The following is a 72,089-nucleotide window of genomic DNA, read 5'->3' on the forward strand; positions in this document are numbered from 1 at the left end:
CTCCAATATGCAGCAAAACACAGTAACATGTTCCACTGCACGCTCTCACTCCAGAACAGTGTCTACCCCAGAAAAACACACAGATTCGGTCATGGCTAGATTTGCGTCCCGGGCGAACCATCCTTTGCCGCCGGCGCCCGTCCGCCCGAGCGGACAGAATGAATGAGTCCGGAACGAAAACACATCCGGGTGGAAACAACTGACGGCGAACAACACACCGGCATCCTCCAGTTCAACTTCAAACCTTCAAACCTGGGGCTACATGGCCTAACCAGATAACACATTAAAAATTAGACGTAGTGACATTAAACACTAACATTTTCACTTACTTTCTCGTTCGTTTTCCAAGTCGTACTCCTGTTCTTGTTTCTACTTCTTCGTCTTCTTCTCACACCGGTGTATCGGCAAAAATAATCCCCAGTAATCCACTTTCGTTGTGGCTTTTTATTTGCAGCATTTCTTTTTTATTTGCAGCGGCGTTTCTTTTTGTTTGCAGTGTTTCTTTTATTTGCAGCGTTTCTTTTTTATTTGCAGCGGCGTTTCTTTTTGTTTGCAGTGTTTCTTTTATTTGCAGCGTTTCTTTTTTATTTGCAGCGGCGTTTCTTTTTGTTTGCAGTGTTTCTTTTATTTGCAGCGTTTCTTTTTATTTGCAGCGGTGTTTCTTTTTATTTGTAGCGTTTCTTTTTTATTTGCAGCGATGTTTCTTTTTATTTGTAGCGTTTCTTTTTTATTTGCAGCGGTGTTTCTTTTTATTTGTAGCGTTTCTTTTTTATTTGCAGCGGTGTTTCTTTTTATTTGCAGCGTTTGTTTTATTTGCAGCGATGGCGGGTCTCGGCCACCGTACTTTCCTTATATACAGAACATACTGACTTTTTATGTAAAGTCCATATTGGGTTTAAGACCAAAGCTAAGTGAGCAACATGTCATTCCTCAACAGTACAGATGTTTTTGATGGCAAACGCAGCATGAGACTGGTTTCACTCGGTGTTACTGATGGTAACACTGAAGTATTTTATCATTATTCAGAGAGAAGCCATTCTTGTGTCTGGGTTTGATCTTTGTTTCCTCTATTTAGACCCTTCTCCTTGAACCATTTTGATGATTACCAAAAGCGCTTCACTGTCAATTACTGAACTTAACCTTTCTACAGGCAGCTTGTATTTTTCAGTTACAGATATGGTGATGTATCGTGTGTATGTGATTGTCTTCTAATATATCGATTATCGCTGCATCGTGATAGTATCGGTATAATGAACCATGTATCGTATCATGAGGTACCTCGTGATTCCCACCCCTGCTCTAGGCAGATTTACACCTGTGCCATAATCCTTTCATTCCCTAGTGATGAATTTAACTCTACGCCATGTGGCATCAGATTTTCTTGTACCTCTCCTGTGTCTTTTGCTCTTGAATAATCTTTTCATGGAGCTGTCTGTATTGTCCTAATAGTAGTTCAGGATGACTGAACCTTCCAGATACAGGTGTCTTTACGCTACAATCACTTGAAACGCATTCACTGCACTTAGATGATCTCCATTTCTATCATCAATAGTCTGAACACCACCTGGGTGCACTTGTATTAAATCAGGCGAGTCACTGAAGAGGGAGTGCAACCACTTATTTTACATTTTGTAGTTTAAATCAGTTGGCATTACTTCGTAGAAATCTGTTTTCAATCTCAGCTGAAATGGTCTTTTTGTTGTTTTCTGTAAATACTTGTCTCACAAAGAGGGTCAAAATGAAATTGACCATGATGAAAGTGTTAAAAAAGCAATAAAAAGGGAAAACTTCCAAGATGAGTGATTCCTTTTCATAGGCACTCGCTGTGTGTGATTTAGCTCGTGTACAGTATGCAGTTAAAGCAGCGTATGGAGTCGGTGTGTCCTCTCATGAACCCTCATATTCATTTCAAAAGACTCTTTGTCTGTCAGACACAGGATTTGGTGTTGAACCTTTTGCCCCACAGTCGACTGTGTGTTAATTTCATGCGTGTTACACTCATGCAGGAGAAAACGGAGCAGAAGGTGATTGAAAAGTGGATCCCCTTCTTCCCACTGCATCCCACATTTAATTTCTTCTAGCCGCTTCCACCTCCCGTCCCTTATTCCCTCTCTGAGTAAGCTTTTCATTACGAGCTGAACTCCAATTCATTTTTTGAGGTGCCCCCTCCTCGAGTGCTGATTTATTTATTTTTATTCCTGACTGACTGCTGCTCCACATTTAATAATCCATGAAATGCAGAAGTTGGAAACAATAGAATCAAAATGGAATTGTTTCCTTATCTTCGTGCCGTTCGGGCCACACAAGTGTTCGGCAATGAGAGGCGCACCGTTTCATGTCTTTTCATAAACCAGTGACGAAGGGTAAAATATAAAAGTCATGCATTTTGATGAGTATCTTTCTGATCAGATTTCTCCTCTAGCCTTGATGCAGACATGTACAAGCCAAAAAAAAAAAAACCCACTCTGATTAATCAGTATTTTCAGTAATTTGTCATCAGAATCTTGCATTTTACAAATGAACGTGAGAAACACAGATTTTTGTGGTGCCCGTATGGTTTCTGATGCACTCTGAATACATGCAGAAAACATCAGTGTCTCCACTGTCATTAATTAAACACCGAAACTTCTCTTTCTTTTTTCTTTTTTTGCATGAAAATAGTAATTGTACAAGTTTTGCCATGAGATGAATCAACTCTGCTTGCTGTAGGATGTTAGCCTAGCCGCGCTAGACAACCCACGGCAACGAATTTAATTCTCTGCCAGGGTGGGTCTAGTTACCCTCCATAAGGCTCGAGGCTGGATTCTCCTAAAACTGGCCGGACCAATCGCCATGAAGTGTAGAGTCAGAAGGCGGGCGTAACTAAGTGACGACAGAGGCGTGACGATTCTGACAGAAACAACCAGCGCACAATAAACAGTTATCTTTCGACTCGGCTTTGGCCACAGCCCTTAAAGATTTGAAGCTAAAATTCAACTTGAAAGATAAACAAAGGACGGCACTGAAGTGTTTCATTGAGAAGAAAGACGTATTTGGACTTATGCCGACGGGATATGGCAAATCCTTAATATACCAGTTGGCTCCGCTGGTTGGGAAGCTAATGGGACTTAGCCACAATCCGCCGGCGCTCTGGGAACTACGTCAGCCTATTCGTTGCACTGATTGGTTGTATACCTACCCAATTGCTGCAGAGTGATTTGAAAGACAATCTTTAAGCCCGCCTCCCTCCCTGTTGAGCGGTCCTAGACCCTTGTGCCTTCAGAACATGGGTCTAGCGCGGCTAGGCTAGTAGGATGTGCAAATCTATGAAGTTTCCAGAAACCACAAACTGAAGACACACAATGATGCAGAAAGCACCACTCTACAAACTGACAGGATTGGTTTTTCAGGTTTGTCATGTATGAAACCCCACAAGTCTGACATACTGTCATTGGTGCACCACAGTTTGAAATAAATGATCCATCATGGTACTGACTGCTTGTTTGGAACATAATGTGTCTTCCAGCATATAAAAAAAACAACATAAGGACATTCTAACGAGATAAACTGAATTTTCAGAGGGTATTTAATACATTGAATGTAGATGCTACTGGCAGCACACCCTTAAATAGATCAACAGTGCTTTCTTTAAACTGGATTTTTCTGTCACAGAGAGACTGATGGTAAAATTAGAAAGATATTTTCAATGACTCAATAGATATATGTTGTCAAAACATAAACGCTGCCTCTTTCATGTCGTTGTAAGGTAGACAATGATATAGATGGACAACTGACAATTGAAACGTTTTTGTAGCTCGACTGCAGCATCTGGTTCTCAAATGTTTTATCCTTTATGTCACTCTTGGGGTGTCTTTGTTAGATTCTATTTTTTACAGTTATATTGTCTGTTCTTCAACTCTACTTCAAAGAAAGCCCCACACGAGAATTCCTATGTGCCCAATCTGTCTATGTGTGCAAATGAAAAATAAAAATAGAATCTTGATTATTTTGGCTCAGAAGGCCAAAAGCTGAAGCGCTTCTCCACCAACCTTGAAACAAGGTCAAGTAATATCAGCAGGTGAGTGTAAAGATGCTAATTAGCAGCAGGCCGGCCTTGTACGTGTTTGACGAGGCCGATATTGTGACTCGTTAACTAATGATCTTAATGAAGGCTCGTTTGCCGGTGAGCCAGTTTGCACACGGTCCTCCAACACTGATCATCTGTTAGGTGTAGTTCCACGGTTGCCGGGGGCTACACTGAAAAGCTCTGCTAATTAACTCAACAGCACTCGTCTATCTCAACTAACAATATCAGCTGGGAGTTTGAGCTTATGTGACGCTCATCTTTAGTAAGATTACCATAGCTAGCAAGATCAGCTGTCACCACACGGTATTAAATGATAGTGATAAATGACAGAACATGTTTTGTTTTATTTATTTGCTCTCAAAAATGTAGTCCAGAGGCTGAATTGGAATCTATTTTACTGGCCAATCATACAAAGGACTTGATTCTATTGTGTTTCTTTGCTCTCAAAGCAAAGGGCGAAACCAGGGCAACAAGTTAAAGAGAAGAAAATGTACGTGGGAACACAGTATATAACTAACATGTGCAGCTATAGACTCGTGCAAAAGAGTCTGACAATAAAGAACAAGGTTAATGCAAGATCTACAATACGAGGTAGGTGGACAATAATGGAGTGGGAATGTTAAAGTAACATGCAAGCACAGAATCGGGAATAAAAAAGAAGAAAATTCAAAGAGCTAAAGTGTATAAATTCAGTTGCAATCAGAATTCTAAACTCTACTTAATCTGTGAGAAGTCTTCGTGATGTGAATAAAGTTTCCCACATCAACTAACGCCTCAGTAAACGGTCAGATAAAATGTAATAATTCATGTTTGAGTGATTTTTAAGAACTAATTTTTGAGCTACTTGAGATGAATTCCAGCCTTTTGAATGTGGATTCAGCTTCATAACTGATTTAACCTGTCTAATCTCTTCTCTTGCATATTCTAGTTGACTTCTTAAGTGCTTTTTGATCGATGATGAAGTGTGTTGAGCTTTTCAGAGACCAATTTCTTGCTTGTTTAGTGTTTTTCCCTCAAAGTCTGTAATAAATCCATCGTCAGATCCTCCTGCAAGTGTTTGCTACTGATGTGTTTTTTTGTTCTCCACAGTTTCTGCCATGTTTAATTCTGTTTCGAGAAGTTCTACTCTTTATACCAGACTAGCTTTAGACTTGTGAGATGCTCCTAACTATAGAAAACCATTTTCTAATGTAATGAAATGATGTCACCTGGATAGATAAGATGTTTACCTTCATCCCAGATCAAGCAAATCCAGTGTCATTATAGAGTTTCCAAGTTTAGCTCCTTTTTCAAATAAACTGGCAGCCTTAAATAGCAGGAACTGATTAAAAACATCTACGTATATACACTAAACAGGGGTTGAATCATCACAGAAAAATCTGTACGTCAGAAGGATTATCTTTGATGTCGTTCATACGATTTAATCTTTTTATGTAAATTCTAAAACAGAATAAAAATAAATGCAGCTCACCAGAATACCCTTATTTACTCTGGAAGACTGCTAGTTTTGATTTAAAATGTACATTAAAAACTAGATTGCAGATCATTTGGTTTTTTTTTTCACTCCGTTTTTCTGGGTTTGTGGTTCTGATAGTTTGAGGAAAAAAATACTGTTATTTTGCAGCTGCTGAAGTATGACAAAGCTCGATTTCAATGTCAAGCAGTGATTGAAAATGCCGCTCAGAGATGCAAAAGGAACTGCTTAGCAATTCTTAGAAGAGATTGGGGTTTATCGACGGCTTGTAGCAGCGGGACGAATCCAGACGGGAAGCTGCTGTTTTATTCTGCGCCTTCGACATGCTTTTCTTCACTGGACTGGCCTCCTCAGGCAAACCCTTCTGTTAACAACATTTTCTGTTTCTCTGTCATTCTCCGTCTTTGTTTTCATCTTTTTCTTCCGTCCCCGTGTCTTGTCGTACAATCTGCCCTTGAACTCGTTTCCCTTAAAGTCTTCTTGTAATGAGCTGTGTAGGAGTCGGTAAAGCGAAACATGATGCATTATTGATCGCAGCCACAGAACTCTGAAGTTGTTAATGACGGAGATGCTCTACGAGGCAATTTTAACCATAGATCAGTCAGAGAGGATGCATAAGATCATTGAGGGCCTTGTCAAGAGTAAAGCTGGCAGATGGGAGTTTATGATTGAACATTATGCCAGCAACACATAAAAGCATTATCTGCAAGCTTGGCAGGCATACATCTGGACTTCTTCCAGCAGAGACGGAACCATGCGTACCGTGTCTGCTTATGTTCCTGTGGTGGCACAGTGTTGAAGAAATTTCACTTAGTCCTTCGAAGTTTGCTGTAGTGGGGTGTTTGTTGGTATTCCGGCGTACGGTGGGCTTACCAACACAGAGCATGAGTCTGTGAAGGAAAGACAACCCAAAATATTTGTAGAGGACACAAATTATAGAGGGTAGGGATGGGATCATATCTGAAGAAAAAGGTGAGTAGTGGTTAATTTGAACAAAGAAGTGATTGAATGAAGGAGTCTGGCAAACGGTTGCAAATCGAAAAGGTGTGACAAGAAAAGGTAGACCGACTATTGTTAGTAGGATCTTCAAATGTTTACTTGGGCTTTAATGGGTTTATTGCATTTCTTCATCTAACTTTTGGTTTCGGCCTTTTGGTTCAATGTGTATGAATATCAAACAGAACTTTGTGTGTGTCAATTTGAAGCTCTACGTTCCCCTTTAGAAACCTCAGCAAAGGACCACATGTCCTTAGTACGGTTCATGTGCACGGCGCAGCTTCGTAGTTGCGGCAGACATGGAGAAATCAGAGCTTGAAATTAAAGTTTGTTACTTTCTCTCAGTTAATTACAATGATGACGGACAAAGACGAGTGAATCGTACGAAAGTCGTTTGCCAGTGTTCTTCAGCTGTGATCGAAACTGTAGCTGGTTGTGTGTCAAAGTGACCTGAAATGCAGAAGGAGCATATATTGTGTATTTTTTTAATTTATTTGAGAGAACATTTGTGTTGTACAGTCCTATTGTGAAGTTGAATTTTCTACATGCTGTACCTTATTGGATATTTACTTCACTATATTTATATATTAGAATAGAGTATAGAATAATTTGGGAAAACAGAATATTTATTTTAGTTTTTTTGGTACATTTTGCTTTTTTTTTTTAATCAGCAGATTGCAGTTAGTTGCAGCAAAAATGACACACATCTATAGTCTGCTCAGTAAACCAACATTTAGCAAAAACAGAAAAGAAACAACCTAATGGAGTGTATTTCTTGGTTTTGCTCTGCCCAAAAGAACACACTGAGATCTTTGAAACCTCAGAGATGCATACCAAACTGTACGCACACTGTAAGTCTATTTGTTGCAGAAGTCGGCCTTTTAATGCAGTGCTTATTTTCACTTTCCTTTACGCTTGTTTTAAAATGTCTCCCTGGAATTTAACTGAGCAATGAAAGCTTTCAACTCCAAACGGACCAAACGTGCTTTTGCAACAGAAACGAGCGGTTAAGGGGGGAAAGAAATCATCTGAACGGAGTTGTTCATGAGTCACTGCGTCAGAAGTCACTGATTCATAAAGACAGGAATGTTTGAGGTAAACTGCAACAAATGGAAAACAATCAAGTCACTAAACGCAATCCAACTCCATTTGTTTGTGTGCATAGACGCTGGAACACTCACACAAAGCTCTCACATTCTATCTGACAGAATATAATGTAGCTGTGAAGCAGAGTTGGGGCTCTGATGAACCCTCCCTGAGGTGCTGCTGTCACTGAGGCCAATCGACCTGTTCCAGTCAGTTCTACCGCTGCGGGAATCAGAAATGATAGACACCTACCAGGCTACATCTGGCGGAAAAGCCGAGCCTTTCGCCGCGCTTCGCTCTGACATGATGATTTATTTCCCTGTCAGGATGCCATGCGGTCAGAATGACTGGCTCAAAAATCCAGAAAATTAAACTTTAGACCTGCAGGTGCATTATTATTTTTGCCAAATTCTGCACTGAAAAACAACTCCATATAAACATGGCACGGCACGGCGCGCAATTCATACTGGGAACGACTGCAAATGGCCTCAGCGGGGGTCGAACCCAACCATCAGTAGGCAGTCCCTCCACTGAAATCAATAGGGGCAGTTTGCAGGTGTAATGGATGCTCTGCGGGCTGATTTACTGCTGACAGGTCCAAAATGAAGCCTGAGCTGGAGGAAAGAGATTGTGTTGGAGAATAAAGGAGAACAACATGCATAAATGATTCTAAAGTGTAGAGCCCGACCGATATGGATTTTTGAGGCCAACATTTGCCCGAAAAAAATTCCAACAACTGATTAACCGGCCAATTAATTAAAGTGTCTAATTAATAAAATAACTTCTTTTATTAGTCCCTTAAGGCAAAACAAAGATGTGAATAACGGGCAGAACATTTTACTGTTTTATAATACTTTGTCCTTTGAAAGATGGGAAAGGAGACATGCATGACTCCGACACTTAACAGCATTTACTGTTTTATGAGAAATTAAGAATATATCAGTACTTAATCTGCAAAACTCTGGCCGATAATGACGATTTTGAATTTAATCAACCGGTCGGTCCTACTGAAGGAATTGAAAGGATTCCACCGTTACTGTTTCTTTAATGGTTTTCCTTTTCTTCTCGGCTGAGTGAAGGGAAAATAAACGGCCATCAGCTGCTTTAACTGAACTGAATATGCTACAGAGAGCTTCAGGTTGTGTTTTCTCCAGCTGGTTGGGCTGATTTTATGTGGCGTGTGCTTGAGTCTAATCTAAAACACTGAACACTGTGGATGAGTGAAAGTTCAGCGCATTCTGCCTGTGCGTCGCCACTGATTCGTACCAGCTCGTCTGGCTGCAGCTGCAGCATGCGGATGTATGGTTTGGTGGGGTAATATCGATTTTTGGGGGAAACGGCATGAAGCTGAGCGCATTATATTAAGATTTAAACTTTAGTGCTTGCGTCTTTTGTGATCCACTGTCAGCATGTCAGTTGGAATTCTTTTCTCAGCAAGAAAGATCACACAGTAATGCATGAGTGGAAACAAACTGCAGTGGTTGTAGTAAATATTGATCAGAAACAGAGGAAATGGATTTTCAAAGTAAGAGTCTTCAAACGGGGCTTGACAAAAAAGTAATTTCTCCACATTTATGAGTTGTCTGCCAAATCTTCTACTGCACATTCAATTCTGTGAACTTCAATGAGCTAAATCTAACATTCAGAGAACTTTTTTTTTTTTTTTTTTTTGCTACCACCATTAACCCCACTTAAACTAGCACTGCAAGTGGCATGACGGGACCACCATTTATTAATTTGCACATAAAAACTGCTGGTTTTCACTTAGCTGCTGGCATTTTTAAATTTAGAATATTCCTGAAAAGCACCCGTAATTAAAAACCGATTCCTGAGTGTTTGCAAAGTTGCCGCCGCATTTAGATGAAGAGCACACTAAGATGGTAAATGTTGATGGCGTTCATCATGTGGCGAAGCTTTTAAGCCCGCTAAAGGCCACATATGATGGACTGACAGTCAACTTGCAGGTTGACCTTAAGCTCGCGACGGTAATGGAAATGTATCTGTGCAGCAGTGGTCCACCCACAGAGTGAACGCATGAGATCTGGAGCTTCTTCAGCTGAGTGGGAGAGAAAGGAAGTGGCAGGAAGAAGCTGCTGCCGTTTCTCTAAAGCAGGGGAGTCAAACTCATCTTAGCTCAGGTTCCACATTGAGCACAGTTTGATCTCCAGTGGACCGGAGCAGTAAAATCGCAGCATAAATAACCTAGAAATAACCACAACTCCAAATGTTTTCTTTGTTTTAGCTGCAAAAAAAAGTTCTGAAAGTGTTCACATTTACAGAATTATCTTTTAACAAAACCCCCCAAAAAACCAAAACAGACAAGCGACACGAAACAAAGCAAGAAGAGACAAAAAAAATAGACAACAAAGTTACAAAGCGCCAAAAAAAATGGACAAATGGCAAAACCGGAGCAAAAAATACAAACGACACAAACAAGACAAAAAAATGACAAAAGCGAGAAACAAAATGACAAAAAATAGACAACACAAGTGAGACAGAAAAATGCAAAACAACAAAACGATACATAAAGCGGAACACAAGATGACAAAAATCTGACAAGAAACACAATCGAGACAAAAAGGAAATGCAAGACGACAAAAACAAGACTAAAAGTCAGACGACAACCCCCCCCAAAAAAAGACAAAATATTGCAAAAACGAGAATTAAAACGACAAAAGAACAATCTAGTTTTTTACTTTATGATCAAAACAACTTGTCATGGTCTAGAAATTATTGTAAATTTATAGTTTTACTAATTTACAATCTGCAGTTAATGTCTTCTCTGGAATTTTTACACTTTGAGGGCCGGATTGGACCCTCTGGAGGACCGCTTTGGGCCCACGGGCCTCATGTTGGACACCCCTGGTCTAAAAGATTCGAGCACTGGTGTTGTAGTGAATGTCACCTATGGGCTCAGGAAAAAATAAAGTAAAATCCTCGACCTTGGCTCATTTTAAAAATCCACTGACAGCGGGTGTCCTTGACAGTCTTTTGGGAAAAGAAAAAACATGTAAGAATATTCTGAGGGTAAATCCACCTTTACATAATCATTTTGCATCTGCACACACTATGGCCACTCTTGCTAAACTGTTTAACTGTTTTGATTTACTAACCTTCATGCTGGACACAAAGCATGTTTGTTCTCCCCTTCTAATGAAAAGGCGAGAAGAACAAAATGTGTAGTAAAACCAAGGTTGCAGTTGAAGTTTTATTAACTCTTTTCTCCAAAAATTTCAATAACAGCTGACTTAATGTAACATCCCTGACATTTTGAGTCAGACTCTGAACAAGGACAAGAAAATACAAATACAAGTAGAGCAATGACGAGGCAGGAGTTGCATAAGTTACAGTAGAATCAAAGTTGTTGCGTACAATTTCTTTTTCCAGTATTTTAGCCTAGAACAGGGGTGTCAAAGTCATTTTAGTTCAGGGGCTACATTCACCCCAATTTCTTTAAACAAATAAGTTCAATTTCAGCAATATTATGGCTCAGTTTAACATTTCCACAACTTCCAGATCAGAGTGTCTGCAAAGGAACACATTTAGTCACGGCGATCTGGAAATAATTATCACATTGTACTTTGAGCAAAATGACAAAGGTCAGACAAAGAAAACTGCAAAAACGAAACAAAATGGTACAAAATGAGACACAGAATGAGACTGTAAGGAAACTGGAATAATGTACATTAAGTAATTTCCACTGCCTTTTGTGATAGTGGTGAATAGCTGCAGTGTAAGAAGCAGTCATGTCACTAAATAAGGGATCCCTTCATAGTAATTAAAAAGGCAGCGCTGCCTACAGGAGTCCCATAATAAGTGTGTTTGCCTCCATTTGCTCTGATTATAGCCTCGGTGCGTGAATGGCTTTGACTCCATTGCTTTGTTCAGGTCACATAAGCAGCTTAATTACCTTTCTGTGTAATTTAATACGCTGTTTTCCTAAAGTGATGCTGCGTTAATAAACCTTAGGATGTAAGATATGAACCTGGTCATTGGGAAGCAGAATGAGAGCCCACTGTTTGTTTTTAATGATGATGTCATCTTGATGAGCCACAGAATGAGTAATTGTAATTGTCTTTAGAATATATCGGTGAATGCATCTTTCAACAACTGTAATGAGCTCCTTCTGCATTAAATTCAACGCCTTGTCATTTGCTACCTGCTGGTTTGTACAAGCAGTGGTTATTATTGTGTAGAAACTTCTACATCATAGTTTGTTTGTTTTATACAGATTTTTAATCATTTTGGACAGGTTTTTGTGTCAGTTCGGCCGTTTTAAGTTGTTGTTGAAGGATTTTTTTTTTGTAATTTTGGACAGATTTTGGCACATTTTCAGTTGTTTTCTACACATTTTGTGTTATTTTGCCTGCAATTTATTTTGTTTTTGGTGGATTTTAAGTAATTTGGTCAAGTTTGGGTCATTTTAAGTCATTTTGAAATTGTTTTAAGCTGTTTTAGACAGATTTGAAATAATTTTTGGAAAAATTCTAAATAATTTTGGACAAGTTTAGTCATTTTAACCCCATTTTAGGTTGTTTTAGACAGATTTTGTGTTATTCTGGTCATGAGTCAAGCTGTTTTAGGCAGATTTTCAAGTTGAAACCGAGACTTCTTTCTAGGACCACCATTCATTGTCCTTCGGATGTATGGAAAGGAGATCATGTCTCTGTTTTTATTGTCCAGTTTTTCTGTGCGATTTATTTTTCTCCCTTTTTGTTCTTTGTTCCTACACCCTCTCGCATACCTGGGACTCCATCCTCCAGTGTGACGATAAAAACATGACGTCATCGCACGTCATGTGACGCTCTGAGGAAGACTGCAGATGTGGTTGAAACATGTCAGCAAGATAAAAAAAACATCTTTTCCTTACTTAATTATCGGCTAAAAAGCAACGCTATTCTAAAGTAAGAAACAACAAAACGAGCATAATCAATCTACTAGTGTGAAATTTTGTCGTAATCAGAAGATTCGGTCTTGAGTTAAAGCCAAAAATATGTTTTCTAATGGACCTTGACTTTTTACTATTTCATTTCATTTCATTTATTCTTTTCCATGGTAATGCATGAAAAATCAACAAATGGATACAATTTATAAAGCACAGAATACACACATCCCATGTACAAGAACAGGAGTAGGATGAAGAATAAAATCTAATCCAGCTCAAATGAATTTTTTGGATGAATTTGAAGAAATCGCCTGGAGGGCCTGAAGAGAGTGGTATCAGACGGAGAGCCTCAAAACACGACGCCTCCAGCCGAGTCACAAAGCGGTGCTTCTTTGTGACACATGAAACCTTTTCCCCTACAAAGCAATCAACAGGGTGTCTATCTGGGATGGATGGAGGCTCTCAAACACGCTGTCAGCTGGCTCTCTGGTTGCCAAATTCCTCCATCTCCCGCTCATGTTGCAGCAGCCCTACAAGCTGCCAAACAAGCGACCAAGGTGTGACTGAAGCAGACTGGCACCGGCAGCTCTGGCACCGTAACCAAGCTGAACTTTTTCCCTCCGAATGCCACAGAGAGGTGGCATTTACCTTTAATTAAATGTGCAACGGAGGAAAAGAATCAGAGGAGGAGGGAGGCGTATTTACATGCAGACGGGGTTGCAAATAAATGATGCATCCCGTCTGCACAGTGCTGCTGGAGTCTGTCTCTTCTGCTGTTGCTTAATTATCACGTTTTCCTTCAGGTGACAGATAAACTTTCAGATTTAGAGCTCAGTTGCAGAATCTCATTCCTCTTTTCTCTGACATTCAAGGTGCTTAAATACAAACTTAGTCACAAAAGCAGCATTACATCACTTCGGTGTCCTTGTGGAAGGTGCAGTAGTAATGAGGTATGTACTGCTGAACGAGGATGTCAGCCGCCGTGGGTTTTCTGTGCACTCACTATCTGTTCGTTCAGTTATAATAAACTTGACTTATTTTAATTAGTGTTTATAGCTGCTAAGAAGTCCTGCACACACATTCCACAGCCTTGGTTTCTGTCCTCATGCAGACCCTTGTAATTCTAATCTTAGCGTTTTAACCAAGCCCTCGACGTCAGACGGTCCTTGGCACGAGTGTTTTCACTTCCTCTCTCTAAAGGTTGGAAACAAACGGTTTTAATTGCCAGATGACAAGTGAGGTGAGCGTGTAGCTATGCACAAATTCTCTGCTAGTTCCATCTAGCTTCTCTCTTGTTCAAGTGCCAGTTACACAAACAAAGAAGTTCTTAAATGGCTCAGAACGTGGCAGGAATCTGGGATATGTCAGTGCCAGGTGGCGGAGTGCTCCATAGTGGCTTATTAATAGTAGTTTCTGGAAGGACTGGGTGTGTTGGTTTAAATATACTTATCTTATCTTTTAAACTGTAGAGTGATGGGGACTGTGTCCTTTTAGAGTTTTTTTTTTTTTATTAGGTAAGAGCACATTTTTAAAATGTTTTAAAAGAAAAACAGGCAAATAAATAAAACAGTTAAATGATATTTTGATTAGAAGTGAGAAGTAGAATGCTCTTCATTCTTGTTTCAGTGTGATCCATATGAAGAACAAAACTAACCAGTTGATATTAGTGACTGCTGATCCTGCATGCACACACAACAGCTTCATTTTGGGCCCAAAGCAGGCATTTTCCCTGTCAGAAAGTCATTTTGAAAAGGTTTTAAGCTGTTTAAGACTGTTTTAAAATCATTTTTGGAAATATTTAAAGTCATTTTGGACAAGTTTAGTCATTTTAGACACATTTTATGTTGTTTTAGACTTACTCTGTGTCATTCAAGTTGTTTCGGGCAGATTTTTAAGTTGAAACTGAGACTTCTTGCTACGACCACTAATCTGTTGTCCAGTGAGCCGCCTATCACCAATCTGTTGACTCTCAGAAATGTCTTCTGATTCTGTTGTCTCTTAGGTTTTATCATTTTAATCACAATTTAGCTTGTTTTCTACAGATTTTCAGTCATTTTGGACAGATTTTTGCATCATGTTGGCCATTTAAAGTTGTTTTTGCTGATTTTTTTTTGTAATTAAGGACAAGTTTTGTCAGTTGTCATTTGTTCTTCCTGCAATTTACTTTGTTTTTGGTGGATTTTATGTCATTTTGATCAAATTTTGAGTCCTTTTGTATAATTTTGACAAACTGGATGGCAACCCAAGCGAGGTGGAGCCGTTACAAGATGAGGATGAGAAGGAGAGAGCAGATTGTTTTGTTCTTTCTTTCAATTTTATTGATTATTATATTTATTGTTATGAAGTGTGTCAATTCACTTAATGCTTATTAGTAGACTGGAGCAAGTGGAGTTTTGCTTTAGACTGTTGTGAGCAAAAAGTTGCCAAAAAAAAGCCCAATGGAACAAATTTGATACAAGAAATAAATCAAACAAAATTACGGCAAAACTTGTCTTTTGGATTTTGTTAAAAGGGATAATAAACATCTCTGTTCCAAAAAAAATTGAATGTTCTGGCTATTTTTTTGATGGATCAGGTTTAACTCCAGTATAACTAATAGAATCCCATAACGTGGCATTCTGCAGGTACCACCTGAAACTTTCCGTGGTCAGTCCCACTTTTAACTAAATTCACATGTTTCTGATCGTTTTATTTTTTTTACAACAGCCTCCTCGCCACACCTCTTTCCACTCGCTTGCGGGAATCATTTCTCTAATTGCAGCGGCCCATATACACTCCCAATTTTAATTTCTTCAAGTGCATCCACTGGACTCCCAGTCACTCGTGGCACGTCTCCCATTCCTCCCAGCCCTCGGGTTGAAAAGCGTCTTAATCAAGCGTGCCACATCAATACGGTTGTGTAAATCAGGGCACTCTCATCACTCACAAGCTTTACCCTCACAGGCCCGATGCAACCCTCCGAGATTAAAAAGCCAATAATCTGAACCAAGGTACTTTACCGGTCGCAAATGATTTTTGGTAGCTACATGACTGAGCGGATGTTTTCGCTTAGGAGCCTGTCCTTCAGGGGGATTGAATGGATTTTGTCTTTTTGTGTGTAACTAAGGTTCCAATTAATGTTTTGTGCAGATTTATTTTGTCTGCTTCACCTTGTTTAACTCGTGCCCTGCTGGAAGACATCCAGGTACGAGCTGTGGCACGCATCTGTTGTAAAATGATTATTTTGTGGAAGCATTCATAGATAAGGTAAAATGGTGTTTAAGCCTTTTTTTTATTTTTATTTTTTTTAAATCTCTACCATCTCAAGGCTGTTTGCTGCGCTGTACACAAAGACACCGATCTTCTAATCTCTGCAGAAGATGAACTTGTCCTTAAGGCCAGATTAATTGTTTAAGGAAGAGAAATCCCAGCTCATTGCATCTTCATCCTGATTAAATGTTTTTTTACATGAAACATGACCTTGTCGTGTAAATTTTAGAGTGAAGACGAGTCTCTAATCGCATAAAGAAGCACGATGTTCAGAATTAAAATAATCCTAATGATGCCCCAGATATTACATGTGTTAAAATTATTTCCCACAGTCTAAACCAGGGGTGCCAAACATGAGGCCCGTGGTCCAAAAGTGGTCCTCCAGAGGGTCCAATCCGGCCCTCAAAGTGTCAAAATTCCAGAGAAGACATTAACTGCAGATTGTAAATTAGTAAAACTATAAATTTAAAATAATTTCCAGACCATGACAAGTTGTTTTGATCACAAAGTAAAATAGGTTGCTCATGTTACTTTGTCATTTTGTCTCATTTTTTAAATATTTTGTCTTGTTTTTGTTGATTTTTGCCTCACTTCATTTTGTTTTTCACTTTTGTCATTTGTGGTCTTTTTTATGTCAGTTGTGTAGTTTTTTTCTCTTATTTTGTGTATTTTTTTTGTCCTGCTTGTCTACATTTTTGTTGTTTTGTAACTTTTGTCAAATTTTTTTGTCTTATGTGTTGTTTGTCGCATATTTTGTTGTTTTGTGACTCATTTTTGTAATGTTTTGTTTTTATTGTATTTTTGTCTTTTGTCTGACTTGTCATTTTGTGTTTAGCTTCATTCGATGTTTTGTGTCATTCTTGTCCTTTTATGTAATTTTTTTTGTCTTGTCATTCGTCCATTTTTTGGCGCTTTGTAATATTTATCTATTTTTTGTCTCTTTTGCTTTGTTTCATGTCGTTTCTCATTTTTTGTCATTTTGTCTCGTTTTTGCCATTGTCTCATCTTTGTAATGTTTTGTCCTGTTTTTTTGTTTGACTTTCATTTTTATCATAAAGTAAAATACACAATCATTAACCTCCAGATGACTAAACGTTGTGTTCCTTTGTAGACACTCTGATCTGGTAGTTGTAATGTGGAAATGACAAACTGAGGCATAATATTGCTGAAAACTAAACTTATTTATCTTAAATTTCAGGTTGGTCATAGTGTTTTTTCAAAAGGTAATTCCTTGAATGTGAACATTTTCAGAATGTACTTTTTGGCACTAAAACAAAGGGGGGAAAAAGTTGGAGTTGTGGTTCTTTATAGGTTTTTATGTTGTGATTTTACTGGTCCCTGGAGATCAGACTTGGCTAAATGTGGAACCTGAATGAGAATTACATTGACACTTCTGGTCTAAACAACACAATAAATGAAATCTTAACGCTGATACACATCTTTTTTTGTACTGTCAGTGCTGTCACTACTTTCTCATTTGTTTACCTCGCGCTTACTTTTCATTACGGAAGCATCGGGCCTGTGATTGGAACTCCATTTAGCAAAACAAGACTCTTCTCAGTGGGGAGGGAAAGGAAATGGCATTAAGAGAAGAAGTGTGCAAAACGCCTTTTAATGGTTTGTAATAGGGCTGGGGGAGCCAGAAGCTATACAATATCTGCTTCTGCCTAAACCCGTCTGCCCCCTGATCCATGACCAATCTGATCAGTGCAGCTTGCAGGGAAAATAATATGCAAAATGTAATAATCTGTTTAAGCACCTCTTTGGTTCTCATAGTGGAAACGGAGTAGCGCCTTCCAAAATGGCAGGGAAGTAGCAGACCGACAGAGCTTTAGATCTATTTAGCACTGCCTTCCAGCCCTTAGGGGGTTTTATCTTGTATGAGTCATAAAAATATGTATGAAAGGCTACTACCCCTCTTGGCTTTTTTCTTCTTTTTTTTTTTGAAGTTTTGCTATCCTTACTAGGCATTTGTGTTCTGTCAGACTCGGTCTACTGTGTCTAACATCAGCTGAGGCTCAGCGGTCGTCCCTCCTGCCCCTTTCCTTCGTCTCTCTCTCTTCGTGCTGCACATAGAGAAAGGAAGGAGATGGAAATAGACTTTTAAAGAAAACACGACAAATTGTGAATGTGCATATTTTTAAGCAAAAGTAATTCTTGCATTTTTAGGCCCGCTCAGAAGCCTGGAAGTAAAAAGTGAAAATTTTATGTCCCCTTGTGTCAGCTTTGTTTTATAATCACATAAAAAAAAAAAACCCAAAGCGTGAGAGTTTCTGCCTGATTATTGTACAAGTGGTACAACTTGTTCATCTTGCAGTAATTTAGCAGAAATTAGGAGTGATAAGATGTGGTTAGCTGGAAATCAGACACTTATTTGAACTTCTGTCACACATATTATGCAGGTAAATAATCAGCAGCGTGATACAACATTTTGTGTCATTGTAATGCACTTTAATTATACCTTATTTAACTAGTCCGTCTCAACATTTATTTACTCTTCAGTCAGCCAACGCCACGAAAACTATGAAAATAAACGACATGCAAACATTTCAGAAAGGCCTCACAGTGCAGACTGACGCTGTTCAGACAGGTTTGTGAGCAAAAGTGACTTGAGTGAGATTAAGTGTTCTCATTTCGGATTAGTCCAAAATGAAAGGGAGTGATTTTATCCAAACGTGTTTTATATGATCAAAGGAAACGGTACACGAAATTGAGCTACGTTTAAAGACCACAGTCAATCGTTTCCGTATAGTGGTTAAAAGTCATGACTGTGATTAATGAGTGTTTAATTTTGTCTTTGTAATTGGCACACAGGACAAAAACTGAAACAAAAGTATCAATCTTATTACACTGGTATCGTTCAACATCGATACCAAGGCTGGTATCGATATTTGGATCGATCCATCCACCTCTAACAACTACCATGTTTGCCTCTCAGACTGTGCAGAATAGTTTGGTTTTTTTTAGGCCACGTCTTTTCCTTTCAGGCATTATTGGCAATTCCCTCTGCAGCCGTGTTGCATCTGACCCACAATCCCACACATGTGACCCTGAAATAAACCACGGTCATGTGGCTTGTTTCACATTATATCAAACAAACATCTTAGATGCTTAGATTTTAAGCCAAACATCAGTTTCTAAAGGTGTACAGTTACCTTTTTTAACATCTTATTTATTGTGCTTCCAATTAGTTTTAACGATCAGAAATTCAAACTTTTAAGAAACAACTTCTCAGGAACTTAAACTTTATTTCATGGATGCGTAGATATAAGTAGCTGATGTCTGTGTTTGGTGTTGTTGCTGCTCTCTTCAGTCTGTGTGTTGCTGCTCAGTTTAGTCTAATAAGCTCCCAACTTGCCAAACTGCCAGATCTAAGGTTGATGCATCGATATCTCTGCTGGTCAGCGCCTCATGCATCCCTTAAATTGAACCGAAATAGTGAAATGATAACGGCGCTTGTTGTGCCTTGGGGCGAATCACCTGCTCGCTGCCCTCAGATGTTCTGCCTACTTAAAACTGCCTCGACTTCCAACCAACCTCTCCCATGGTGCAGCTTCGTTTGACGACCTGCTGCAGTTAGCGGTCAAATTAACACATGTACACGGAGCTGCTTCACTGGAACTGGAGCTGAGGTCGTCCATGGACTCCATGTCCAAAAAAAAAATGGACATTTTACAGTCGTACCAGGCTGTTTATTTCTGCCGTAAATTTGGACATTTTTCACTTTGCCAGCCATTTGAGGAAATGCAGTTTTTGACACTCGGGCACCGGCTTCATTTTTCAGTCCATGAGGTCGACACTTGACGAAAACACGTGTGCTAAACTGATAAGAAGCTGAAACCTGAAGTGGAGCGATACTCTTGTTGTCGGCTCAGAATGTCTCTATAAAGAAAATGGCCTTGTGGGTACTGTACACTCACTTCCCTCTTTATTAGGCATACTTGTGAAACCTAATGCCATCCAGTACGACCATGAATTCAGCTTTTATGGCACTTCTTCACACTTGTTGATGTTGTTTATTATTGAGATCACAGTTTGTAGTGGTGCACCGGGCAGCATTAAATTCAAAAGTGTTAGTAATATTTTGTCCACCTCAAGTGTCTTAATATACTAGAAACACAAACTGAGGTGATCGTGGTGCAATATTTTAGCGTCTTGTTAAGATGTACTCCAGTGCAACTGGTTCAGTTAAGACCGATTGCAGATTGTGACATAATAGTGAATGTATGAGTCCGTGTACAATTTATGGCAGAGCGGTTACATCCTCCTGAGACCCAGCCCGTTCATTCTTGTCGTTTGTGGACGTTTGTTTTCGATCCATCCTGATGAGCTCCATAGAGGACATTCTGGCCTTTCCAATATCTCATGTGATTGGGTGGGAAGAAGGGAGCTTTGTTTTCACACTGAGACAAAATGTCGATTGACAGTTTAGTTTCTTAGATTCATTAGGAAATTGACTGACATTCTTATTTTCTTGTCAGCCTATTTTGATTTCAAAGTGTTGCTGTTTTGTTGTCGTTTTTTTTATGTTAACGGTAAAATCATTCTGTTGTCCACTACAGAGGACATACTGTAAAATCTAAAATTAAAAACAATCATAAAAATTGAAATTATGAGTTGCTGTTTTAGCTTGAAAAAGACTGGAAATCCCAAAAAAGGTCCATGAAAGATTCTTTATTTCCGTGGTTCTCAGGAGGAGGATATTGGATTTACACCCCCTGTCAAAAGTTTTAGGACACTTTCTCATTCAAATAAAGTAGAACCTGTCCTAAAACTTTTGACAGGGGGTGTATCTACCAGATTTGGTACACATATGCAGCACATCGGGCTGAACAAAAAAGTCAGTCACAGCCACATTCCAAACCCAACAGGAAGTGAGCTATTTTGCGTTGAATGTCAAATTTTGCCCATTTTTCTTTTTTTTCTACAGCGAACTCCTCCTAGGGGGAAACTCCAATTCACCTCAAATTGGACCAGTACATACAGGAGGCCTTAATGATCCAAAGTTATTAAAATCTTTTCCCAAAGTCAAAGGGCGTGTCTAGAATTTTGATCCTTCGTCATGAAACTTCAAATGCTGTGTAAATGCCCTGAACATGCTCCAATCTGCCTGAAACTTTACATGTATGACCAGAGTCCTGTCCTGATCACATCCATATGATGAAATACACCCCCTGTCAAAAGTTGTAGGACAGGTTCTACTTATTTGAATGAGACAGTGTCCTAAAACTTTTGACAGGGGGTGTATGTAACGGTTAGCTTGATGGATCTGTCAGGTCGGTCACGCCGGCTACTGTCTGATGGTCTCTGGAGGATGGAGTCCCAGGTGTTGGAGGGTGGAGGCCTCCCTCATCCCGGTTCAGGGAACTGCTCACCCATTTCCTGATCTAAGGCCTCCTTAAGCCATTGTTTGTATTTGTGGGCCTCTGTCAGGCGGTCACCTGATAAAAACAACACGTCATCACACGTCAGATCCGAGGAAGACTGCAGACACAACTGAAAGATGTCAGCCATGTAAAAACCATCTTTTCCTTACTTGGATGTCAGTTAAAAAGTAATGCTATTCTAAAGTACGAAACAGCAAAATAACATAATCCATGCATCACTCACTAACCTCATTTCAGTGGCTTTCAAACTGTTCTCACTTTTCTCCTCTCATTATCTGGCTATTTGGATTGCGATCATAGAGTTGAAAGACCAGGTTTATGTAGAAAACCAGTCCTTTTCTGTTTGTCATGAATGCCACTTTATCAAGGAAGCCGTGACTCATGTTGTAGAGTTTGATGTCCAAATGTAAGGTTCATTCTCCGGCTTCCACAAAGTGCCCCCGGGTAAGACACTGAACCCCAAGTGACACCTAATTCCAGGCGACCACCCTGCATGGCAGCTCTGCCACCGCCTGTGTCTGAATGAATGAGAAACCCATTATAAAACACTTTGTAGAAGGTAGTTCAGGTTAAAAGGTGCAGAGCATTTAGCATTTTTATATTGGACACTAAATTAAAGTTGAATGCTAATTGAATGCAGAGTGACTGAACTCTTCTCTCTCTCACTTTGTCCTATTTCTTAAAACAAATTTACACACAAGAAACTCAGGAATCGGAGAAGCAGAGATTTCTGTATTTGGATGTGAAACCTATACGCACAGATAATTGCTCCCTGTGAAGTGAAACCTTTCACACTGCGCCGCCGTACCTGTGGAGGCTTGTTTGTCGTAAGACGGTCTCGTTTAGAAGCTGCCAGCAGAGACTGTTACTGTAGCCGAAGCTTTCTATTCCCTCACAGTTCTGCCTACAGAGACGCAGTCAGCATCTGGCAGGTCGAAACGGTAACACCACGAGAGCGCAGTCTAACGTGGGAGAACGGCTGAAGATAAGAAAGGAGGAGACAAATGAAGCAACGCAGAATAAATGAGAAAGAGTTAGAGCGAGGGAATCACGATGAAAGAGAGCGCAAAACACAATGAGGGAGTAAAGGGTGATGATGATGATCCATCATTGCAGGTACTCCCAGTGCATTTCAGAGTGACATGACTGATTACTGAGCATGTCTGAGCACTGTAGACCAGACCCCGATATCCCCTCTGACTGCTACAGTCATGAATTATGGTTGTTGCCCGGCTGCTCTGGCAGCTGCACCGGCCTCAGAGATGGCAGAGGATAAGTCTGACCTGTCATGAGGTCTGCATCACCAGCCAGAGTGAGATGAGTCAAGCAAGTTAATGTATTCAACAACAATAGTGATTATGGAGCCGTGTGTAATTATATTCACTCCATGGGGCAGATGAGGGGGCAGTGGGAGGAGATGGTAGAAAAGTTTTCCAGTCAAGACCAGAGGCCAGTTTGTATGGAACATTTTTCACTGGGAGACATGCATGATGTTTGATTGTTTATTCAGTTAGTGTTATTATTTTTGCTTCGTTTCTCAGGAAAATCAAGGCAGATTGAATCAAACAGAGGTGTCAAACTCATTCTAGTTCAAGGACCACATTTAGCTTGTTACGTTACACCCCCTTCTTTTCTCAGACGAAACTAAATGAACCAAGGTTGTCAACAGCTGAAAATAACAAAAACTGCACAAATAGAAAGCGGGGTTCTGTGGTCTAAAAGAGGATAGTGTGTGGTTGAATACCACTGTCCCCCACTAAATCTACCAAGGTGGCAGACCAAACAAAAACTAAAACCCCTTGAAAGAAATGCATTCCCCAAAACAAAAGCAAGGCAGGGCTGGGTTCTGTGCACTGACACAACACAAAGACAATTAGGTTCCCATAAGAAGGCTGACTGATGCAGTGTGGGACCTTCGCGCTCGTCCGTAGCGACCTGAAACTCGGCCGGACGACTCGTCATTACGATATCTACATTCTTGCTCGTCCGCCCGGACGACCGCCACTCAGAAAGACATATTAAATGATTTCTTACCAATTTAAAACAACGAATAACTTCTCGGTTCTCAACCTGCAGGAGGCCGCCATCTTGTGTCATTGCGCATCGCTTTCGCGCAGGTTTCAGTTTCCGGTTGGGGTTCGTGTGGATGTTGAGCGATGTTATTTCTGTAGAGTTGCCATATTAAAAGTGATCATAATGATCTCAGGATGATGATCTAAGTCTTACTGGAGTGTAGTATTAAAGTTACACGAGATATAATTAAAGATTTTTAAAAAAGTGACTTTTTAATCAATTTTATTTTTTGCTTCAACTAAAAAAAAAAACCGCTGCGAATTACGGACGACCAGAAATTTGTACGAACTACCAAAAATTTGGATTTGGCAGGAGTTGGTCGTCCGTAATTTGCTGTATGGACAACCAAGGATTTTGACGAAGGTCCCACACTGTGATGGTGTCAAACCTTCCAGGTTGCCTACCCACAGCTACCTGAGAGTTGGAAGGTCCCTCCTTATATGTCTACCCAGCTGATTGCTAACAGCACACAGCCGAGCTCAACGGGTGCAGCAGATTGATCTGATCTGAGAGTCAGGCTGTGAACTTTCCAAGTCCAGAACAAGCTCAATTTGATCTTAAGTGGGCCGGACCAGTTAAATGACAGGACTTTAATCCACAGAACTCCATTTTTTCCCCTTTATTTTTGTGCAAAAAATTGTGTTCCTCAAATGTTCACATTTAATGAACAACCTGAAGTTTCTTCAGAAAAATAAATCCAATTTCAGCAATAATACTCCTCAGTTTATCATTCACACATCATGTTTTTCAGAGCTCCTCTTTTAATAATTTTGGTCATATTTGAATTAGATAAACTTAAACCTTGCATTAAAAATGTATTTCAGAGCCCTGTAATCCACAGTCCTAAGGTTTAGATACAGTACAGATGGATTGGATTTGTATTTAATCAATGACCAACCAATATGTCTGTCATTAAACCATTTGTGTCATTTGCACTCAGCCCTGAAAAGGTAATAAACTACCATTTTGTGCACTTATTACAATATGAGCAGCTATTTTTGTTGTATAAGTATCTTAATATATGTTAAACCATTCAACGTGTGAGGATTTGAGCTGTCAAAGTGGGGGCAGATGATGAGGCAGAATTTTGAAAACGACGTCTGAAAGATGCTTCAAAATGTTCCTTTTTTGGGAAATTATTGGGTGAGAAATGATGTTAAACAATGTGATATTGTACATATAAGCAGACTTAACTTTATAAAAGTACATTTATATTAAAATTTTACACCTCAGGCTCAAACTTGTCAGTAATGGAAGATACAAGATATTAAACAGAAACAATGGGTTATCTCTACATGTGCATCCTCCTGCTGTTTTTGAAAGCATTTTTTGGATAATCAAAAAAGTGCTGTGAAAATCTTAAAAATAAAGTCACTTGAGGCGGTGCTGGTTGGAGCTGATGCCTACAAATCTGAAAATGAAAAGTGAAGAGTTAAAAATGAGTGTGCTGTCCTTCTGTAGTCTGCTCCTCAGACAGTAGCTGCAAATGGCATAATCTCTCGTCTTTTGGTTAATAAAGTTGGAATTAAAAAGACAATATATCTAATTGTCCTCTGAGTGCTAAGTGTCATGTTAAATATGTGAAAGACTCTTTTAATCAAATTTAGGGAACCAAAACTGCCAAACAAAGCCAAAACAATGCAGGAAATTGAGCCGACTCCACACATTGTGAATATTGTGACAGAACTGAAGAGCCTCTTACCCTCTTGTTGCAGCTCTGTGCCCCTTTTGCCAAAATGTGAGCAAAGGAACATAAGCGTCTCCGAGGGATACAGAGAGAAACAAATTCCTTACAGCGTGCACAACGCGGTGATGGAGTTCCCTAATTACGTTGTTGTTCTCCTTCTGAGCTCCCTGACTAATTCATAATCTAGCCTGTGGAACTGCCTCGGATAAGAGTCTCCAGGCTGGGACGGTTAGCGCCCATTCACTGAGATTGAGCTGCAGAGGTTCAGTGAGATGCATCAGGCTAGAAACAACACAGCCCAGGGGGACGGATTCCCGCAGTGGAGTACAATATGGAGAGAGAGTTTCAGCTTGCATTTGTCAGCCAGGTTAGGATTCTGTTATGTTCAGAATAGTTTCGGGTCATGGTGTCGATCGTGATGCGATATTCAGAGAACCGCAACAGGATGCAGGTTTGTGTTTGGAGCGTCTTTGTTTTCTGTTGTGTTCATATGCCAGGACTATTCTCATCCGCTGCTGTGAGGCCTGCAGCCAGAGAAATGAAAGAAAACCACGGCGAGAATGGACACGCAGGTGGAAAAGTGTGAAAATAAGTTTGAAAATGAGCAACTTTTACTTCTTTTACCACATTCAGTTTACTTTTATCTATATACCACCACTCTGAGACATTACCAAAACGTCTCGGCGTCACGCACGAGTTCAAAGATGAACAAAATTAACTTCAAAGGTGAAGAGTTGTAATCTGTAACAAAGATCCATTTTAGGGGGAAAGTATGTTCTCAGGTTAAATTAAACATAGTCATGAGTCATTTACCCTTTTAAACTACAAATGGTTTTATAGAAACAAGTATTACCAGAAGCAAATATACAAACTCTTCACATGAGGCTCAAGCTTTACACAGTAGGATGCTCCATAAATGACCAACACCCTGTTTATCATTAGATAGAAGAGAACGTTTGACTTCTTTGCCCCATCTTCTTCAATGTAAGTCAAGTATCGACCAAACGATGAATATTAAACGAAACCAAACGCAATGCTGTGGTTTGCAGAGGTTCAAAAATGACAGAAACTGTCTGTTGTTACTAAACAATTAAATGTGGTGCCATAATGTTGAGGTGATGAACCCTTTGATGTTCAATGTGACTCAACAGATCCCCATTTTTCATTGAATTTGGGTCACTTTTGACCCGTGTTGTGCATCAAAGAAAAGTTCAGTTTTTCTACATATGTCATTTCAAAGGGCTTAGTAACAGAATGGTCTAACTCACAAAATAATCCCAAATGAGTTTTATACAATTTCTGTAATATTTTATGGTCTAGATTTTAGTGGCAAAGCGGTCTAACCCACAACCCAAATACAGCGTTACAAATGTTAGACCATTCTGGAAAACACAAAACTTTGAAGCCATTTTTCTCAAAAACAACAAAGGATTTAGACCACTCTGCTTCTTAACCCTTCATAGTAAGGTGACATTAGAAAATTTAAATAGAGAATCCAACAATCCAAAGTTCCCTTTGGACTCCCTATGAGTAAGCAGTCGGTCCAAGGGGAAAAATTTTAATGCAAAGTGGGGGAAAAAAAAAACTCTGATAGAACCAGGCCCAAGGAGAGTGAGAATAAAGATGTAATTAATGTAAATCTTATTAAATACTAAGCATGACTTCAATACCTGGACTGACAATGCGGTATTTTCTGAGTATAAGCCAAATATTGCATTTCATCTTTCACAGCAGGAGCCTAAAATCTCAGCATATTCTGATTTCATTAAATTAAAACTGTGTCATAGGGCGAGTTCATCCCCATTTAATGCCAGGCACTGCTTATTTAATAATGCTTATTAGGTTTTCTACACATCTTTAACACTTGTCCTGACTTCTACATGAATCACGGGTTTAAAAATCATCTCTGAATTAGTATGCATTTCTTTTTTTCTGCGTGTGTTTCTTGAGGTCTTTATAGGCTTTAAGTCTGCAAAGAAAATCCCATAGAAGCATTTTGGCGTCACGGAAAACCTTTTTTGGTGCATTGCTTTTGTCTTCCTGTCTTGTCTTGTCTCCTTATTTCACTGCCTTTGAGATGCCTCAACACACTTTATCCCCTTTTTGTCGCTTTGCAGCCTAAAAGTTCTCTTCATGTCCCTCCGCAGGCTGCAAACAAGCAGTGCTGGAAATGGCCACATATACTGGCTGAAATAGTTTTAGCCTGCTCTGTGGGCCGGCGCTCATTTCTGTCTGACAAGCTCCTGGCTCAGTAGACACCAGAAGTGCTCTACAAAAAACAGAAATAAAGGCTGTTCCTGCTGAATATCGTCCGTTAGCCTGCAGGGGGTCGCTGATGTCCTGAGACTGAAGGCTATTTCTTAGTGCCGGTCACTTCCTTGCATTCAAACTTACAGCCAGTGCTGCTTCTTGCTTACTGCAGTTTCCAAGTGACTGCACCTACCAGAACACGGTTGTCAAACTTTCTACCACAGGACACCACTGCGGTTGGTTCCTCTCCAACAGCAAACTCTCCGTTCCCTGGAAAAAAGAGGAGGACCAAATAAACTCATGTTGTGCTGCCAACAGCTTGGAGCTGAACAAGCAAAAAGCGGTGCTGATCACTTCCAGACAGGCCTTTTGGATTCCTGTGGAGTCCAACACTTCCAACAACTTTAAACGAGGCACGACCATCTGCTTAAACGCAAAAGCCAAACAATGCGTGCTCCTCACACATCCACCTAAGAACCTGCTTGAACAAGACGTTTCATCCCAGTGCACGGTGTCCTCTGATGGAAAGTTGGACGTAGAAATGAAATCTAATTTTGGTGTTAAACACCTTTACTGTGAGATTAGAGAGAAGCGAGCTCATGACCAGAAGGTCGCTGGTTTCCTTTTTTTAAACTGCTCTTAGGCTGAAGCAGATAATTGGCTGTCGGCTGTTTCCAGAAATTGAACGCACAGAGATGGAATGAAGAAGAGAGCAGACGGCACTTAAACTGCTCACAAGACAATCAACTTACACACCTCTGGGTGGTAGAAGAAGGAATTATGTTCTTTAACCAAGCACTACCTGGCTGACACTGTTTCTCCATTTTTTTTAACTTGTTTTTTTCTTTAATTGTACTTTGTGTCAGTTCTCAACTTTACCCATGGCGGTGGTCAATATGTATTTGTAATGTGGGTTGTGCTTGTTATACACTTTGAAGTTTATTCATTCAACCATTATTTAAATTCAGAGGTATGGAGGCTTTCTTGACAATGACGCTGAGAAAAATAGCAAAAAAAAAAGGATAAACATATTAAATACATTAATTCTAGCATTTAGGTTGTACACAAATGGATCAGTTCATAAAAGAGCAGCTAACAGATTTATTTTTAAAATCTTTACAGTCATCAAATCTCAACCAATCTGAGTAGATACGCAATATTTTGGACACCAAATCTCTTGGAACATATATTGGCCCAGCACCTTATTGAGACACTGTTTGTTGGTCTTAATAAGCAACGAGAATACAGCTTCAAAATAAGCCAAGTCCAACTCGTACTTTGAAGTAAAGCTGGTAATTTACTTCATTGCAGGTTTTTGCGTTGCGTTACATCATGTTTTTCCAGTCACTCGACAAATTGTTTTAATGAAGATGGAGCGCCATAGAGTGGATGTGTACCACCTGCCTCATGCAACTCATACGGTTTGCATAGGAAAGTGTGAAGTAACACAGGTTCTCTGCTGGCTGTTTTTACCATGAGACAACGAGCACAGCTGGAGGCCAAAGCCGCTGTGAAATGAAGGGAAATGCTGCTGGTGGCTTTAAACGATTACATTCAAAAAAAGGTTAACTTCTCTCTAAAAACACGTCATACATTCTCTTATATATTTATTTCACAACAAACCATTATCATATCAATTAATTAATCTCTCTTGAGCTAGTGTTAATTATCAAAATGAGTTTAATGCATGAATTGAATTTAGAAGCTTATGGATCAATCTATAACTGAGAGACTTTTGAAGTCCATGGGATACATCTTGCATATATTTTGGTTAAAAGTAAAATAAAATTAATGGTTTTTATGTTCATTATGATCATGTCTTTACAAATTCTGTAATTATTTATTATGAAAACAATCACCTATTAATAAGAAAATGACTGGATATCACTAAAATGTCAATTAAATAACCGTCTATCTTTATAAATAATGTTCTATTTCAATTTTACTCATTTGTATATATAATATTTAGAAGAATCTTTCATTAAAATGCCATGTGGTGTTTGGTTATAGGCGGCCATGTTGATTTTATGACTGAAAATCAACATTAATAGAGGGTTAATGCCAGCACTAATATCTGCTTCATCACTTTCGAATTGAGTTTTATTTCTCATTTTCCTCACTGAACAGGTTTTTAGTGGCACAAACAAGATAAACTAGATTTAACCAGTCTTACATTTCCATCCTCTGAAATGTTAATATTATATTTGTACACAGCAGCTGTTAATTCATACTTAAAAACAAACAATATGCTTGTCTTTCTGTAAACATTTCTTTTAGATTTCTGTGGGTGTGATGGTTCGGATAGACATCAATTTGTCTTGGGGGGTAAAAATTGCAGAATGGACATTGTGTAAAGACTGAATAGCAGTTTTGTTCCAGTTTATTCCAATTTCTTTCTGATTGTGTGTGAATCCCTCAATTCAACACGAGACAACATGCAGGAGAGATTTCTCAGGAGTTCGCAGCAATCCTCCATCTATTCACTTCCAAACCCGATGTGATTTCCCCCTCCCTCCTCCTCCTCTTTCTCCTCCTTTGTATCCCCATCAAGTAGGCCAGTTGATGTGGGACGGCAAAACAAGCCCCTCTTTCTACATGCCTCTCTCTGCGGAATGGGTTGCAAGCTCGCAACACAACTACCAGGAGTTCAGGAATCGTCTTATTCTTGTCTCTAACCTGAACAATTTGTGCTCTGCCACTCGCTTCCAGGGATATCATCTGAATGAGTTGAACAATGCGCTAGTTTTTGCACTGACAGTATAACGTTTAAAGCGTTTCTTTTAAAAGTGAGCAGACTTTATTGTTAGAATTTATTCTTGATTGCTACTGGAACGGCCTTAAACTCCATTTGAGTGTGATTTAAAAGGCTGCAGATGAGCAGACATGCTAAACTTAGTCTCTTTGGATTGTTTGAAAGCTGACAGGTTACGCATTGTTTTCTTTGTGAGTTCCTAACAGCTTCATCTGTGACTTTTTCTGATGTATCTCCAGCTTTAAAGTTGCACTGGGGAAGAGAAATTAATAAAAAAAAATGCTCTCATGTGCAGTCTAACCTCATCACATCTTGAAATGCTGTTTTTTTTTTGTTGTTTTTTTTAGTGTGTAGTCCTGCTGTGCACTCCTGTGATTTGATGATGCTACACCTGCTTTACCATACTGTAAGTCATGACTGAGTGAATGTAGCTATTCTGAGCAAAAATGTTTGACTTCTACTGTAAGATTTAGAAAAAAAACCCACAAATTACAGAGTAGAGCTGTGCTGAACAACATGGCATTTCATTTTCCTCCCTATGAGCATTTTTTTTTTGCATATTTCTTCCTGGTACTCATAATATTTGCACTCCCTTGAGCCTCACTTACACAAACACTGTGGTAGACTTAAGCTTTTGCTTTTAACCAAACACTCCACCACCACCAGTCTCCTGACGCAGTCGTGTTTCAGGCGAGCACTGAGGTATCCCGGTCCGACCTCAGTGGCCCCCACAGGTCTCAATTCACCTTCTGCTGTAGCACAACTACTGTCACCTCAGCTCAGATCATATATTAGCCTCTAGGTGTTAATTTACAGCATTAATTAAAGATGAATCAATTAAGCTACATGAAACAACATTGACCCAGTGTGTTCATCTGCATTTTTGACCCCAGAAATGGGAAATAAAGATGTTACAATATAATGAAAAAGAAGAAAACCAGAACATCATCAGAGCAGACCGTTAAAACTAAACCTATGAATCATTCACGTCTTCTCTAAACCTCTCCATGACCTTCCAATTATAAAACAGATTACTAATTTAGCTACAAATGTCTTTTATCCTATGTATATGTTCTATTTACATTGTTCCATTCTGTGATAATTAACAGTGATTTGGTTTTCTGCCTACAGCGTCGCTTGGGAGACGTGTTCACAGAGAATATCAAGGAATTCATCATTTAATTTCGGCCCTCCAAGACTTCATTTGGAATCAGCTGATTGGCTTGCTCATCACCCCCCGACCGGCCAGACGATGCACGTTAAACCAGAGATGGCACGCCTCGTACGATCGTGTCCAGTGTGATCCTAAACTTCATAGTGTGCGTAATTAATACACATTTTCATTCAGCTGCTCTGTAATGCCGAGTCTCTTGGCGGGCGTCTGTAATTTTCCGTCTGATGGTGACTATGACTAATTTCTTCTCTCTGGTGATAACAGACAAGGCCATGGGGAATAAACAAAGATTTATTTTGCTCCCAGCTTGGCTTCCCATCCAGATGTAGATAACGTTGTTGTAATGGATGGTAAACAGAGGCAGGCTGACGTAAGAAAAGAAAAACTTTCATTCTGTTTGGTGTTAATTCACTTTTGATTTAAATTTTCAAAACCAGTCACGGAGGAGAAAGTATCAAGCAGAATTTGATTATTTTCTGATTTATAACTCGGGGTTAATTACTCTGATTTTAATCAAGAAAACTAATGTCACAGTAGATGATGAAATATCTTAACTGTATATTAGATTTTTAAATTTGTTAATTGCAAATTTAAAAAAAAAAAAACAGGCTCGCATGTCTTGAGATTAGTTTAGATATTCCCTAATCAGTCTGAGTGTATTTTTAGCAGCAGCGTGTCTGTGTGTGCAGACTCGACTCCATTCACTTTACTGTACCCTCTGGAGCTCATTTTTATTTGTTTCAGTTCAACATAATCATAATATACTATCTTTAATTTCATTTTATGAGGCCCTTCATCCTTAATTTTATGCACGCTGGTGAATTCAGTCTGCTTCATTTCAGACCTCGGGGCTCAGAGAGGAAAAAAGATTTACATAACAAATAAGCAGATAAAGGTTATCAGATAGAAGTGTAAAGGTATGACACAGAGGCCTATTAGGCCGTCATAAATTACAAAAGGAGCAGGCTGTGCATAATCCAGGTTAATTGGTCTGAAGAGCTGTTTGCCAAAACATCCAAACGAACACACACACACTTGCCTGGCTCATGTCAAAAAGCACCTCCACTGATGTCTGTATGAACTACCACTTAATCATGTTCATTTGTAGCACATTAAAAACTTGTCATCGCTCGCTCTTTGTTTGCTCCGTGCTTCGTTTGTCCTCAGTAGATAAAGCAGTGGGATTTCTCTCTTGCTTTTTTTTTTTTTCTGTTAGTAATTTTCTTATCAGATCAGACAGTTCATATTAAATAATCTACTAAACTCTGTGTTAAACTGCACCTCCTCTCTGTGTCACAATGTCAGTGTCAGACACCTTCACAGTTACCGTTTCTTTCTACTCGTGCACAGACATAAAGGGTGTCACACAGTCAGCGCTGAGGAGTCTTATGACTGCTAATTAGCATCCAAGTCACGACTGTAATTACCTGATTTTACTGAAGGTTCTGACATATCTGCTGGGGTTGGAAGTTGAGCAAATATAGACGCCTCTTATCCACAAGCAGTCTCGCACACAAAACGGTTTCTATTGACAGCACTGGAATTTGAAGGCTTAATGAACTGTGGGCTCTTGGTTGTGTTCCTCAAACTGCTCTTGTGCAGTTTTGTTGCTCTTGTGGAGTGCCATTGTTCCTGTATGTGATGGACCTGTCAGCAAACGGCGCCATGCAGTGTTAGTTTAAACTTCATTGAATTACATTTTGATATTATGTGTTTGAGTGCACGCCTTTTGGTTAACATTTAGTCATAAGTTTATCAAACTGGTTTAAATTGTTAATGCATTGTAGCTCCACGTTCTGCTGAATTCCTGGCAAAAGGATGAGCTTAAAGGGGAACTTTGGTTTTTTTCAACCTGGGGTCTGTTTCCATATGTAATTTCATACATGTGCGATAGGTTTTGGCGCGACTTCGGAACGAGATTTGAGTTCTAGCGTCCTGAGATTTGGATACAGACCACAACAAAGAGCGATCACCAGGTAATGTGGAGGTTTTCGTTCACTTCTCATCTCTAGTATGTTGTGGGACACTCATGGAGACTATCTGAGCCGGTCAGTGTGGGGCAAAAGCACGTTAGGGCGGACTTTGACGTGGGGGGGGCCAGCTGCCCCATACTTTTCGCTAGCCGAGCTGCTAGCCGAGCTGCTAGCCGAGCTGCTAGCTGACCTGCTAAGCTGCCTGCCTGGCTAAATAGTGGAGCTATGTCGAAAATTCATTTCTCCATCACTCACATGTATGAAATGACATATGAAAACAGACCCCAGGTTGAAAAAAACCGAAGTTCCCCTTTAAGGAGTTTAAGGCAGTCTTTTATGCTGGCAGGCAGGAATTGGAAGGTGCCAACTCTCAGTGCTGTGAAGGGGAGCTCTGAATTGTAGAGGCTTCAAGAAGAACAGCATGTGTACATTTGTTTGAGTTTTGGGGTGGTGTTGGTATTTAATACTCATGGGTTTTATTTGCATTATGTCTTTAAGTGGGACTTGGCTATATTTTGGCTGTGAATAGTGTGGAAACAGTTCTCTCCCCCTTTTGTGTCTCTGTAGGCTGGCCTATGTGTTTATATACCCCTCAGTTCAGACTTCTGTTGCTATTCTATTGTTTTGTTGACCTCAGTTTGTTGAAAGAGCCCAGCATTAGGATTTCTGTTGATATTTTTTCTTTGCTTCTGTATTTTAATCTTTTGCAGTCCTGGTTTTTCTGTGGACAGTTTCCTTTGGCAAAATAAAGCCTTAAAGTTTGAACCTTTCTGCCGGGTCCCTGCTTTGCTGATTGGTTCCTAACACTGTATGTGTCTAAGTAACATCCACATGAACAGCAGGTTTTCAGCACAACTTTGCATTATAACAAGATGAGCGATGTCATTCACTTCACCTGTGAGTGGTCGCTTGGAAATAATTGAATTAAGGATGGATCATTTCTGTTTATCTGCCTAAGCAGAGTCCGTGTAATGTCACAGGAGACACTGGTAATGTTATTAGTGACGCCACGGAAGTCAAAATGTCCGTCAAACAAGCCAGAGTGCATCATCCGTACACAGACGGTAACAAAATTATTCATATGAGTATCGGTCATGCATTGTTACTGCCTTGAGTGTGAGAATTATATTGGAGATGTTTTATGGAACTGACAGAATCTGAGTTTGGCTAATAATCATTCATTTAAGATAAGTTTATTTACACAGAACTTTAAAAATCAGGAATTTACAATGTGCTTAGAGCAGGATACCCAGAAGAAAAAAAAAGTAAACAAACAGCAAAGCAAAATTCAGATGGTTAAAAAGAAAAGCACAAAATGCAATATGTTGGCATTTACGAATACAAATAAATTATAAAAGCCATTAAACCTTATGGAGCAATAAAAAGCTTATAAAGAGGCAAAAGATAAAATTAAAAAATACAAAATGCAATATATCAATAATCATGAATACAAATTAAATTCTAAAAACAAGGAGAAATTAAGATAAAGTAAAAAAAATGCAAAATGCAGCATGTCAATAATAATGAATACAAATGAAATTATAAAAGCAATTAAACCTATATAAGCAATAAAATGCTTCATGGGAAATTAAAAGATAACGTTTCATAAAACAAATCCATAAAAATGGCTTTTAAGGAGTGATTCTACGAGGGTTATATTATCAGGCAGGTTGTTCTAAAGATGAGGTTCTCTAAATGTAAAAGCAACTTTAGATGTAAACCTCAACCTTGAAACAAGCAGAAGAGGATTTAGTCACTGTAACCATGACAACAAGTGAGCACTAGCTGCTGCTGACGATCACATGATTGCGATCCCACTACGAATTGACTGCTGTGGACTTATTGGGACTTCTCTATCTGAAATCATAGGACTGAGCAGCCCTGGCAGCGTACTGCACTCTCTGAGTGTTTTTCTGAGTTTTAAAGTATGATTTAAGCCTTTAATTACTTAAATTATTTTCTACAACAAGCATGCTGACTTGTGATAGCATGACAATCACAATGAGCATCAATAATTGTCCACACTGGGATGAGTCTTTTTCAATTTGCACACTGAGAGCAGACCGGAGCTGCTGTAATGTTATTAGTTCCACCTGGACTTGTGTAGGTCAAAATGTGCTGCTGAAGGTCGACTGGATCCGCGGTCTGTCCTCGAACCACCGCGACATCTGTTCTAGCAAATGTGTTTCTGTGCTTAATTAATATTTAGCCGTAAAGACACTTTATAATATCTGTAGTTTTTAATGGCTGGGGCACAGACGTTACAAATGGCTCATTATTTTTTAATTAGCCTCACATTCTCAGCCGGTTTGAGCTAGCTTCAGATAAGGCTGCTGTGTGTCAGCAACCATTTGCACATGCTGATAGCATTTGAGGCTACCGCCAAAAAAACAAACCAAGAAAAGAAACGATCAATAAGCGAAAGGGGAGCCACATGTATTTAGAGAAAAACTGTGTCTCCAGGCCACCAGAAAAATCCACCTGCTGCCTGATTAGGGGAAAGGCGCTCGTGTGCGGTGGGCAGCCAGATAAACACACCTCATTAATCCTCAGAGATGAACCGGGCTGATGCAGAGAAGCATTGCCCACACAGACGGATCCAAACAGGCAGCGTGGTGTCCTGGAATTTTTCTCCCTACGCATTGATACAGACACCTTTCCACCAGCCCACCCACGGCCAGAGAATCTCCAAGACTGTTAAACTCAGCTAGAGAGCACACTGGCATTCTGTTGTAGGTGAGGAATACACACACACACACACACACACACACACACACACACACACACACACACACACACACACACACACACACACACACACACACACACACACACACACTCGATAAAAATTAGCATGAAAACCCACTTAGCGTGAAGAAATATGACCTGCTGTTATTGACACTTTTGCCCATATGTTCTGTGATTTGGAACATCGGCAAAGAATTATGTCCACCACAGGCTGGATGACGGAGCGCTGTGCCGCCTGTGCATCCAGAACAAAGAGCCCATGCGCTGTTTAAACACTCATCCGTACTAATGATATATCTTCAAACAGCCACTGTTTATAGCCAATGTAGCTCCAGCCTTATTTTAGCGTTTGGCAATAGATCTCAGAAGTTACAGCTCAATTAAGGCAGTGGCCCAAAAATAATGAGCGTGGTAGTTTTAATGTAGACTGGGGCTAATAAGTGGTAATGAGCACTACTACTCTAAGAGGGACTGCATTTGCATTTACACTTTTCTGAGTACTTTTTATGTTTGGCAACTCCACTTAAAGTTTTGGTTTGCCTTCGCTCACCTTTCTGTTCTCAGTATCAGTTTATTATATTCAACCATGATAACTGGGTCAATCTATAATTGAGGGACTTTTGAAGTCTATAGAATATATCTTGCATACATTTTTATTGAAAGTAAAAATTTTTAAAAAGCATTTTATGTTCATTATGATCCTGTCTTTACAAATCCCATCATTGCTTATTATGGAAACAATCACTTATTAATAAAAAAATGACTGGATATCACTAAAATGTCAACTAAATAACCATCATAATTTAACAACAACCACCTTCTAATGAGCTAAACAATAATAAAATGAGCTGATTAAAGAACTGTTTTGATTGTGGTTTTTTTTTTGGCAATATATCAAATTTTAGATGGAAAATAAATCTGTGTGGGAGAAATCTCTTTCAACTAAGTTCCCCATTACAAAAACACCTAAAGGAAGTGTGTTGATTCCAGATCACATGACCTGCTCATTTTGTTTCCCTGTGGTTATTTTCAGACTGTTTTGTGGGCATTTTTGGTCTTTATTTTTGTCATTTCGTGTTTCTTTGTCAGTTTGTATCTCTCTGTGGTCATTTTTGGTCATTATCAGTCTGTTTGTGGTGGTTTTGTCTCTTTATTGTAATTTTGTGTCATTTATTCATTTGTTATACACAAAATAGCAAATTGTATCAGTGTCCCAGAAGTCACTTTCCACTAAGTTACTCATTACAAAAACTCCTCTCCAGAAAGTGTGTTAATTCCAGATCACATGACCTGCTCCACATGATGTCATTTCCTCCTGAAGAAAAGACTGGAAGACTCCAAGACTTTCTGAGTTATTTAATATAAAGTAGTCAACTGGTTTACTACAAAAAAATCCCACAATTGCATATTGACCCAGCAACTGATTGTCCTACATTTTCTACAAATAAACTCTCATTGCTTCGCCTACAAATCACTTCTTTCCTCACAGACGGTATCAGCTCTGAAGTGTTTTGAACATAGCCTGCAAGAAGTAAAGCCATCACTAACTAGCTTTGGGCCATAAATCACTTCAAACAGAAGGGGGGAAAAAGATACGACTACATCACAAGCTGCTGTTTGTTGCACGTCGTCAGTCTTACCCCTGCATACTTAAAATCCGAGCATCGCGGTGATGCAGCACCAAAGTTTGTTAGCCTCAATTTAAGCTGATTCCTCATGTTGGAGCACATAATTGCGAGAGTGGTGGGTGAGCAACTGGGTGAGCGATATGAAACGCTGAATATATGAATAATTTTGTGCATGTGTGTGCAGTCGATAAGAAGAGAATATTTGAAAGAATATGTGAGAGGAAGAAGAGGAAAAAAAGACTGACTCTGTATGTCGCAATTTGCATAAAAATAAACTCCTTACAGTCAGATGGAAAAAATGTTTCAATTTAAAGTTAAAAAAAAAAGTCACAGATCACTGTTGGTGATAAACTCATTCTGATGAATTTAACAGAAAAAAGTGAGTTTATTGACATGATTTGCTCCATTATTATTCTTGTAAAGTAAAAAGGATTGGATGTATTTCCTAATTTACAAACTCTAGGACAGAATTTTTAAGATGGAGCAGAAAAAGAGCCTTTAGTTGCTTTTTTCCCCCTCTAAGCCAGGGGTGCTCAACATGCGGCCTGCGGGCCAAAACCAGCCCCTCAGAGGGTCCAATCCGGCCCGTAGGACGACTTTGTAAAGTGCAAAAATTACAAAGAAGACATTAACTGCAGATTGGAAACTGGTAAAAGTACACATTTAAAATAATTTCTAGAGCATGACAAGTTGTTTTGATCATAAAGTAAAATACTAGATTGTTCATTATTTTTTTTGTAATTTTGTATCTTGTTTTTGAAATATTGTCTTGTTTTTGTTGTTTTTTGTCTGACATTTGTCATTTGTCCCGTGTTTTTGCTCTTTTGTTTCTTGTTTTTGTCGAATTGTATTTTTTTTTGTCTCACTTGTATTTTTTTGTATATTTTTTGATAGTTTTGTTCTTTTTTTGTCATTTTTTTCTCGTGTCTGTCCATTTTTTTGTCGCTTTCTCATTTTTGGCCTCTTTTTTGTTTTGTTTTGTGTCATTTCTTTCATTTTTTAAATTGTTTTGTTTAATTTTTACCATTTTATGTCTCATTTTTGTGATATTTTGTCTTGTTTTTGTTGTTATTTATGGGTTATTATGTTAGGATTTTACTAGTGCGGCCCACTGGAGATAAAACCTGAACTAAAATGAGTTTGGCACTCCTGCTTTAAAGTTAAAAGGCTTGCATGTATTTCCTAATTTAAAAACTCTAGGACAGCATTTTAAAAACTTAGCTTCATAAAATCAATAGAAGTGTTTCGGCGGTGAAGATGGAGCAGAAAAGGAGCTTTTAGTTGCTTATTTTTTCCCTCTAACTGGACCGTGGACCCAGCATGAGGATGTGAGCGTTTTGTTGAGAGCCCAGCATTGTTTTTCTTTTTGAAACATCAGAGGAAGACACAAACAACCATGAAAGCACACTTTGGACGAGCATACTGTTCCAAATATACATGTATATATATCAAGATCCGAGCGATTCCCAGCTTTGTTCTGCGAGTTTAATGATATTATTTGTCATCTGGCACATCGGGCCAATCACACACTGACACAAATATCCCCTGACCGCCCTCCGACTGCACACCACAGGCAACCTTTCCATCTCGCTTCCTCCGCCGCCGCTCACACCCACACAGCAGAGCAAGCACTGAGTGATACAAGGAATAGCATATTTATTCTCACTCCGCTTCCTCCTTCTCTTCCCTGCTTAAACACTCAGCAGGATCCTACTCTCTTTTTCTGTGTTTTTTTTTTCTTTTTTTTCTTTTTTGCTTTTGCTTTCTCCCATAGCTGCCGGGGAAAGATTTTCTTTGTTGTTTGTCCTCCCTCCCACCTCCTGCTACCAACTGTGGGTATTTGCCTCTTCAAACTGTCTCCCATTCTCTCTGGACTCTTCCCCTCCATTCTTTGTCACTTTCATACTCTTCCACTATCAATTCTGTGTCTTTTCCATTCCCCTCCCTTTCCCTCTAAACTGCTTTCACTATTTACTGACCAATACGCAGCACAGTGGACTATTAACCTAACAGTAAATCTCACAGTGGGCAGAATTATGGAGTTATTTTTCACAGGCACTGAAATGGAAATGGAATGAGTTTCAGGTTCATTCCAGTGCATTTATGCAAATGCAGCTTTGTTCATATTCTTCGTGCATATGGGACCATATGGGAGCAAACAGCCTGTGTTCAACAAAGGGAAAGAGCTCCACGTTTGGTGTAAATTCTACACATCAAACCTGAGATATTCAGGGTAGATGGAGGAGCTGAGTAGAAGTGGAGACAGAGAGACTGTTGACTGACTTCAGAGCAGGTCAGGCGACAGACGATCGCCGTGGTAATATTTGCATTCGATTTTGGGTGGTTAAAACAAGTAAAGTGGGCTAGCTGTGCAACTGTAGGCACTGAGAGAAGGTGGAAAAATGGGAGTGTGGACACAAGGAGTAACGGCGAGGCCTGTGGGAATGTTGCTGTGGATGCACATTAGGAAATAAATCATAAAGGAGCAGTTTTGCCAACTCCTGAGTATGGAAAGTAGCTATTGGCTGTCCTAAAAGTAACTACAAGTTGCTAAATGACGTCATCGCCTAATTTGCATAATTTGTCAATTTACATGTAATTGTAACGGACGTTGTAGGAGAGAAAAAATAATGTTGAGGGAGAGATAAACGACCTTAAATATGTTTAGAGCTAAAGGCTGTGTGAGTCAAATGCAGTGATTATTTTATTGTGGCAGTGAAGAAACATGTACATTTACGTCCCGTTCTGGAAGCGAGGACAGAATCAGCAGCAGCTTTGTGGGGGGTTTTTTGTTTTCTTTTGCTGTTTGGACACGGAGGGCTGTGGATCTCCTGTGATGTGACTGCAGCTGGGACTGCTTTCAGGTCAGAATCTCCAAAATACCAGAAAAAGTTGCTAGATTTGTTGCTAGTCGCTGCTGACAAAACAAAAAAGTCGGCAGAAGGATTTGGAAAGTCGACAGATTTGGCGAGAAAGTCGCCAAATTGACAGCACTGGATGGGAGGAGCAGAATGACCATGAATTACACAACAAAAACACGCACAGTTTAACCCCTTGACACAGATTATCATGAATTCGCAACATACTACTTTCATTCAGACTGCAGCTGAGATAGCGTATCCATTCCCCCGATGCTGGTTTGTACATAGTCAATACGCACCTAGGAACCTTATGCAAGCACTGGTTTGTCGTAGGAGCGGTCGAAGTGGGGTTTAGTTATTATGTATCTGTTATAATTATTTATCTGTTCCATGTGTAATAGATACATTAACAGTCTCCACTTATTTTAGCATCAGCTGGAAAGCAAAACACAATTTTTTCTTTAATTGTAAATTAATTCAGGTGTCAAGAGGTTAAATGCATTTACAGGGGGTCCTCAATTTACGGCGTCCTCAACTTACGTTGTTTTGCTGTTACATTGGAACTGATTACGGGCCGGCGCCCTTGGTTTAACATGCAGTGTTTCATCATTACATCAAAACTGGTTCAGTGGAACTAATTGGACCAGTGGACGAATACGCCATCATGCGGCGTGCAAAGCGGATACTGTATGTACAGTAGTCATCAGGTGATATAAGATGTCTTTGCTTCAATTTGCTGCTACATTGGATTACGCTACATTCCCTAACTTCATTGTAGCTCCCAAGCATAAGTCAAACTTACAGTTTACATTTTCGTCAGTATTTTCCTACAGAATTGTGTTTCAGGGTGAGCTAGCGACTGTTAGTCGTTCCTGTAGTTGTACTAATATGTGAACTGATCGATATTGTGATGCATGTAACAGCTTTGTTTATATTTTCACCGGAGTTCCGACTTATGGCAAAAATTGATTTATGTCACCGTAGGAACAGAACTCCAACATAAGTAGAGGAGTCTCTGTGTTAAACACATTATTTTGTCCTTTATATTGCACTAAGATGATGCTTACAACTTTACTTTGACATTGACATTCAAAAGTGTAAAACTAATGTAGAAACGATGCTTCCTTACAGAGCAGAGTTTGATGAGTCATCACAGTCGATACATCCCAACATTAAGATGTATTTTGGACCAATCTCAAGTACAAAAGCTGTTCCATCATCTTGTAGAGCTCTAATCTTACAGAGACACTTTATGTTGTGTGATGTTCGATTTTTTTTTTTTTTTTTTTTTTTTTTCCCACCTTTAATTCGTCACCCATCTATATTTGTCCTGTTTGTTCAGTTTTGCCCTGCAGCCTCTGGGACTCGGTGCTGCTGCTTTGGCAGGAAAAGCAGGCAAAGTCCTGATGCAGTCTGCTAGCAGCAACAGCAACAAAAAAATCCTTTGGTTCTCAGGTCCATATTCACGTGTGATGTATAGATGAGACTGTGGGGGGAAAAACAGAGTTGGATAGAGGGATACATTACAATATATACAATAATACTTCACTTGTGTCTGAGATTACAAAATTTTGCTAGAAACCTGTATAATGACCCCTCCCTTGTGGCACCTGGTAGAGCTTTAGGTGGCTACAAAAGCTCACCTGGCCTCACTTATTAGTCTAACAACCCTCCCTTTCTGCTAGCTCCTGCAGGAGCTGATCACCTGCATGAGCAGAAAGGGAGGGGTCGTAACACCTGGAACATAATACGTGCTTTTTTCCCCCACATTGATTCACTTTGCAAGGTTAAATCAGTCATCACACAAGAGATGCCACCGGTAAACAGGAAATGCTCCACATGCGAGTGTTATTGAGGAGGTGCAACAGTGTAACGTATGGCTTTGCATGTTTGTGTTGTCGTTCCTGATGCACAACAGCTACAACCTCATCTAAATCAGAACATTGTTTTATACTGAAAATGACATCGTCTCCTCAAAGTCCTCATATTTATAATAATTCTGGGCTAAAATGAGAAGACTTAAGTCCAATTTCAAAGTGTAATTGGATTAATAATTAGTCCTAATCCACAGCAAGGGGAGGCATCTGTAATGGATGAGGCTCACCTGTGTGATGTGATACCTTTAAAAATGAAAAAAAACATAAAATTAAACATTAAGAAACACTATTTTTCCAAGTTTCTTTTCAGGAATTTATGACTTTAATCTCCAAAAAATTCTCAAGTTTTTTTTCCCGCAGTTTTTTGTCATTGATAATCATAGATTATATTCAAATTTTCCTTTAAAAAAAAAAAAAACACTTCACTGCTTTATTCCCCCCCTCTGCTATGTCTTTACAGTTATAAACAACAGCAATATTGTCGCAGCAGAACTGTATTGTTTACCACAAAATTAAATTGTATTTAAAGCAGCTATTAACTAAAAATTAAAAAGAAAACATCAGCAAGTAATTTCAAGAAAACCACATGCAGTGTAAACTCTGCTAAGGCATTTAATCTGTTTTATTACTGTTAATATGAGGAACAGACACGTGCAGAATTTTAAGACGAGATGAGTTAAAACGCCATGACAGAGACAGAAATGTCAGGAGAGGAGCCAAGGTCAGTAACAGATAGGCCAAAGCATATTCTTACACGCCTGAGTACTCAATAATTGAGTGTAATTACATGCTGTGGTCCAGAGGGGAGTTAAGCAGAATGGACCTGATTGCGGTTGAAAATGAACAGAGTGATTTAATTTGATCTGACGATGTGTGATTTGCAGATGAAAGAAACTCCAAGCAGTTTTCCATTTTGCTAGTTGGCGGGAGTCAGATCCTGCACAATGCATCGGCCGGGTCATCAATAATACATCGGCTTTTCTAATAGCACTGAAAGATTAATATTAAGGAGAAGAGTGGCTTTAATTGATTTGACACCGCTCCCTCCATGTGTGGAGGCTGGGGAGGTGAAGCTTCGTGGATCAGCAGGATGACTGTTTAACATAAAAGAGACACTGTAAAGGTCAGAGTGGATCGTAAAAATGATCCTATTTCACCTGCTCTGTTTGACAGAGTTTACTTTAAGCCAGATTTGTGAGGAAGCATCACAAGGATTTCAAAGTTTTTACTTATCCTTGGAAATACCTCAGCATCTGGTGGATGAATTGGCATAAATTTGTAACACAGAGGCATCTCCACTGCACAATTTCAGCTTCCTTTTCATTTACAACGACAGCAGCTAACCTGGCATTAGTCCAATGTCTGTCTTTTTACAACACAGCTTGTCTGTTCTTATAACTGACTGACAGATTGTTGTCATTTTCTCCATGTAAATGCACCCTATTCTTAGATTTTATTGCAGTAAGAGTTTCAACCCCCCATCTTCCTGTGTCATTTGAAGGAGGAACTGTTCTCAAATTATTCATTGTCTTCATTCCAAGCGTAACCTCACACAGTTCAACAGCGTCTCTTGCTTTTTTACAATCCACCGAGGCACCGAATAAAATGCCTTCTGTGCTTTTTTTCCTCCTGAAAATATTGGTTACTGAAGGTTCAACATTTTATTATTCTGCTGGTGCATTCCTGACCCTTCCTTCTAAAAATGACATTGGATTGTTGAATTGTCAGATGCTGCTTTAGAGTGGCCGGCGTCATGGTGCTGACTGACTGACAGCAGTAATGCCGGCTCTGACATGATGTGTCACAACACATCAGAATTCCCACCGGCTCAAAGCGAGAGCGGCTAAATAACACAATGATGTTGGTTTATCGTACACAACAATGGAAACATGACCCCCGGAGCTTTTCGTCTCCAGCTCCGACATGAGGTTCAATTCTTTTTTGGTTTCCAGTGAAATCCCTTGACAACTTTTGGATGGGACACAAAAACGCCCCTTAAATAACCCGGATTGTTTATATCACGGCATTATTAGGTTGTGTCCCTTGAAATATTTAAATGGAAGAACGGAAATGAAGTTAAAACCAAAAAAATAAAACGCTTAAACCGGCTTTTCCTTTGTGCATTTGCTTTCTGATTAGCTATTTCAATACCTAATTTATTCCCAAGACCTTAAAAAGGACAAAAATGCAGCAAGGTCCGAGTTGAGGGAGAGTGTTTGTTGCCAAGATTGGCAAGTAGCTCGTGCCAGGTTCAATTCCCTCAAACCATACTATTAAAGCTGAGCCAGAACGACTGAGGACATCAACAAGCTCTCATGCTATTCCAGCACATGTCCAAGCACTGTCGGTGGTACTGCAACTTTATCTGAGTGAGAAAACAAGCTGCAGAGTGTATTCAGTTCTCTAAAAGTACAGATCCAGCTAGACTTTTTCACTAGGAGAACCAAACGGATATTCAACAACATTCCAGCATTATTACCGTCTTGAAAATGTAACGACTTAAAGCCCACAGCAGACTGGTTGCTGCCGTAGCTGGGAGACCAATAAGACGACGGATAACTACAGTCACCTAGGAGGCCTCTGAGTGGTATCCATTTTAATAGCCCAGAAGAGTCCGGTAATACTGACAGGCTGTAATCTGTAGTCAAAAACAACCACAGAGAAACAGGAAAAGGATTCAGAGTCTTTATCCCAGGGTGACCCACATCTCTGCTCTTCTCATGACATCGTCATTGCAGGCCTTTGATTGAGTGTAACCTGAAACATGTTGAATCAGCTGATCATCAAAGAGAGTGGCAGGATGAAGAGAGCAGGAAGGCACTTAGAGGATTGATGAATTCAGAATTATGTTAGCTCAGTGAAATAATGATGTCATTTAACGAGGAGAGCGCAGGAAAAGCCGAGTCCTCCTCCAAGGACGATGCCCTATCTCGCAGTTTTAAAGAAAGCGATCTGGAGCTGCACCAAAATTTAATGGCTTCTTCCTTTGTCCGAGCTCCACCAGGTGAAATATAGCTGACAGACAAACAAACAGCACTAAAAAGCCCCCGCCGTTGCAGCTCCGCCTTTTAGGAAGAATTAACGGCACAACAAAGCAGAGAGCGACTGAGCACAGCTGTTTTACTTTAATGCTAAAACTACAATCTGACAGCAGCTGGTCCACTCATGCACTCATTGTTTTTCTGCATCTAACACACATTTAACCTGAAGGGCATTTGCCAAAGCCAATGTTGTATCTTGCACTTGTATTGAAAAGGAGTCCAAAGTTCCTCCTTTCAAGTGATCCACCTCTGCACCAAGTTTCATCAAAATTGTCTGGGTTTTTCTCGTCCTGCCAACAAACGAATGTCACTGATGACATGCCTCGACCTCGGCTCTCACCTTGAGGAAGAAACAACAGGCCTCCTGTCATTGTGATCTGTCAAATACTAAGAAAACTGAAATTTAAAGACCCTGTACACAACATATTGCAATATAAGGTACTGTTCTTAAAAATCGTTCATGTCTTGAGGGTTTCCTCATCTACAGTCATGAACAAAAGTTTCCATGGGCTTGTAAAGACCATGCATATTTCCAATGACTCCAACAACCCTTCATTTTCTATGATAGTCTTTGACACACATGCATCTTTGTCATCTTTGGTTCTTTCATAGATTTATTATAGATCTTATGGAAATGTGGCAATATCTACCGGGTCAAAACTATGCATACAACAACTTGAATCATCGGTTTTCATGATGCATCGAGTTATGTTAATCACATTTTCTTAACTTCTTGGGAGTGATTGCAAACAACCACAGCTCATCTGAATTGATTTAAATAGGGCCTGTTTTAGAGCCACAAACACTACAGTGAGGAATCCCTTCCTTTAGAAATGGATCATTAAAGCTTGACTGAAGTTTGCTGCTGATCACATGGACAAAGAAAAGGGCCTCTGGAGGAAAGTTCTGAGGCCAGATGAAAGAAAACTTGAGCTGTTTGGACACAAATATGCCCTGGGAGAGCTCAGTAGAGGAGGCCTATGAGCACAAGAAGCTGAGGTATGTGGAGCTCGCCGCTGATGCAAAGCAACGAAGCCTGAAGATGAGGGGCCAACCAGTCAAAGTAGGCTGCAGAGGATTCGTAGCCACCTCGACATCCACTCTTCTCCGGGAAATGGGAGTATGTGGGAAGGCTCACCGGCAAATGATCGAGGACTTCTCCATGGCCTCTGGATGAAGAGCAAGGACTCCACCTGGGCCTTCAAGTGAGTAGACCGCATCTAGGGGGTGAATCTGGGATTCACTGCTGAACCCTCTGGAGGTGTCGTGGGCCTATCAGCGAAACACAGAGGAAGGAGGGCGCCCACTTGATAACCCAGAGGATGTCCTCACTCTCTGGACCATCCCACGGAGTCTTAGGTGTCTCATGTATGTGAGAAAGGATATCAACATCTAGTCCTACATAACAGATCTGGAGGAGAGAATGCGAGGCCCAAGAATGCCAAACATACCGCCAAGCACGGTGGTGGCAGTATTATGATCTCTGGCTGTTTTTGCTGCCTGTAAAACTGGAGTTTTATGCAAAGTAAATTAAATAAAGGAGGAGGAGAATTACCTCAACAACCAGAAGGTTGGATCTTCAGAGCAATTGAGTGTTCCTAAATGACCTCAAATATAGATCAAAGGAGGCGAAGAAATGGATAAATTAGGATAGAATTTGGGTTTTTGACTGGCCTTTCAAAAATCCTGACTTTTAAACCCCATTGAGATTCTGCTGAGTGTGCTGAAGAAACATGTCAGAGTCAAAAAGCCAACAACAAATTCTGTCAAGTGGAGTGGCTAAAGATGCAAAAGCTTGTAGAAGAAACCACTTAGTTGTGGCAAAAATGGCCAGAGCTCATTGTAGCTGTATGTATATTTTGACCTCATATTTTCTGCAGACATGTCTATATCTGTAAAAGAACCAAATGCATGACTGGTTTTGTGACAAAGATGCGTTGCAATAATCCATCACAGAAAATGAAGAGTTGGAGGAGTCACTGGAAACTGAAGACTGCCACGATACACATGGTCTTTACAAGGGTATGTCACATTTTGTTCACAACTTTCCTATTGAGGCTTTATCCCAGAATGTGCCAACAGATTTGTCTAATCCAGATGTAAAAAAAAAAAATGACATAAAGTGACATTTTCACATTTTTCTTCCATTTATCAGAAATGTGTCGCATTAGAGTCAAAGTATAAGTAAGTTGTGGTTCAGTTAAGAGTATGCTGTTGGGCGAAACACATAACAAGGGATTAATATTTCCTCAAGCAAGGTCACAGTAGTACCTCATTAGTTATGTAACATATAGCAATGACTCATTCAGTGGAAAATTAGTACAAAACCTTTGAGAATAAAGAAATGGGACACATACGCACACAGACATACGTGGCAGTTTTGCGTCACATCTAGTGTTCCATAAAACAGGTTGAGGTTTGCTGTTTGAAAATGAAAATGAAACAGGTTGACATCACAGATATTTTGCGAGCTCCATCTGTATATTAGTGATACATTTCACCTTGTCTAAGCAGGCAACTGAGCAATTTCAATATTGCAAATTCAGATTTATGTTTAGCGCAGAAAAATCAATAGCCTTAGAGGCGAAAGCATCATCAGATTTGTGCTTTGTATCCTTGCCAATACTGGTAAAAGATTATAAGAATGCAAAATTAAGATAGAATTTTGTTGCTCGGGGCCTGTAAGACTAACTTGTCTTGTTAATGTGTAACTCCACTGCAACATAGGGAGGAAAAATCCTATTGTGAAATTTTAACTTCTTTAAAAGATAAATTATTGAAACCTTAAATACAAGAATTAATCAACACTGACACAGGAATGAAGTAAAATTAATACCACATTAGTAAATCCACACACTGCAGCTCTTTGTTAAGACGCAACCATTTCAAACATCACAGGACTACATGTCGTGTTGTAATTGTTTTATTTTTCGTGGCAGATGGTCCCTTGAGTAAATTTCTTTGATGTTCTCGTATACAAGTGACTTTGAAATTCATAATGTTAGTGTTTATCGTATTTATAGTGCTTATCTTGGCGATGCCCTTTCAGAAGACCCATAATATCGTGACAACGATCACTCAACCCATTAAGCTGCTAATTGAGGCTGAGCAGTTTCCTAATCACCTGATTAACGGAGCTCAGGGAGTAGATTGAAGTAAACTCAGAGTCCTACAAACACAACAACAACATCAAAGTCTGTCATTATTTTATCTTTGTTTCATTTTCTCTGTAGTAAATATTATTTTTATTTAAATATTCTTACATTTTTTTATTTTATATTCCATTTCTCCCATTTGTCCAAAAAATATACAGTGCATTTATTACTATACGTTAGTGTGAAGATGTACTTAAATTTACATTAACTTGCAATCAAATACATTATATACCGTACTAACAGTGCATGCTCATTGATGAATCTTTGTGTGCATATCTTTGAATGTACAGTTATATTTAGTTAATGTGATCCAGATTCTTTATTTGTGCTTTATTATTATTACAATGCAATGCACATAAATTGGAAAGTGGGATGTACGTGAGGGCAAGTTCATTAGTTATTTCTTTTTAGTTTTCTGATATCAGAGACACGCATCCAGTTTACAAAGCAAGGCCCTGATATACTATATCTTCCTTATAAACTTCTCTGAACTAGTTACAAACTGCAGTGGGAGGTTGTTGGACATTCTCTGGCCAAGATGCTGGAGGCATAAACTTGTTGTTGTTGTTAATTTTGTTTTACCAACCTACGTACATGTACCAAATCTATACCATCTATCCATCTATTTTCTACTGCTTAGCTGATGGCAGAAGTCTATTCAGGGCGTTCCAGTTATCCCTCCTTCTTCCCAGCATTTTCCAACTCCTCTTAGGGCATCCCAAGACAAATTCTCATGCCAGGTGAGCTATGTAATACTTCCAGTGAGTTCTGGATCTACCCCTAAGTCTACTCCCAATTGAATGTGCGCGGAAAACCTGTAAAGAAAGCCACCTAAGACGTACCCAATTTCGATAACCGAACCACCTCAGCTGGCTCCTTTCTCCTTCTGATGTTTGAGCTCCTCATCCTGTTTCTAAAGCGGAGCACAGCCACCCAACAGACGTTAATTTTTGGCAGCTTCTAACTCATAGAGGTCATAACCACAGGTGAGGGTGGGAACCTGAACCAACAGGTAATTTGAGAGCTTTGACTTCCAGCTCAACTCACTCATCACTACAATCTATCAGCAATCATCTATCCATCTAATGCTCCATCCTACCAAACAAGATCCAGACTTCAGCCCGATTCACAGAGGATTAGTGTTGCCTCAGGTGATTTATAGTAATTGCGGAGGACTTCTGTGATCTTAATCCCGTACGAATGCTCCATGTCTGTAATTTGTAAAGCAAAAAATTCCACTGCAAATTACCTACCATGTTTGGAAAAACACTGCTGTCCTGTGATAATACTAGTCCGTTACGAATCTCTTATGAATTTCTTGCTGTAAGGTGATGGTGGTAACTGCTGAGGCATCCCCCACCTGCAGTGTGCACCATGTTGACATCACAGACTGTGTCATCATTAAGAAAAGCTTCAAGGGACTCCTGCTGCTGTTCGCCGTTGTACTGATTAAAGAGGCTGAGATCTTTGACCATTAAGAAGGAAATCTTAGGAATCTTCATTTCCAGTCCAGTTATGTAAAGTAATTTGGTCATGTTCGGCTAAGTACAGATTACAGGAGTGTCTTACTTCTAAATATATGCATCTTTTCATCTATTCAGACTTCAGAGCTACTGGAGGAAATGCATGCTGCAAGAACCACGTTTGATTTGAACTCTTCATCATTCACCAAATTGTGTGCCAAGGTCTACTCTACTGCATGAATGCAAAGCTTTAAATGTTCTGAATCACATTTTTTAAGGTCTGGAAATCAGTCTTGATGCAATATATTAAAAGAATACATTCAGAGATGATCTATGAGCACGATAGAACAGTAAAAATGATGCCATCTCCATGTTGTTACAAAATCAGACCTAAAAGTTTAGCTTTGGCAGCTGATGTAGATTATTTTCCTCTCTCTCTCTCTTTTTTTTTTTTTTTTGCTTTGCACTGCATGCACTGTTCTGCTTTTTCCTCTCGCTGCTTTCATGCTGCCACCCTCAGCTCTGGAGCGGAGATCTGCCAAACAACTTCACACAAACAATGGAAATGATTTTGTGACTCCAGCCTCCCTCCAGTGCACATCTGCAGATAGCGCTGTCCAACCCACAGTAACTGAGGCCTGGATGGCCAGCAGTGCATTGCAATTTTGCCCCAGAACTTGAATAAAAACGAGCCCTACTCTATATTTCGCAGTGTGTCTAGTTTACATATTCATTTATTTTGTCTGGTTTGCAATAGTTGAAATTCAGGTTGCAAAAACAGCTATGAAATTGAGACTGTGCTACCCTCCAGCCATTCTCATACCAACTGATAAACATTTTTGTTTGGATTTTCTTTGGATTCCTAGTTTTACTAAGTAATCTAAATCCCTCCTTGGCTCATTGCGTCCACAGTTCTTTCCCTGTCAGACTGTGGCAGCTTAAATGGAAGGCACGTACTCAATCTCAGCTTGTATTGGTTAATAAAGTAACTCTTTAAAACCAATGAACACCTAATAGCCACTCTGAAACCCTACAGAGGGAACAGAGCAAGAACAGACGGATAGAAACTGGTCTGAAGTTTTAAATAACAACAGACACATCCTCATTATCAACAGCGCTTACAAAACGACTGAACTCGGGTTTTCTTGAGATATATTGGTTCTGCCGCCTTCAACCTCTCCATAATTACATCAAGCACCGATCTGTTTCCTTTGATTTTTTTTCCTCCACAATATGCACTTCTATTGTTGCTTTTCCTGGCAACAGTAGAGAATTATACGAGCACATCAAATAGCTTTGTCTGAGACACATTATGTTGTTTCTGGAGGTGAGTTATCTGAGAATGCATGCATCCTGGGACATAAACAGCGATAGATCCACCCCCAGGACAGATGACAGATGGTCAGAAATGTGCACACAGACACACACACCTGTTTTACCTTTTTAAAACTCCTGGTTCACCCGCAGAGGCTTTTTAACTCCTGGGAGCAAAGAGAGAACCATGTATTCTAAAATAAAGGAAAGTAGTCCAACAGTACATTGAGCATTAATTCTCTCTTCTGCTGAGCAGCACAGAACAGCGCAGATAAGTGGAAGACATTTAGGTAAGTAGCGTCCTCGTTAACAGACAGGCCTCTCAACAATCGTTCTGTTTGCTGTTGCTGGCATCAAACCACAACACAGAAGGTGCAAATAAAGAAACAGTTGGCTGTGGTGCAATCTCGTTCCAGGGAAAGCAGAGGATATCTTTTCCCCACTGGAGACACAGCTCTTTGTTGTTTCATCACAGGGCAAAGGTGATCAGTCAGAGCTACTTTGTATTGACTTGCAGTGACATTTCCCTTAGAGAGGACAACCCAAACCACGCCAGGAAAATACCTCAAACAGCATGAAAGAGCCTCTCACTGTAGTGGTCAAGGGTTCAGGGTTTCTTAATTCAATTTGCCACCTGTCTGTAGCAGGAGCTAACAGTCACTGTAAGAGTTTTAACAAAGACTTGTCGCATGCAGCTTCCTCACTGTAGGGATCAAACTGGTTGAGAATACGGTGGAACTTGGAGTATTCAATCAACCATGTCTGTTTTTTTCCCTAGCATCAGTGCCAGTGGTTTTTGCATCATAAAACTGAAAAAAAATACTGTAAATCATCTTTGTGATGAGGAGTTTATGCCCTGCAAGCTGCTGTAACTGTTCAAAGAATGTCTGTGTAGATTCTCATTCATCCAGGTCATGGTTATCCAAAGTAGTTTAAATAAATTCACTAGACTTTAAGAAAGTTCCTTGAAGACGTTTCACCTCTCACTCCTCTCTCAAACCATCTGTCCTCCCTGTCCAAAATCTGAACATTGGTGTCCTGAAACGAGTGTCCTTCTTCCTAAAGGTGAAGGAAGACTGCCGAATCCTGTCCTGAGGAACTGGCTCTCCTGTGTTGAGCCATGTGCTTGTTAAGCGGCTGTTTGGTTTCCCCTATGTAGAGATCTGAGCATTCCTCTCTGCATTTAACTGCATATACCAGGTTGCTCTTCTAGCTGTGTGCTGTGGGGTCTTTTGGGTGGACCAGAATGATCTTGCTGACACAGTCTGATCGGATCCTGAAGAGAGATTCTCAGTTACCCGAGAAAAAGTGGCATCAATGTACAAACATCTGGGTCAGCAAATGTGTGCTTATGGAATGCAATTTCTGACCCTGTTTACAGAAGTTTTTCCCATATATCTAAATCCAGATGTCTTGTTAGCCACTGTTCCCATTCAAACACCAGCAAACTGAGCAGACTTTTTGACTGAAGCTCCTGCCATCCGTGCCTCAACAATGAACTTCCTTTTTTTTTTTTTTCCTTCTCTTGCCATTTTGATGTCAAATCATAATCAAAGGGTCTTGCTCATCTTTTTGTACTTGCGACAAAATACAACTGGATGCTAACTGATTGATTTGTCACCTATCTCTATACATGGATACGTGACGCTGAGCTGATGCTGCTGACAATCAAGCAAGTATAATCTTTGTTCAGAATTTAATTTCTACAGCTCAATTAATGGCATGCATGGACAGAAATGAATGAAATAGACTATATTTGTGCTCACTTTGGCTGTTTTCAGTCACTGTTCACTTACTATGTCTAGCAGAGCCATCTTTGATATCAAGTGTTTGATACTGTAGATTTTGTATCGCAGCAACATGGCAAGCAGAGTAGTTTCATATTCCTTTTATTGGTTGCTCAAATAGGAAATTTCATTTTGTTTTCCCTTTTAAAGCTTGTTATAGGAACTGTACACAAAAGAATCAATAAGTTGGGTTAAAGCTGGCTTCACACTATCACTAAAATGCTAATTTATCTTCTGATACATTTAGTCTGCACTTGTTAGTAAGATCCTAAGGTACTTCATCATCATCATCATTTGCAGAACGTCCAACAAATATCACTGAGCAATGCACTATCCAGATGGTGGAGATCCTTCTTCCAATACAGCACTCACTTTGGACTGACTTAAAGCCAAAATGTGAACTGTACTGATTACAAGTGTAAAGGGACCATATGGTTCACAGCAGCAGCAATGGCACCTCTGTACCTCCCACAGGATCTCAGTCATGGTCAGGGAGACCTGACTGAACTTTATGATCCCTACATTACAGCCCCTCAGAGAGGCTAAGAAGCTGGTTTTTCAAACTCAAGAAAAAAAAAGTTGCTGTTGATCCCAAATGTCATTTCAGGTTGCAGGAATCGATTTCACACTAACAGGTCCGTGCATATATCAAATCCATGTGCATGTGTAGGTTTGTTGACAGGTAAACTACTCACCAATCAGCCCCCAGCAGCTGAACTGCTTCAATTAATCAGAGCAGAGTATAAGCTGGAAGACTCGCAGCACCTCCCAGTGATACATTAACTTTCATCTGGAGCAGAAGTAATTGATTTCTTGCAATGGATGCATAACTCTTCCTTATAGATGTTCAAACTAAAAGTTACTTCACAAGGGGCCTTTTAAGTACACGCAGAGAAACAAATCATCACAGTAGCACCTTTCAACCGCTAATGCTTCTGCACAGCAGTGACAGAACTCAAAGCGAAATGTAAATCCATCACGTCTTCAGACCACCAAGCACAACAAAGAGCAGGAAGCTGAGGACTTCACTTCCATCGCGTTACCGTTTTGTCAACCGTGCAGCAGAGTCTGTCAAAGAAGTGCTACGCTAAAATGTGTTTTGTGCATTCATTAATTTTCAGTTGACGCAACACCATTACAATGACAAATGTCTTGCTTTTGAAGAAAACCTCATGTCACACACACACACACAAATCAACAAAGTAACCACAAAAAAAGGTCATTGAACATGTCACAAGAAAAACCCAGATGAATTTAAAGTATTCACCCCACAATCCTGTAATTGCAAACTCTACTTAGCTTTCAGAATGTCACTTCTGGATGTTTTTAAAGTCTCAGTTTTGAGCAAAGTGTTCAAAAGATCAAGAAGCAAGGCCACTGTTTCCCTCCCTCTGTTAATTCATGTTCACTGGGGGCCTCATTATTCAGCGATACGCCAGTAATATCCTCGACTTTAGCAAACTTCAACCACAACAACTTTTTTCAGACTTCGGACACTCATTAGCCTGTTGAAATGATCTCCTCTATTAGTGTCTGGCTCAGTCGACACATTACTCACAAACACTGAAGTCATATCTCAAAGCCTACATCTGGGAACAGGGGAGATTTCTGATCTTTAATTAAGCCATAAAGGGGAGCTGTGATCCAAGAGGAGGTAGAAGGAAAAAATGGTCTGATCTCAGTATATGGGCAGGTAAATGGCCGCAGAGCAAAAAAAAAAAAAAATCTGAAGGTTTTTAGCTAATGAAATAACTGTGGGAATTGGGATTCAGGATGAATTTTTAATACCTTTTCCTAAACTTCAGCATGTTATCAAGAGCATTTAACTCAAAGTACAGCTGTTCCAATATAGTTACAGAGCCATTTTTGTTTGTCGACCATAATAAACACTGACTACAAGGTCATCCCAGCTCAAGCCAGCAAATGAAAAACAAAAAGCTCACACCTGATCATGTCAGATTTGTCAGATTTAAAAAGCAAAAACATATGTGCATATATATGTTATTAAGTAAATGTGTACAATCTTGGGTCGTTGCTAGAATTAGTCTTGAGTTAAACAATAAAGATTTTATGGTTGGTGGAAAATCACAGTAGAAAAAAAAATCATAGACAGTCAAACCCAAAATTATCCATACCCCTAGCAAATTTTGACTTAAAGTTACTTTTGTTCAACCAGCTTTTTTTTGGATTGGAAATGATGCAGGTGTCTCCCAAAAGAAAACAAGATGATGTGCAAGAGGCATCATAGTAGAAAAAATTATTGCTCAGCTTTTATTTACATTTAAAAGTAACTTTAAGTCAAAATTTTCTAGGGGTATAAATAATTTCAGGCTTGATTGTATGTGGTTTGTATTATTCTGAGACAGGGTTGTACCACTGAGGACCAGATGTATATATCAGTGAACCTGCACAGTTTCAGGTCTATAGCTACATTATTTCTTAAGTTATAGCGCTTCAAAGCATTGCTCCATGGATTGGTGCAAAGAAAACAAAAATCGACCACCATGCTCTCTAAGAATGTTTAACTCAAAAACTAACATTACCTCTGGCTCCAGATTTTCCACGTGGTTTACTCAATCAACACTCGCTATTTTCTGGTCAGGCGTGGGGTATTTGGTGAACTGAGGGGGAACAGCACAAACATGCTACCAAGATACGATCATCAAAGAGGTGTTGGATTTGTGGCTAATGCCGCTGCTCCTTGTTTTATCAGCCTTGTTGTAGTCCTGATCCAGTGCCCTGCTGGGATGTATCGCACCACAAACCGTGATCTGGCAGTGGTTCCATTACCAGGTTATCCTGTGGCTCCAGGCGGATGACCTTAATCCTTTCCCAGTTGATACTGCGACAGGTTTTGGCCTGATTACTGGAAACAAACAGCTGTAGCGTCTGACACTTACCCGAGGCTGAGGAGAGGTAGTCCTGACATCTTTCCCTCTAGGCAGCATTTCCCAGCCTCTCCAGGGAGCACTTCCCAAACCTGATAATATATATAATCTCTTTTTTCTGGGTAGTGTCGCACCAGTTGCTCACAAAAGCTTTGAGAAAAGCCCCTGAGAGGCATTTTCATCAGACATCCAAACCAAATCATCTGCTTCTTTGGGTCTAAAGGAGTCAGTGCTCTTAAAGCTCCTACTAGATGATCTAGGCCACACCCCAAGAAGGGAAACCTTTTTTGGTATTTATATCCATAATCTCATTCTTTCAATCACTCTCCAAAAGCTCTTGACCGCTGATCTGTCTCCTCTAAAGACCGCTTACTTTCATTGTGAATGTCAATGGAAACAATGTTGTGGTTTTTTATTGTAATGGTAAAATAAAACCTCTGGCTTTATTTCAGCTCCTACTTTGGCACTTTATCTACTTTTTAAACTCAAGAGCATGGGGGTCAGAGCAAAAAATTAATTGCTTTTCATTTTGCTTTTCTGATTTTTACCCCATTCTGCTTCCAGCCACATGTTGCGCCACCATGGCAACAACATCCCGGCAACAACATCCCTAAATCAAAAGTCTACCTGGGAGTCAGGGGGTGGCGATAAACCTGAGACAAGAAAAGGCAATTTCACAACCCTTGCATTAGTGCCCTAATACGAGGCTACATCATCCAGAAGGCTCCATGTAGAGAGCTGAGATCCCTGGAACAATAAAAGCAAAAAAAGGAAAACAGGAGAGGAACATAGAATCAACGTGGGACGCTTTTAAGTAATGGGTTTCATTACCTACACCGCATTGGGGAACATGACATCGTGTGAATGTGATGAATAATTGAAATCTGTGTGTGTGTTTGGGGGAGCTGTGTCCAGAGGTCATGGTCTGGAGACGCTGACGTGAATCGCAGGCAGTCTCAATGTAAATCAGACCTGTCACTCTATCACTGTGATGAAGAGACCCTTTAGGACCACATATGGAAGAAGATTCAAATGTATTCGTGTCTAAGTGGATTGGAAAGAGGGTTCATCTCATGTGGGTGACTGGCCTTCATCACCATGTGTGCTTCTGTATCTTTGAGCTGACAGTACATGTTTATCTGTGGGTTACAAGCCTGAGAATAGCATTGAGTGGGAAAAAAAACAATAATAATGACAAGCCGTCTAGTGGATTTCTAATGGAGCTTTGCAATTCTGAAGGCTTATTCCCCATCAATTCCCATCACTTTTGTTTTGCTTTGATTTAGTTCACAATACATATCAAAGACTTTCACTGACAGATCCAATAATGAAGACAAATAAACTGGAACTAACAATGCAATCTTGGAAATATTCACACATAAATATGCAAAAAATGTCCTTCACTTAGTTTGCAGATGTTTTCTCTCTTTGTTCTACATTTGCATCCCCTGATTTTGTTCTTGTGCTCCTAAAATCTTTTCTATGTGTTTTTGCCTGAACAAGCTGCAAAGTTTTCAGTGCCGGTGCCCGATACACTGCAGTTATTAACAGAAGAAAAAACCCAGGTAGCAGTGCAGCAGAACTGGCATCAGATCAAACCTGACTTCATCTCAAGTTATTACATATTAAAAGTTTGTGTAGGTTTGCTCCCAAAGTCACAGTTGCTGGTAATAACAGTAATACTTTGCCAACAAACTGTAGCACGATCAGTGGAATTAACTTTAGTGACCCATACAGCAAAAACCCAATCTCACTTATTGGACTTCTACATGTCCTTCATAATGTCTTCCATTAAAATCACCAACTGTGAGGTTTGCAAAGTGAAGATTCAGCAGTATTTCTTGATATTTTCAGCTTAATAAACTGCAGTTGCAGAGCTGTGAGGTGACATGGGGCAGAGGCAGAGCCTAATTGGTAAATTCCAGGAAGCTGTGACTGGTGCTTTGCATTTTAGGACCATTAATGCACCAAATAAACAGATGCAAAGCCGAAGATGTTTAAGGGGACTTAACAGCCAAACAGCCAAACATCTATACTGAGTAATAATGAAATTTAAAAAACAAACAAAATGCTGATTCGAGTATTATTTTGCATGAACATCAAAGGCCAAATTATTTTATTCCTATGAATATTCTAAGAATTTATTAAAAAAAAAAAGTCTGAGATGGGGCAGAAAACAGTTACGATCCAAACTTTTCAGTCCTTTATAACATACAAAAACCCTACAGTGATTTGGTAATTAAAACTTCAGTTAATTCAATATGATTGTAGGGGTCTTGTATGGAATGCGTGGAGCTCATTATCTAGTAATTATGTGCAATTTGAAGTCTATTTCACAGTCGAGTAGGCTGCTGAACTTTGTCTTTCTGCATGCAGCTCCCCGTTTAACACCACAGTGGGAAGCAATGGACTCTGAGTGGAAAATCTGAGTGAACGTTCAGCACCAGATCCGGTTCTCGGTTCGGTTGGAGAGCTTAAAAGCCTCAATATGCTGTTGCAGTGGCTAAGAGATTAGTTGTGCTCTGTATCAGGCTGTGTATGTTGCATTAGGCAAAATGAGTGAGTGGGTGGTGACAGGTAAAGTTTTAGTAATTAGACATAATTGGAAATGGCATATGCATTAACCATCTAGAGGGGGCTATATTTGTGTTTCAAGTGTTTTGGGTGTGTGTACGCCGTGCAGATGACTGTATATGTGTGACAAATTGTTGAAAGGCGATTCTGTCATTTTGGATTAGGCAGAGTTGCGAGCCTCAGTGCTTCGTTTTACACAAGATTCCAGTTGATCAAAACTCCTACATACCTGCCAGTTTTATAGCTCAGTGCTGCCGCTTTTCAAATCCTGCAGAGAAACCAGCATCGTGTGGTTTTGCAGTCTTTTACGGTAAATATCTTCTATGCAACATTGTTTTTGAACGGTGGGGGCTCTTGATGAGTCATACGAAGTGCAGACAGACATCTGTAATTGTGTGTGTTACAGTATAAGTAGTGCGGGTGCCTGCATCCAAAATGACATGAACTGCAGAACATTAACATCTTCTAAAACAAACTTTATGTTTTCGCCGAAGCGCAGAGGCGTTTAGTGCTGTTTGTTTGACTGTCTTCATGTGTCTGTCTGACTGTCAGACAAAACATTTTAGGAAACATGGTGGAGAGTTGCAGGAAGAATCAATTCGATTTTAGTGCATTAAAACTGCAACATGGACCGCTGGCCTTTAATTATAGGGGTTTTATTTCTTTCCTTGTCCTGTTTAAGGCAAAACACATCCAAATGACTTTTTTCCCCTAATGCTCGATAATGTAGCAAAGCCACTTACAAAGCAAATGATAGCAATCTGTGTACGTACTTCCTGTTACTTCTGGTGTAAATCTCCAATTTTTATGCTTATGAGGACAGAAAACTGAGCAAACTAGGCAGGAATATGCATCGGAATAAACTGCCAAGAGAATGTGTTTTGGTGTGAAGGTGGAAAAGAAAGGTGATAAGAAACTGATTTATCCTGAAAATGAACTGAAACGACTGCAAACCAATGAAATCATCAGGATAAAAAAATGTAATTTTGTCACATTATAAACAGAAATAATAAGATTTAATCGAATATTGATGTTAATCTGAGCCGAAAGACTTAAAATTCTTTAAATATCCTTTTATAATTAAGGACAAAAGCCAAAGTGCACAATATTGTCTAGACATGTTCTGGAATTTGGCAATGGCAGCCGGTGTTGTAAGAGACATGACTGATGGCGTCAAAGGAGCCAATTAGTCCTTTGTAAGCGCCTTCAGTTCGTGAAAATATTTGTATGAGGTTAAGGGACACCATTTTTCCAAAGGATATAGTCTAATTTGTCTATTTCATGGTGGCACTGGAGTGTTCTGTTCCAAATGTGCCATAAATGTCCATTTAAGTTGACATCTGGTGACTGTAAAGTCATAAGTCACATCATAAAATTCCTCAGCGATGCCTCATGTCCTTTATGGAAGCTTCTGCATTGGTTATGTTTCTTCGGTTTTTATATTCAGGTCTTCCCTTTCATTTGTGACCATCTGTGCAGAGAGAAGAGGATGTGACAGAAAATGGAAGACAGAGAGGAAAAAGGTTGCGGAGAGACATCAAAAAGGGTTTGAGTGCTCGTAGCTTTTAAAAAACATTCCATTGCTATTGTGGTTCTTAGTGGTCCATTGGTACAAGCAACACGTGATGTTTGCTCCTCTGATGATGAGCTGTCGTCACATGATTCCATGCTGATATCAGTGATTTTGCACCTCTTAGATCTCCACCGGAGCTGTCACCTTTAGATGGAGCGGAACTTGTCACCCTTTCTGTCTGAAAAAGGAAGCTTTCTACCATGTGATTACTGTTGTGAAAAGGTGTATTTTCATCTTTTTCCATAGATGGTATTTTATCACACTGTCATGGTGTAGAGGGAACTGAGTCAGAAGGAAAAGCTCTCAATCTACCAGTCGATTTATGTTCCAACTCTCACCTATGGTCAGGAGTTCAGGGTAGTGACTGAAAGAAACATACTAACACCCTAAATGAGCTTCCGCCAGAGAGTGGCTGAGCTTAGCCTTAGAGACAGGGTGAGGAGTTCAGACATCCGGAGGGATCTCGGCGTACGTAGAGTTGCTGCTCTTTTGCCTCAAAACAAGCTAGCAGAACTGGTTTGGACATCTTATTATAAAGCCTCCTGGGCAGCTTCCTTTGGAGGTTTTCAGGACATTTCCAAATGAAAAAAGAACCCAGGGCAGACTGAGACCTCGCTGGAGGGATTATATATCTCTTCTGGCCTAGGAACACCTTGGGATCCTCCAGGCGAAACTAGAAAACGCTGCTGGTAAGAGGGACGTCTGGAAGGACCTGCTGTGATTGGAACTGAACTCTGGATGAACAGAAGAGGATGGATGGATGGATGGATTGTGTTTTATTGTGAAACCATGATCTTTTCTCCAACAAAACCAAGTAGTTTTAGTGCCTAAACCTATCGAAACAAGTGAAATATGAAAAATTAAAGAGAAAGTGACAATGACATTAAGTGAAAAATATAATACGATGCAATATGATACACTATGACAAGCTACGATATGCTACGATGTGATATGTTGTGATACACTACAATATGCTACTATGTGCTACAATATGATATGCTACACTATGATACAATATGCTACTCTATGACATTTTACCATACAATATGCTGCGATATGCTAAGATTTGCTACGATGTGATATGCTACAATATGCTACATTGTGCTATGATACTATTTGTTATGATATGCTAATCTACGATATGCTATGCTATGCTATGCTATGATACAATATGATATGATACACTACAATACGTTATGATAAGCCTTTATTAATTATTATTACAGCAGCAAACATGATGACATAGCTATGATATGATATGCTACGATGGCATATTTACGGTCATTTAGGCTGGAGGACTTGTATGTGTCAACATATGAGTAGATAACCAGTCTTCTTACTCTGACAGCAACACAACAGAACTGTGAACTTTTCAAACTGTCTCTGAGGTCTGTTACGGACCTCCATACAACAACATGTTGCCGTGTTCATGAAGTGGTGCATGCCTAATACTTATAATTGCACAGGTGGAGAGTCTGAATCGATGTAAGATCCCAAAATTGCATGCTGCCTCTTGACAGCAAAACACAATATCATTAACCGGAAACAAGGACAGATAAAAGGAAGGGCAGCAACGGGCACTTAGTGAGCAGAGTCTAAAGGAGAGTGGCTGGGGAGATAAAAGCTGCATGATTTATCTGTAAAGCTCAAGGTAAATAATTCATCCATAATGTTGTTTTTGGTAGATTCTTATTAAAAAAAAACCTCTCATCTGATGAAGTTGGCCAGTTTTCCATAACGTCTAGATGACTGCTGCAGAGCTTTTAAAATATATTCAAACCCTGTGGGTGCCTGGATGGATGATGATGGAAAATGGTCCCCAGGAAACGGAATACTTTTCAATCTTGCAGTTGATAGATTTATAAAGTAGAAAGTCGCGGTATGATTCAGTATATAACAGCTTTTTATTTATCGGAGTCCTTCATATAATTTACTTCCTGTGTGCCTGGGTGTATTGCCGAGCAGCGGGGGTACAAGCAGCCAATCACAAATAAATCTGAGTGTGTTGATATGAATTTCCCCACCTGGATGTGAAGCGCTGTGAGTGCAGAGGAGACAGTGGTGACAGGAACAATGATAGGCAACATGAAGCTCTTACCACACACCTGTCACACACAGCGAACCACGGCTGACAACCACTCCATTATCGGTAAGACGGCTGACAGAGCGACAGAGAACAGAGAGGAGGGGGGAAAAAATGAAGAGAAAGGAATGAGATGGGGAGAGAAAAAGAGTGACGAGACGGAGGTGAGAAGGGGTTGTAAACATTGGATAAACAATTGCCTTGTGTGAAATGAAAAGCAGCTCCAGCAGTCGCATTAGTGACCCCATGAGAGAGCGACTGTTGGCATCAGAGGCGCACAGTCGCTGGCAAACACAACTTTCAGCGAGTGAAGTTCACAACTTCTGATAGGTCACATACCCACTCTCAGTACAGAGCTGTATTTGTTCTTTTTCATTCTGCATCTGTTGCTAAAGCCATGGTGTATTATTCTTTGCTTTTGTATGTGTCAATTTGGGTCAATATATAATTGCGGGGCTGTCTGTAACATAGTTGACAGGTATCATAGTTGACATTTTGCTGTTTTCAGGCCCAAAATCAACATGTGCACCTATAACCAAACACCACATTGGATTTTTGGAGAAAGATTCTTCTAAATATCATATATACAATTGAGTCATGTGATCTGGAATTAACACACTTCCTTGAGAGGTGTTTTTGTAATGGATGCAATTTGTTATTTTGTGTGATAAAATAACACAAATGACCACAGTGAGACACAAAATTGTAATAAAAAAGCCAAAACGACCACAAACAGACACACAGAAACACGAAAAGGCTAAAAAAAAACACAAAATGACCACAGAAAAACGCAAAATGACTCAGTGAGACACATAATTATCATGCAAACATACAAAATCACCACAAAACACCTAAAATTACCACAGACAGACTGATAACTGTCCACAAAAATTCACAAAATGATCCCCAAAAGACCTGAAATGCCCACAAAATGGACTGAAAAATGAAGGAAAAAGAAACAAAATGTGCACAGACACTAAAAACAACCACAAAAAGGCACAACATGACCACAAAAATGCACAAAATGACAAAAAATGAAGCCAACTGACAACAGAAAAACATAAAATGACTCAGTGAGGCAGATAATTATCATATAAAGACACAAAATGATGGGGCCAGCAAAAGAAAACTACAAAAAATTGCAAAATAACTACAAAGACACCTAAAATTACCACAAACAGACTGAAAACAGCTGCAAAAATGCACAAAATGACCACAAAAAGACTTAAAATGCCCACAAAATGGACTGAAAATGACAAGAAAAGGTTATTTAGTCGACATTTTAAACCCTAACCCTTTACTTTTAATAAAAATGTATGCAAGATATGTCCCATGGACTTCAAAAGTCCTTCAATTATACATTGACCCGTATGTACAAACAAGTGTGTTTCATTGTTTGGAGTCAACTATTAGTGTCGAATGCGGCCTGATATTTAACATAATACCCAGTGTGGTGGGAAGTGTGCAAAGAAGCAAACTAATTGCTCTATTATCTGTCCAACACTCGGATCGAAGAGCAGACAAGAAGAGAGGAAACTTACAATCATCTACAACCAAAAAAGAGTTTAAGATGGAAGTAAAGACAACATATGAAATATGGCTGAAGGTGTTCGACAAAACGATGTGCAAACCAAAAAAAAAAAACTCACGAGATAAACAACGAATACAGGCAATACACCAAGTGAGCCAGCAGAGCAGAGGGAGAGATAAAGAAGATGAAAAGAAACAGACAAAGTATTGCATAATAACTCATCTGCCTCTCAAAGGACAGATTATAGAACAGCAACAATTTCTTTTTCGTTCTGTCTCTGCTACTCTCTGTTTTAGCAGCACTAACAATGCAAACTCTCTTCTGTCCCTTGATCAGCACATTAATCGTGAAGCATGAATGAGCACTTTTGATGCATTTGTTACTAAATTTGCTTTAAATGCAAATACAGAAATGTATTGGGATTGAGAGCAGAGAGCATTCAGAAGCGCGTGTGATTTGATGCTGTGATTGATGGATGGCAAGCTTACGGACTTTTTTGCCCTCACCTTCTTGGGAAGTAAGTCATCAGGTTTATCTCCCAAGTTACAGTCTTTGGGGCAATTTGTGTGAGTGTGTGTTACTATCCCATCACTGTATCCCATCACAGAAATACTGTAATAACCAGGGGAAAACCCCACAGAAATTTAAATAACTTTAAGCTTTTTTGGTTTTGCTTTTAAAGACAAAATGAATTGTGGTTTCCTGTGTTGAATTCCAGTGTTTTGTTGATCCATCCATCCACACCAGCCTCCTCTCATGCTGGATTTAAGCAGCATGACTTGATGCTGTAATTGATGGGCATTTTTAAGCACATTTATTGTTTTTTGTTGGGGTTTTTTGTAATGCAATTTTGCATCCTCTTGGGAAGTATGCGCTCAAAGTTCATCGCCCAAGTTTCAGTCTTTGGGGCAAAATTGCCTTTTTGTGTTACGATCCATCAAGCATAGCTCAGCATATAAATTATAGCCAGGGAAGACCTCAAGGAAATTTTGTGTTTCAATAATTGTAACTTTAAAATGTTTGGCTTTAGTTTGAAAGACAAAATAAACCATGGTCTCCAGTGTTTTGTTGACCCATCCATCCACCCCAGCCTCCTCTCTGCATGGACTTTGTGGCTCTATAACAATTAGATCATCTCACTTTCTCATTTACTCCCATCATAATTACTACAGTGTGTTGTCCCATGAAATGAAATGGCATATCTGTAGCTGCAGCCTCTTGTAAAATTTGCAAAGTTATGTTTTAACTACAAAGAGAAAATTTTAGTAATTACTTTCAAAAAAATGTAGTAACTTTCCATATAGCTGACTTCAGAGACATTTTCTTTTGTGGGCTGTTAATTTCATAATAAATGCAACAAGCAATTTTTCATTTTTATGGGAGAGCAATAAGGAATTGCAATTTGCCAGGAAAAGCTGAAGTTTTGCTAGTAATTCTACTATAATTACATTAAAGTTGTGATACGTCAGAAAGCAGTTATAAGACTAGAAAAGCACTCGGAGAGTGCATACCTCCGCCATGCCGTTTGTCTGTCTGTTTCTGTGTGTGTGTGTGTGTCTGTGTGTCTGTCTGTTTGTCTGTTAACAGCATAACTCAAAAGTTTTTGAAGGTCGAAGGACAATTGAGAGATGGCCGCCAGGCCATCTCTCAATTGTCCTTCAAAAAATTCCTGGATCCACACGGTGATTCGGATCACCTCCAAAATCTAATCGATTCTTACTCTTGCTCTTCCGGACATCCTGTAAAAATTTGGTGAAAATCCGTCCATGACTTTTTGAGTTATGCTGTTAACAGAAAAACAGACACACACACACACACACACACACACACACACACACACACACACACACACACACACACACACACACACACACACACAGACAAACAAACTCCGGTGATTACATAACCTCCTGGCAGAGGTAATAAGTTGGTCAGTTAACAAAGTACCTGGTAGTTACTCCTCATCGTGTATTTTCAGCAGTATTATGATAAGTTATTAACATGACAGGATTTATGTTTAAACCTGCCATGACTGCTGCACCAGAAGAGAGCTTCCACGATGTAGCTGAGCACTTTTAGGCTTTTCCTGGCCTGCAGACTACAGTGTGCAGTCTTTCCCATTGTTCTGCATTAATAATGCATGATAAATCCTGAAAAATTCAGCGGTAATCACCTGCAGGGCCTGAAAAGTATAGTGTCAGGAGTGTATTAAAAATAAACTCATAGTGTTATCAGAAAGAATAAGGTTGAGTAACTACAGAGAAATTTAAAAGATGTCAAGAGAAGAGAAGAGTTTTTAAACGAATTATGATTAAAACAATCCACAGTATGTTCTCTAGGACTCTCGTGGCATGTTAGCGGCGCAGCTACTCATGAATCTCCACCACATCTCCTCCCATGACAGCAGATTGAGCGGACGGCAATGGAGCCTGTCTGCCAAAAGTCAGCAATTTCTGTTTGTAATTGGGAGACAGCCGCGAAACAGAAACAATGCTGGGGCCTTGTCAATTCACCTAATGATGATAAACACGTAACACGAAATGACAGGCCGTCTTCCATCACCGTAGCCGAATCAGACAGCCATCTGTGAGGAGTGATGCAGTCTGCCTGGTCTCTGCTCCTCGACAGTTACTCTTCTGTTCGCCTAATTATTTATTTATCTTTTTTTTTTTCAAAGTGAGAGGAAAAGTGCACAGTCATCCAGCAGCGGCTCTTTTTTTTCTTTCCTTTTTGAAATGATATCAGAAAAGAAGTAAGTTTGTTAGATTTTCTCTCATCCAGCACCAGTTTGTTTTGCTACCATGTGGTTGAACGCTGTACAGTAAAGCTGGCTTTTTAAATTCTACGCTCTCAGCATTAAATGGTTGTCGCTAGTTTGTTGAAGTCTGTGGGATGTATCTTGCATAAAAAAATAATGTTTTTTATGTTCATTATGATCATGTCTAAAGTTGAGATAATCATGACAGATATTCCTTTTTTGGCAGTATATCAAATTTTAGATGGAAAATAACTAATTTTTCTGCGTCCAAGAAATCACTTTCAGCTAAGTTACTCGTTACAAAAACACCTGTCAAGGAAGTGATTTTAGGACTGAAAACAGCAAAAATGTCAGCTATGATACAAAAAGTTCTGCAATTATATATGGACCTGCATAATCAAGTGACAGTGAGTTCACAGCTTAAGCGAAGGTGGATTTCATGCTTTTAGCTGCTTTAAGTCGTTAGTAAGTTGCACTAAACATGGCCTAGAAAAGTCTACAGTCATGCACTTCCCTCAGAAATAAAGGACGTTTCTCTCACATATTTAAACAGTGCACCGTAAATCAACAAAGAAATGAAGTGTGGAGTTCCTTAAAGCAAATTCAGTCCTAAGCTCAGTGGGTTGTCAGTCTGAAAACGTATTTTAGACATCAAAACAGCTGCACAAGCACAGAGATGACACACCGTTTGTTGCTACTGTTGGTTCAAATGTCTTTTCAACCCGAGTATTCCCAAGTTACAGCCTTTGTGGCAAAGTTCCCTATATGTGTTACTATCCCTCCACCAGAGCTCAGCACATAAATAATACCCAGGGAAAAAGCCCAGAGGAAATTTAGTGTTTAAATAACTGTAACTTTAAAGCTTTGGTTTTGGTTTGAAACGAATTGTGGTCACTAGCATTTAGTTGACCCATCCATCCACCCCAGCCTCCTCTCTGCATGGACTTTGTGAATTTTTTAAATATTTATATCACCTCAAGGCTAAGTGATGATTAGAAAACCCTTGTGCAATTATGTTAGCACATGTGTGAGTTCTCATGGAAACGTAAAATTGCCTGGGTCACCCCAAACTTATGTGGGAGAAAATACTTCACATATCTAAATCATTAAGTATTTATTTTACTGCATCTGTTTGTAGTAATTTCACCCAGAGTACACACAGTTTTCGGTCCTACCGTCTTTGTCAGCCCTCCGTCTGACCTGGTGAACTGTATCTGCTCTCTGACTCTTGCAGCTCATCCTTGTATCACACATAAAAACAGAACTTCTTCTTCTTCTCCCTGCGTACCAGTCCTCACTTCACTCTGTGCCAGCCCTCCTTATCATTCAGCGATTCGGTCTGATTGATCTGCTCTGCCTCGCCACACCTTCCACTTGACCTGCATGAAGCCAACAACTCGGATATCGATGGAGATAAAAGCGAAGACATAGGGAGAAAAAGAAAAAGAATGACTGACAGACAAAGAGAGGAAGAAAAAAGTCAGCGAGAAAGCGGCTTTCATGCAATAGAGTTCACACCCTGTTATTATGCTCCCCCCAGCAGTGTGAATTGGGCCGCTGTTGTCGCTGCTTATAGCCCATTGTTTCCTGGAGAGAGGATGAAGGTCGGTAGTAGATGCCATGCAGAGAGTCATTCAGGAATATCAAAGAAATACTGCAGCTTGTTTAGACCGCCACCGATCTGTTAAATACGTAAATGGATTTCAGAGCAGCTCAGCTGAAAGGTTGCATGCAGTGTGAGTTAGAATTTGTGTATAATGCAGCATCAGTTACTAACAGCGGCCATGCAGGAGGTCTAAATGTGAGGCACTTCATCAGATCTGCAGAATCTTTAAACCCGTTGCCTCGAGTTTACTGAATGAAATCTATAACTTCCACAGTTTAATGCAACATTGTGGTAATAAGAAGAGCAGTGTGTTAAGTGTGCTAAATCATAAGGCTCTCTATAGAAGCCTTTTTACACATATTTTACCTCCACAGGGACAGAAAGAAAGTTTTCTCCATTTTCCTTTTCAGGAGTACAAATAATTTCCCTGCCAAGATTTCCCAGCACAGTGTCTCCTCTGTACCATTTTTAACAGAAATCCCAACGGAACCTGCATTACTGTGCTGTAAATTGGATAATAAAAATTTGAAAGAGTTGTAAGGCTTCTAAAACAGACAAGCGGGGCTGATTCACTCTTCACTCATGTGGCCTAATTTGAAAGAATGGCTGCTAAAGAACGTGTAGTCCAACAGAAAAAAACATGGTAATAACATGGTCAGACACAGCGGTCAGCATCAACGACCTGCTGTGCTGTTTGTCAGAGGATTTGTCATGAATCGCAACTTACACCAAAAGCCTGGAGCACATGTTTGGTTTCTCTGCATCCTATTCCTTTGACTTGAAACTTGTGATTTTCCCGTCTGTCTTCAATAATCACTACTCTCAGAGAAATAGGTCTGCCTTCATTGTCTCCTTGATATGAAGCTTTTTTTCGGTTATGGGTTTTTACAAGTGTCTCAGCATCGGCCGCTGATTTTGAAGTAGAGCTTGTCTCACACACAGACTGAAACCACAACCTCGTGTAAGAGTGTATTCACACACGTGTGCATAAAAGGTGTGACTGAAAACACGCTCCAGGAGGGGAAACGAGTGGAGAAAAGAGAACAGGATCTTGTCATCTGTGGATGACATAACCACAGCAAGGAAACACTTCCAGTGGGAGCAAGATGATGATGCCATAGTCAGAGTATGACATTTGAACAAGGCCCAAATCTCTAAGCAGTCCCATTGCCATGGTAACGGTACAAGTGATCCAAAAAAAATGGACTCCTCCAAGGTTTGTCAGCTGGAATTCTGCATTTATATGATACATATGGGCCAAAAACATATTGCTGCACTTATTAGTAGCATCTTTCAGCTCAATATGTCTATTTTAATTCTAATGCTTTAGTTTACTCTCACTACTCTAACGTTCATTTAGATCTCAGAAGGTACTGTTTTAGAAAAGAAACCACTGCAAGCTGCCTCACCTGCACCATATGACTATCAATGTAAGCAGCAAATGAGGGGGTGCTTAGTTCATCAGGTGACCAAAAATGTAACTCCAAATATTGAACTGGTGGCTGACATATTCTTTATACCATGTTAAAGTTCCTCTTCAGTCATTGAATAAACCCCTAAAAACTTATGACACTTCAAAGCGTCCATGGCCTCATTTGGAAACAAGAATTTTCGAAGCATAACTGTATACTGTAAAGCTTTATATCACTGTCCACAAAGAAATCAAGTGTTTGTTGACATTTCTTTGCAGGTGGCACCCTTAAAAAAATCAGGAGAAGCAGCCAAAAGTGGTTTTAAACTGTTGCCCCATGAACCTTATTCTCCCTACCTGGCAGTGTCTAACTTCTAAAAATCCCACTTATTTAGTTTGTGTTTTCAGAGTGATGGTGAGGTGATAAATGCTGTTGGAAAGTATCTGGATGCTCAAGATGTGACCTTGTCTCACAAAGAGATAGCGAAGCTCGAACACTGGCGGACCGATTGCATTGAAGTTAAAGGAGACTATGCTGAAAAATAAAGCAAGAACCATCTAGTGAGGCCAGCAAGTTTTGGAGTCACCTCATATCACTGTGCATCAAAGTTTTATATCAAAAAGTTTCTTATTTTCATTTAAAAAAAAACACTCCCTTAACATGGCTTAAATGCTACAGTCCAAGCATGTCAGCTCAAACACCTTATAGCCAGTAGGTCCAGCACCATGCAAAGTAACATAGCCACACATTGTAAAACAGAAAACTGACACGACACAGTGGGCCTGACACTGCAAGCTGACATGATAGCTTTATGCTAATTGTGTGTTTACAGCTTGTATCTGCTGCCTTCAAGTGACCAACAAATGTATGACTGCAGGAATAAGCAAGTCTGGTTTGTTTAGTTTGTTCATTTAATGTCTCGAAACTAGCACTGCAATGGCATCGCATTTATCTGTCTTTTGACTTAAATCATTTTTGCATTGTTTTGTTAGTATCTTAAATGGTGCAAACACACAGCCTAAATATCAGAACCACCTGTGAGTCACTTGTTGCATTACAATGAAAGTCAACCACTGAGTTAAATGATTCATTTATTACCTATCTGATGCAGTTGTCTGCTTAACAGCTTCTGTAATAATAATGTTTCATGTCATAAACTCTGAAAGACTCCCAGAGCGCAACAGGTGGAACAGTGTCTATCCACAGATCAATTAAAGTCGCTGAATTGTCACAATTGCATAACATTACATTAGTAACATTTTCCAAACCATTAGAATCATTACAATCCTTTCACAGGCTCGGCACAGTCATTAATTTGCCATTTTCCCGCCACAGTCTCATGATGCTCGTGGTTCGTGCAGCATTGTTTGAGTCTCTCTTCCAGAGAATCCCCTGCAGACTTTGGTTTCAAGATAAATGTGTTTCAGCCTTGGAGACTCTCTAGCGAAATGCATACCAAAGCTCAGAGTCTATTCATAGCTCATTAAAGCTAATGCAATACTTACATAAACAGCTTGGCCAGACAGAGCTCGACAACATCATTTTTGAATGTTCATTAGAAGAATGCAATCAGAAGAGTCAGCTAATTGACTTGACTACTGCATTAGAATCCGTTTGCTGTTGTGAATCCTCTCTGGCTGTGGTCACTAATGAAAAGACCAGAGGAAAGACAATAAACCGCAGAAAAGACAATAACAGGATATGTGTGACTGTGTGCTGTAGTGTTTGTCTGGATGTGTGCACTGAGCCCTGTAATACAGTAGACACAATAGCGTGCATGTATATGGGCCGGCTTTTCTGCCAGCTCATTTAAATATCTGAGTTGAGTGCTTGGATGCAGCAATGCTATTGAAAGGAAAAAGCCCGAGCTAGCCCGCTTTGAAGTCTGATTTCCTGTCGTACTGATGTTAAGACCTCGCCTTTAGGCACCTCTGCAATACATAAAGAACACAGAGAGGGCAAAAATGAATAACCATTAAATGCAAATGTGTCTGTTTATGAAGGTTAGCAGGGTGATAAAATGAGTTCTGATTACCAGGTGTTTACTTACCGGTTTAGTCCTAGAAGAGGTACAAGATGCTTTATTAATTCTGTTTTGCTCTTCAGTTGGTAAACAGCTTCAGGCCATTAAACGAGATAGAAATGGCAGTTTGTTTTATGTTGCCCTCAACTGTTGCTTCTTCTAATGATTTTTAATATAACTTCTGTCTATCATCAAAGCGAAGAACCCTGTGATGTCCTTTGTGTTTTCCACAGACGAGCTCCTTAGGCGTTTGTTTGTATTGTTTAGGAAATAATAAGAGTCTAACAAATATGAAGCCACATGAAGTGTTTGATAGTGCTGTGGAGGCTAAAAAAAAATCTAATTTAATAGGTATAACTATGTTTAAAAAAACAAACATCTAAAGATTAGTACAATGAAGTCTTCTACTGGGTAGTTATGTTCCCGTGTTGCTGATGCTCCTGCTACACTTTTTCTTCTCATTTTATTCCTGTCAGCAGTGGTGTGGGAAAGCTTATGACCCTTTATGGCTTTGTAAGGATAATAAAAGTCTCACAGTCGACAGATGACAAGCGCAAGTATAAAGATTAATGACATCAAAGGTATATCATTTTTTGGCTGGGCTAGAAGCTTGACCCTACCCAAGTCTGTCCAGACTAAAATATGTCGACTGTTCTATGGATTACTGTGATTTTTGGGGGTAAAACATTCAAGATCCTAATAAGCAAAATCTTTA

The sequence above is a fragment of the Acanthochromis polyacanthus genome, chromosome 18 (genome assembly GCF_021347895.1).
Source record: "Acanthochromis polyacanthus isolate Apoly-LR-REF ecotype Palm Island chromosome 18, KAUST_Apoly_ChrSc, whole genome shotgun sequence".
Taxonomy (NCBI): Eukaryota; Metazoa; Chordata; class Actinopteri; family Pomacentridae; genus Acanthochromis; species Acanthochromis polyacanthus.